The sequence below is a fragment of the Polyodon spathula genome, chromosome 5, assembly GCF_017654505.1.
Source record: "Polyodon spathula isolate WHYD16114869_AA chromosome 5, ASM1765450v1, whole genome shotgun sequence".
Classification (NCBI taxonomy): Eukaryota; Metazoa; Chordata; class Actinopteri; order Acipenseriformes; family Polyodontidae; genus Polyodon; species Polyodon spathula.
In genome coordinates, this window is record NC_054538.1 from 9059708 (window position 1) to 9131796 (window position 72089).

The 72089-nt window shown below is 38.2% G+C and overlaps 1 protein-coding gene across 6 annotated transcripts; it reads left to right on the top strand.

Moving 5' to 3' along the window:
- Positions 1-15860: 15860 nt before the first annotated feature.
- LOC121315521 (phosphatidate phosphatase LPIN1-like) lies at positions 15861-53438 on the top strand. Of its 6 annotated transcripts, none has more exons than XM_041249680.1 (22): positions 15983-16054; positions 29971-30051; positions 30445-30645; positions 31969-32064; positions 35490-35818; positions 36006-36110; positions 36925-37032; positions 37925-38048; positions 38485-38785; positions 39397-39490; positions 39685-39869; positions 40028-40121; positions 40495-40564; positions 41219-41311; positions 42480-42559; positions 43032-43173; positions 43672-43820; positions 47688-47774; positions 47914-48066; positions 51599-51713; positions 52479-52582; positions 53005-53438. In XM_041249680.1, exons 3-22 carry the CDS (start codon positions 30454-30456, stop codon positions 53153-53155), a joined length of 2772 nt encoding a protein of 923 aa, XP_041105614.1. In that variant the 5' UTR covers positions 15983-16054; positions 29971-30051; positions 30445-30453; the 3' UTR covers positions 53156-53438. The 6 variants fall into 6 exon arrangements, with proteins under 6 accessions (XP_041105609.1, XP_041105614.1, XP_041105613.1 ...); XM_041249679.1 differs by lacking the exon at positions 15983-16054 and adding an exon at positions 26592-26664; XM_041249677.1 differs by lacking the exon at positions 15983-16054 and adding an exon at positions 26674-27117.
- The last annotated feature ends 18651 nt before the right edge of the window (positions 53439-72089 follow it).

Sequence of the window (72089 nt, forward strand, 5' to 3'; positions counted from 1 at the left end):
TCGTGGCTTCTGCATGCCTTACATGAAATAAAAAAATACAAACTACTTTTGTCACAAGTGTCTTTGTCAGATCAATTATGTTGAAAATCACAATGCCTTTGTAAATGCTTATCATGGTAAGATTTGATTGATTTAGTTATATGTAAGGTAGCAGCTTTAATTTCTTACATTTATAATACTCATTAATTATTGTCTTTATCAATTATAATTAATAAAGTTTAATTAAGACAAGAATGACTCATGATTGAACATAAACAGTATAACATGAATTAATGTCAAGTCTCAAAGCACACATGCATAAGAAGAGATTAACATTAGACATGTTAAAATGGTCACTAGGCTTAAAACAATAGTTAGATAACCGGCCTTATTACTTTCCCATTGCTAGCCACGTTGGGCCTCAGCAAGATGTTCGGGAAGGAGAATGGAAGCTCTTAGATGCGTTTCTCAAACAGAGCTGGTGTAGTAAAATTATCTACAATGTCTACTTTTCTCAGCATAGTTGTTTCCAAAGAACCCTACTTTCATCACACTTACCATCTGATATTCTGTAACTTGCTCATTGTCAACAGCAGTATTAATGCTAGCAAGTGGGACACGTGCTCTTGAGTTCAACCAAAGTGCACCCTCTTCAGACAGATGTACTCTCACTTCCCGTTCATCTCAAATGTCAAACCGCAACTTGGTTTCTTTTTATAAACCTCCTATTCTGCATTCTTAATATAGTTGTTTACTATGCAGTATCTTTTCCTATGAAGACAACTTATGTCTGGTAAACCAAGTTTCCATCAATAATATTAACCCTTTCGTAGTTCATTTTTAACCCATTCAATAGTACATTTGCACAGTCAGTTTTTGGTGTACCATGATAATAATGTGCATTTGTCATACTTATCATGCCTTACATTGCTTGAACATACTGCATTGTGGAATGTTGTTTGGTTTCTGCTTTGAGGTTCATCTTGATGTGATCACCAAAGTGGGTGTTTAACATACTCAGACCACATGATCAATGTCAGGTGACTTATTGGTTCAGGAAGGCAATGTTATCCACCTTCCATGTTTAAAAAGGGTATAATGTTAGTGTACAAAGTATTATCAAATTATAATTAAGAACTAGATTTTTATTTTCAAACAGTAAAGATTCCAGGGAATGTCCAGTAGAGGGCTCCAGCACCTCAGCATGTGATCAGGATGGCTTTGCAGGGGTGACGTCAGACAAGAAGAAGGACAAAGAACAACAAAGGTAGGGTGGTGAATCTGTGACGCTACGGCATCCAGAGTTTTATTAAAAAATAAATAAACAAAAGATTTAAACAAAACAAAGGGTGCGTTGGCCAAACAGACAGACAGACAAAACAAACGTGGACGAACCCAACAAGTACCGTGCTGGAGCTTCCAGCACGAAATAAAAATTTTTAATATACTCTCCTATACTTGTGCCTAAATACAAATATACCTTTTAAACAATTGTGCTCATAACCCATATTTATATCCCGTCTATTTTATACATAAACACACTACATACACCATAAAACACTTAATAAACATAAAGGGGTGGGACACTCCGCCACATATGCCCCCCCTTGTGCGCAGCACACCTGGCCTCAATGGCCACCTCCCCAGGAACAGGGGCAGCAATGGGCCAAAGGTGGCGGCCATGGTGGGAGGTCCTCCTCCCACCACAACAGCTGTAGTGGCCAGGCTGACTGTACCCAGGCCGGCTCCTCTTGCCAAGGCAATCCTGGCCGCCGTCCGGCTGTCTGTGGGGGTGGTCTCCTGACCTTCTCCCCCTTCTTTGTAATCGGCAGCTCCCCCTTGTGGGGCTCCGGCTACAGTATTTCCTGCGGAAACGCAGGGCTGACACTAAACCCCGGCAAAGGTGACCCCAGGCGACAGTAGCAGCAGTGGACCCTTGGGAGGCGACGGCAGCAGCAGCGGACCCTCTGGATGCGAACCCCTGGCCATAGAGGCGGCAGTGGGAGCTCCACTTCTCCCTCGTACCCTGTAACCTGTAGCTCCCCAGGCGATGCGGATATGTTATCCTTGGGCGGTGTGAGGCACGCATCCTTGGGCGGCGCGAGACAGGCATCCTTGGGTGGAACCAGCAGGAATTCATCCTCTTCTGGTGGAGGTGGGAGTGATGGCTCCTCTCCCTCTGGCGCTGGAGATGGCAGCAATGGCTCCTCTCCCTTTGGCAATGACGATAACAGGGCTTCCCCTCTTGCACCGGAGATAGCGGGGCTTCTCCCTCTTGCACTGGAGATAGCAGGCCTTCTCCCTCTTGCACTGGAGATAGCGGGGCTTCTCCCTCTTGCACTGGAGATGGCAGCGATGGCTCCTCTCCCTTTGGTGCCCAACCTAGCCAACAGCAATGCACCATTCCTCACCTTTCAGGCAGGTGAGGCAGATGTCCAGCGTGGTAGAGACAGCACAGAACCTGTGACCGGAGCAGTGCTGCGCTGCTGCTGATGCGCTGGTTGCTGCTGACAGTCTTGCTGCTGCTTCCTCCGGCCACTTTTCCCCATTTCTTTGATTTTTTTTTTTTTTTCAAACACAAACAAAAAAACACTCCTGGTCTGATGCTTGGTGTCGCTGTTATTCCACTTCTGACACCACTTGTGATCAGGATGGCTTTGCAGGGGTGATGTCAGACCAGAAGAAGGACGAAGAACAACAAAGATAGGGCGTGAATCTGTGATGCTACGGCATCCAGAGTTTTATTAAATAATAAATAAACAAAAGAAACAAAACAAAAGACACACAAAACAAAGGGTCGCATTGGTCAAACAAACAGACAGACAAAACAAACGTGGACGAACCCAACAATTACCGTGCTGGAGCTTCCAGCGCGAAATAACAATTGATAATATACTCTCCTTCTCTCTTCCATTCTCCACTCACGAACACACAACCCCAAGTGAGTGAAAACATGCTGTTTTTATGCAGCAGTAGTCAGTAGTCATACTTCAGCATTCAGTTGGAGTCTCGGTACAACTGCACGTGAACTAATGAAGTGTAATTCCCCGTGCTCACATATTACATTTTACCTGCACGTGAAGTGCTGAGCAATCCTCGTGCCTAAATACAAATATACATTTTAAACACTTGTGCTCATAACCAATATTTATACCCCGTGTATTTTATACATAAACACCAACATTGACACACTACAGACAACATAAAACACTGATAAACATCCACAACATTAATAGTTTGTAAAGTAAAATCTATCAACACGAAAGAAAAATAAGTCTATATGAAAATACCAAGACTTGTCATTTAAAGTTATGTTTACTGGTAGTAGTCATACAGTCTGTTAGCTGGACATAATGTAAAATATTAGAAGCAAAGATCTGTCAGAAAGATACTGGTTGTGGTGCCAAGACTGCAGTCGGAAATTTAGGACCACAGTGTGACAGTAAACTTGAAAAAACAGATCTGTAAATGCAGTCTACTTTATAGACGTACATATATAATAGTGATATAAATATCTTATTTGAAGATTAACTATAGGTGGTCTAGAAACCACCCACACAGTGAATACTAATTCGCAGTCTCCTCAATATCCTGCAGCTCTCATCTGCCACATAATGAATGTGAAACACTGGTATTTAAAACGGGGAGCTGGGCCACAGCAGGTGGTACCAAGAGTTTCATCTGGGACAAAGGTAATCTATCACCATGTGACACAAGGCATACTTGCAGGGAATTGTGCTGCCAACAGCAAAGCACTTTATACCGCTTCCATAGAGGAAACCTGGGTATTTATAATGATATGCTGCTGGTGACAGGACTGAGTAATAGGGAGATGTTGGTATTAGTGAAATCCCAATGGGACGCAATACCAAAGATCTCCTTCAAAGCTGCCATTAACTGAAACCACTTTCTATATGAAATAAATAGTAACTCCCCAGAAATGTTGTTGAAGCTGACACCCTGGGATCCTTCAAGAAGCTGCTTGATGAGATTCTGGGATCAATAAGCTACTAACAACCAAACGAGAAAGATGGGCCCAATGGCCTCCTCTCGTCTGTAAACTTTCTTATGTTCTTAAATAACTTTACACATTATGAAGGCACGTTTGTCGAAATTATAGACTTCTTGTTTTAGCCAGTAACAGTATTCACGTAAATGTCACAGATTGCTCAGGTAACTGTATAGCACTATTAGTCGCAGAACTAATCCTTGTTTTTCAAACAGGTTATTTTGGATTCCAGCAGACCATCCTCGACCCGGCAAGGATGAATGAAGACAACGGCCAAGCTAAGTAGTTTGCGAACATTTTTATTACAGAGAACATGCAACTGTAAAAATATATCAAAGCAATCACAAAACTTCTAAAAACACCCCTTTCACCCGTGTGGGGGTGTCATTGCACGTTTATCCAATTATGGTCTTTCAGTTTTGTATTTTTAATATATAATTTTTTCTCAATAAAAACTTTTTTTCCCCTTAACAGTGTGGAGTGTGGAGTGTGTGTGTGTGTGTATATATATATATATATATATATATATATATATATATATATATATATATATATATATATATATATATATATATATATATATATATATATATATATATATATATATATATATATATATATATATATATATATATATATATATATATATATTACAAGTTGTTTGAAGACGTACATAGACATTTAAATAAATGATAAACGTTGCACACACACACACAGATACACACATATATATAAAGAGTCAGCTTCCCAATGTTTCGATATGTTGTACATATCTTTCTGAAAGGTGCATGTATTGAGAATTGTTGATTTGGAGAAATATTGTATTTGATTATTTGTAATCTTTAATCTTCTAATTGGTATGGTAGTCTTAGTTTCTGAGCTACTGAATTATTGCCTGATTTGAATATTTATACATGCATATGAAAGTTAAAGGTTATATATATATATATATATATATATATATATATATATATATATATATATATATATATATATATATATATGCTTATAGAAAGTCTACACCCCCTTGAACTTTTTTCACATTTTGTTGTGTCAGTGCCTCAGAGTTTCATTCATTTAAACAAAGATTTTTTCCAACTTATCTACACACCATACTCCACACTGTTAAGGGGAAAAAAAGTTTTTATTGAGAAAAAATTATATGTTAAAAATACAAAACTGAAAGACCATAATTGGATAAGTTTCCACCCCCCTGAGTTAATACCTGGTGGAAACACTTTTGGCAGCAATTACAGCTGTGAGTCTGTTGGGATAGGTCTCTACCAACTTTGCACACCTAAATTTGACAATATTTGACCATTCTTTTTTACAAAACTGTTCAAGGTCAAGTTCTTTGGGGAGCGTTGATGGACAGCAATCGTCAAGTCATGCCACAAATGTTCGATTGGATTTAGGTCAGGGCTCTGGCTGGGGCACACAAAGACATTTACCTTTTTGTTCCTTAGCCACTACAGTGTAGATTTGGCTGTGAGCTTTGGGTCGTTGTCATGCTGAAAGGTGAACTTCAGTCCCAGTTTCAGCTTTCTTGCAGAGGGCAGCAGATTTTCCACAAGGACCGTTGTACTTTGCTCCATTCATTTTCCCTTCTATCCTGACAAGTGCCCCAGTCCCTGACCATGCTTCACAGTAGGAATGGTGTTCTTTGGGTGATATGCTCTGTTGGGTTCCTAGCCTTGTGGCATGGGGCATTATCCTGCTGAAAAAAACCATTAGCAGGTGGTGCCATGAAGGGATGCACCTGCTTGGCAATGATGTTCAGAAATCCTGTGGCATTCAAATGTTCTCCCACTTTTATCAAGGGACCCAATGTGTGTCATGAAAACACACCCCACACCATCACACCACCACCACCAGCCTGCAATGTTGACATGTGGCATGATGGATGCATGTACTCATGTGGTTTTCTCCATACCCTAGTCCTCCCATCAGCGTGAAACAGCAGGAACCGGTATTCATTAAACCAGGCAATGTTTTTCCAATCCTCCAGTGTCCAATGTTTTCATTCCTTAGCCCACTGCAACCACAGTTTCTTGTGTTTTGCTGAAAGAAGTGGAACTCTGTTAGGTCGTTGGCTGCCTTACCCCATTTGTGTCAAGGTACGATGAGTTGTGCATTCTTTTATGGGTCTTTCAGCACCAATGTTGTACTGGACTGTCAGTTGACCAAGCCTGTCTGTTGCTCTGCACAATTCGTGTCAGCCTCCTTTGGCCTCTTTCATCAATAAGTCATTTTCGACCACTGGCCTGCCATTGGCGGATGTCCTTTGTGTGGTGGACCATCTTGATACACACGGGAAACTGTTGAGCGTGAAAAACCCAGCAGCGTTGCAGTTCTTGACACACTCAAACCGGCGCGCCTGGCACCTACTACCATACCCCGTTCAAAGGCACTTAAATCTTTTGTCTTGCCCATTTACCCTCTGAATGGCACACATACACAATCCATGTCTCAATTGTGTCAAGGCTTAAAAATCCTTCTTTAACCTGTCTCCCCTTCATCTACACTGAATGAAGTGGATTTAACAGGTTACATCAATAAGGGATCATAGCTTTCACCTGGATTCACCTTGTCAGTCTATTTCATGGAAAGAGCATGTGTTCTTAATGTTTTGTACACTCAAGAGTGTGTATATATATATATATATATATATATACATACTGCAGGTCTTTTATATTCTGTCCGAGGGGTTAACTAGCTAGTAATGATCTTATTACCCCTCAGCCATAGTGTGCAGATATATATATATATATATATATATATATATATATATATATATATATATATATATATATACACACAAACACACACACAGACAGTTTATTTGAAATTGTTTAAATAGCAGAAAGGTGAATACCAGAAAACAGAATTTGTATTAAAGAAAAAAGAAATATATACAAATTACATAACGTAGGAGTATGTGTTGCTAAGAAATGACCAGTAGAAAGGACAGAGACAGTTTTCCCACATCATGTTAGTAGTGTCAGTGGTCTTTTCAAGGGCTGTGTTACAATGAATGCTTTTCTAAGTCTTTGGAATAGATTTGAGCTCATTCTTTTTAAAAACATTCATTTAAAAACCTCCACTCATTGAATTATTTATTGTAATATTATCTTTCCTTTTGTTTCATTTGTCAGGTAAGTACCTGTATGTCCCTGATCTCTTACTCCTTTCCCGAGCCAGAGGTAAATTTGTGTGAGGTAGAGGTCTGCTGCACATGCAGGACACCATGCAGGATTGCACTGGAGCTGATGGTGGAATGCGGGTGGTGTGGCGAATGGTTCCATGGCCAGTGCCAAGATCAACAGCCAGATGACCTCATAAGAATGGAGGAGTTTTATGTGCTCAATTTCCAGAGTTACACATGGGTAAGTATGGCAAGTAAAGGTGTAACAGATTATTATTTTGTTTTTAACTGTATGTTTATTTTAAATTGTATACTAACAATTCTAGTTTGGTATATTATACTAACTGTACAATCTGGTAATGCCTATCAAGCAACACTACCATCATTTAAAGCGATTTACATATGTACAGTAGGGCACTGGTAATAATGCTCATTATCTTCACTGTTTATTTTTGATGAGCACACAAACTACTTATTTTCAAGATTTTTTTTTTTCAGCAGACCCTGTTATTGTGAAGAATACAGAAAATAAAGTTTGTTACTTTTTCAACATATTGTGCCTTTTTTTTTGTGACTGTCTTTCTGGTTCTGACTTCTTTACACCTGATACTCAACTCACTTAAATGATTGAGTTCAGATTTCTGCTTGACATACAGTGCTCTTTAAGGGTTCACCAGCACTAAAGCTGGACAGCTCAGATCTAGATTGACTTCTACTCTAGCATTTACACAAATCCTGTATGCTTAATTAGGTAAAAGCCTGAATTATACACACTAATGTCAGGGACAATATGTAGTGGTTAACAATCACATTGCTTCTAGTTCTAAATTTGTACTTTTGAGAGTGCAAAGTTATGAAAGAAACATTCTTATATTACTGCATATGATATATTTGGCTTCATACATATTTAACAAATGCATATACAGTATTACTGATAACAAAGGAACTTACTATAACTAAGTATCAGAAACAACAACCAATCTGGAATTCTGCTTTGAGAATTGACAGGCTCCAAGATGATGCTAATGATATGAAAAATACTGTAGGAAGTGGCAACATATACAATGAGGGTGTATTCATTTTTTATGAAAAGTTAAATGGTTAAACTAAGACAAATTTGTTTGCAGATTTAGTGCAAGACTATGCATGGACATTACTAAAGATGGAATCGTTTGACCTGTTCATTCCTTTAACTCAATTTTTGACATTCCCTAAATATTTCTCACAATATACAATTAAGCTGCTGTATAACCGATATTAAACATACTGCCCTATAGAAGTAAATAACAATATTTGTTGATCACAAAGTTGTTGGCACCTTTTCAACTAAAGTCTGTAAGTTAAGGTTTGTCTTAATTGAGCTAGTTAAAACACTATTCATCAATTAGAAACCAGGAAAATTACGACTATAGCACATAGAATTGTTCGAGCAGCTCGCAAAAATCCACCATTAACATCAAAGGATTTAAAGAAACATCTGGCACGGCAGCGCATTAAATAACTGTACAAAAATGTTCAAAGTCATCTAACACAAACGCTTATACGCATATTCTCATATCCCAAAGCAAGCTGTGCTTGCTGCGCTTGGCAGCTCTCAGTGTGACGTCAAACGCAGCTACTAGAGAAACGCCTTCTCAGGGTTGCTGCCACTGGCTGCTCTCTGACGTCACGTTGCTACTAGTAACGCCTTCTCCAAACCTCTGGGAAACTTACCAGGAACATCACCTATTTATACTCCAGTTGCATAATTAATGACCTATTCTATTTGTTTGATGTATATAATGAAACGTAATTACATTTAATTATTTCATTGATCACAATGTATCACACATAGGGATTGCATTCATTTGCAGTCCATTATGACTTAATTTTAATTTGTAAACGTTATACGGTAGTTAGTTTCTGGATTGTCAGACTATACAGTCAGCTTGATGTAATTGTTGAGCATTAACTATTGTAACAGTATACATTACTTATTGTGGATTAGTACATTATGTTTAATGTACTATTAATTACTATTTTATATTGATTCATTCATTTATTTATGTGGGATACACTTTAAAATAATTGTCTGTAATTCATGATGAATTACATATGAACTAATTTATTAGCTGATAAAATAGGAATTCATGATGAATACACTTCAAATTCAACTAATTTAATTTCGCGTCTACAGTTCATCATGAATTACATATGAACAGACACTTATTTTAAAGTGTTACCATGTATTTAATACAGCGTTGACAAGGTTGTTCACCATTCTTTGCATAAAGATAACATGGCGTTCCCCTCCACTAAGAAGTGGGCAGAAGTAGTTTTAGTCACTATTTGAATTTCGATTGGCAGGTCACTCATGAATTTTCAAATTCAAATTCAAACTGTCTTTATTAGCATGACAGGAGTGATCCAATGGTGCCAAAGCATATCAGACAAATGTTACATAAAATATAATGTTTATAACACAGTATCAGTCCCTCCTTCTTAACAGAATGTAAGCATTATACCCGTCTAATTTAACAATAAACTGTGCAGCTCTATTGAGGGACAGTGTGTAGACACTCAGACATATACTGGGCTGCCAGCTCTGCTGTCAAAGCCTCCACTCCCAGCAGGATCCGCAGCATTTCAGGGTCAGGCAGGTGTGGAAACTGGGTCAACTGACTCGAGAATTTAGGGAGGTATGTGTCCCTTATTTGGCAGTATATGGAGCAGGACAGCAGGAAGTGCACCTCTGTTTCGACTTCTCCCAGCTGACACTGACTGCACAGCTTGGTCTGTTTGGCCAGCCAGCTCTTTTTATGGCGACCTGTTTTGATGGCCAGGCTGTGGTCACTGAGTGTACTTCGTATGGGTTTGCCTTTGTTTGGCATCTTTTAATTTGACAAGATATTGTGCCAGGGTAAAGCCCCTGTTCAGGGCCTACATCATCTCTTTGGTTCACAGCCACAGCCAGCATCCCACTGCTACTTTTCAAAGCTGTGCTGAGCTGTTCTGGATCTGCAGATATTTGAGGGTGGAGCTTTGTGATGTTACACAGCATTCCTTGCAGAACAGAATTCTGTGCACAACTGTGCAGAACTGCGGAAATCTGTGCTACAAGAACACACCCTTTGTTTTTCCGACCTCTGGTATGGCCTCCGTAGCACTTTGCATAGCGGCAACGGACCGTCTCCCCCGTGAACACCGTTGCAGCAGCGCCACCTGGTGGAGGGAAGAGGAACAGCCCTCAGTCACCCAGTCTCGGCTGAATCGCTACTTCCACTATATGCCCCCCAACACTCCCCAATTCAACCCCCAGTTCTCTCCAACACAAGTATAAATATGTGGACCGGTTTCTCTGTAGTATCCGTACTAGACCTGGCCCAAGCAACACTGAACTTAACTGAAGAGGGGAGCAGGGGTAGCCTTGTTGGGGTCAGCCTGGGTGGCGCTGGTCTCCTCGGTTCATGCTTCCCTTCTCTCTCTTTCTCCTCTTCTGGCTGGTTTCCGCTGCTGCATATCGCGAAGCGCAATTAAGAGAACACCAGCAGTTAATATTTCCTCAATGTAACTCCAATGTTGTTAATGATTCACTGAGTATTTCACTAAAATTATTCCTAAAAGAGTATCTACGGAATTTTGCTCGTCGGGCCAACGTTGGTGGCCAACCATATATCAACCATGGGCCGACATGAATCCAATCATTATCTTACCTCGGTAATTCCACCCCCCTCCAATGTAATGCAGCTGAGATATATACCCTATTACTTCAATTTAGCGCCACCCTCTAATTAAAGAAGCCCTTGTATTGACGCCGCAGTCATATAGATCAGCTTTATAATAGAGGCCAACCTCGAATAAACGCAGCTATCAATAAAGAAACATTCAGGTATTCCACAAACGCACACAGTAAACAAATAAACACGCAACACTGACTATGTATATGTAACGCACCCGAAGAGACGGGAGCCTCAATCTAGCACGTAGCAAACTAGTGTACACACATACGTTTTATTTTATGGTACAGTTGTGAAAGAAAATCCAAGATAAACTACGTACAGAACAGCGGTCCTTCTGAAGTTATAAGTGGTTTTGTTGTTTTCTTTTCAGTTAAATTGTAATTCCCGCACTCAAACACCTAGAAATAAAAACAACGTGCTTACTATCTATGATAAGATTAAGTTTCAATTTCTCTTGCAGAGAAATTACAACCAAGCCAGTTACAATGAGAAAAAAAAAACCGAGTAGGACATTGAGTTTTTACAGAAATCAAGCTGATATTGAGGTAATTATTGGTGCAGAAAAACATCACGTCACATTCTCGGACTGAACTGCCACACCAGTATTGTCCCGCCCCTTAACAACCAATACACATTTCTGATTCGCTGGTACAGTACTATCTGCCCTCCCAACTCCAACCTAATAGGCTCTCGGTAACTGTCAGTAAATGCACTACGTTCAAGCCCCCAAAACATACAAGAGTATAGTGCTGCAAACCGGAGCCTCTCACGCGCTGCTTCTAAAATGCCTTAAATCATGTAATAAAATATAGCTGCGTTTGTAAAGCATAGTATTATTAATAAAGGCCGCCCTAGTATAATCGCGCCCTCGTTTAAGGGCTGCAGTCATTTTGATCAATTTAAAATAAACGCTGCGGTGTCAAATTGAAGTAATACCGTATACACTCACACACACTACAACATTTTTCCCCATTCTGCCAAGTTAATCTAACATTTTAAAAAAAAAATAACAGTTTTAAAAAATAAAGGAAAATGAAATTTTTTAAAACTATGTTATCTTTAATATTGGAACATAACCTTTGAACTAGTGGGATAAAATAACCAAAAAAGTTGTTTACATTTTTAACGAATACATTAAATGCGTTGGTTTTAAAATTAGCTCATAGAAGGGAAAATAGAACAAAAAGGTGTCACAGACAGCTGATGTGGATGACGTCTGACCAGGAAATAAACACACAGGAGAACATTAGGCTACTTACCGTAACCCTGGCTTCCTGAAAGAGAAGACAAGCACCACTACATTAGGTATGGGTTATTCCTGCCCTTCAGGTAGGTATTGCTGAGCTCTCTATACCAGAGCTGCTGACAGGCCTCTTCCTGGGATGAAGCACTCAGTCATGCCCACCGAGGGAATAAAACAATCAGTTAATGGTTGTGTATCACTCCTATCCTTGCGCCTTCGCTCAGATGAGAGGCTTGCTTCCACCAGCGTAGAGCTTCCCAGCATAAGCGAAACACGGTCAGCCAACGGTGTCTGTCGCACTTGGGGTGCAGCTGAAGGCACAGAGCCACACTTGGATAGGGTGCTTGAGGAGTAACCCTAGTTGGGTGGGTGATGAAGCCGCGGCCATCAGACCCAATAGTTTTTAACACAACACCAATTGTACTGTGAACCCTTATTAAACACGGCCAGGCAGTTGCAAATGGCAGTTACTCTGTCGTCCGACAAGTAGGGAATCCAGCCGGAGACTCAAGTAGACCGTACTTTACAACGGTATTAATTGGCTCTGGCATCGTTGAGGGTGAGACCCAGCCTCAAAACAGATGCTTCATCACAAATCGCTGTGTGGGCCACTGCTCCTTCCTGCGACTGGGCAGATCAACCAGTCGTCCAGTTAATTCATAAAAAATATCACAGGCTATGCGTGTGCCGTGGTACCGCAGCACCGGGAGGACGCTAAGCAATGTGTCTACCCTAACCGTGTGGTCAACACACATACCTGGTCAGCGCGTAACGTGTAGCAGGGGGAGATGCAGGGCCGAGGCGCGGTCGGTGAGTTTAAGTAGACAATAAAACACGGTAGAAAGATAGTAAAGGGAGAGAGAGGGTATACCGTTTGTTTACAATGCCCGACTTACTGAGGTAAGTGGGCCTGCGCAGCCGGCAGGGTCTATTCGACAGCGGGGATGCAGCAAGGCCTAGCCCCATGGAGGAGAGCGCAGCTGGAAGGGTCACTCGACAGCGGGGATACGGAAAAGCCTAGCCCCGAGGAGGACATGTGTACTCACAGGAAGAATAAACAATCATTAGCAAGCGTGGAGACCGCTGAAAGCCAGAAAGGCAAAAAAGGGCTCAGTCTTTTTAAAGTCGTTGATTCCAGGAAAGCCATCTTTCAGCATGAATGCAAGGGAAATACAACCGGATCTTATTACTTACCATCTTGAGAGGGAAAAGATGAGGATCTTCCTGTGAGTGATGGTTTTATTCCTACGGTAGAGGGGACCGAGTGCGTCATCCCAAGAAGGGACCTTTCGGCAGCTTTGGTATAGAGAGCTCAGCAATACCTACCTGAAGGGCAGGAATATCCCATACCTAATGTAGTGGTGATCATCTTCGATTTGAAAGGGAACTAGTTATGAGCTGTTGCGCTCACATGTATTCGTTAAATAAAATGAATAACACACTGTTAAATAAAACAGAAAACAAAACAGCCCTATGGCCAAACAACGAAACTTATAACAAGTATCACACTGGTGCAAACCAGCATGAATAGCAATTGTTATATCTGCCCTCTCCACCCTCTCCACACACAACAGGAGTACTCAACTTGCATATTTGCAGTGCACCTGCTTCTCCTAATACACCATGCACTATAATTACATAATTACCTAAACTCCCAACCATACCTGAACAATTAAACACAGGCACGTGGATTTTCATCCACTACACATTCTTATAGGCTTTATCAATGAATGATACATTAATACTCACGTGAACACAATCTCACAAACAAACAACGGGCGACGGATGTTCCATCCGTGATACCCAACAATAACAATACGAACAATAGACTACAACACAAACAACAATACACATATTTACACTAATAAGAAACAGTATTTACACCCAATACCCTACCAAAATACATTTATACCAAATAATAATAATAATATATATATATATATATATATATATATATATATATATATAATATATATCTATATATATATATATATATATATATATATATATATATATATATATATATATATATATATATATATATAAGCAATATATAAGTATTTCTATGAAAAATATTCATTTCTCATTGTTATTGTTCACATTAAAATAATAATAATAAAAGGTACATTGGAAAGTTGTTCTGACAAATCCCTAGTTTTTCAGCGTTCGTCAGAATGCACTACCTCTGCATAGCACAGCACCACACCAATAATACATTTCCCAGAGCACTTTTCTGTGCACTTGGGGACATAAACCGTCCGTTTTTATCTCCATACTATTGCCAGTATAGAGGGTGGTTTGAATTTAATAAAAACTGACATTTTGATTGAAGTAGTTTCTATGGATTGGACATTCACTTCTTCCCTCACCTCTTGAAATGCACCGAGAGTGAAACTAAGCCTCCAGTGTGCTGTAAAATGAGCATGACTCAACATAACATGAGCTTGACTCATCATAACTTGAGCTTGATCACGTCACCTTTTCATCATTAATGGTATGGTATGTTAAATCAATGTCCTATTGTAAGTGACTCTGCATATAATACACAGCTCACAACCTACCTCTGTAAAGTGCTTTGTATTAGTGGTCCACTATGAAAGGTGCTAATAAAAATAAATATATTATTATCACAACCACAAGCTGCTTATGATCAATGGATCAGCAGAAGCATGCTACTGTATAGTCCTTCTTTATTCGACTCTTCAACAGTGTGCTGTTCAAAAATCATTGCCTGTTCTGATCGTAACATCTTGAGGAATGAAAATGGCCAAGGGATCGCTGAGGCTTGAGTTTGCATGGACTTCACCCTTAACAACAGGGAAGCTGGTGAGCAACAAAACATGTATGGGAAGCTGACCAGAACTTGTAGTGAAATACAACATATGATCAGTTAAACAAACAGTGGCACTTAAGAACAATTCTGTGCTGCAGAACTTTGAAACTTGGCAGGTAACTTGGTAGCAGTCCATTGGGAAAGGTGATGGTATGCTTGGCAGCTTGCACCATAGGGGTCTGTTAAGACATTTCTATAGACCATATTCATAAAGCATTAGCATGCCAATATTCAAGCACATTAATACTAATGATATGGTGCTTAATGAGACCACTTGTTTCCACAATGACGTTTGTTCATTGGCATTACTCACAGTTGAATGCAGCAAATTTGAGGGTGTCTGCACCTTCTGGATACCATGGAAGGTACCAGTATTTCCAGCGCAGACAGGCCAAGTCAACCCCCATAAAGAGAAAGGGGAACAAACTTGATGCTTTGTTCAGGGTTCAACAACTGAGCAGTTATATAGCTGAATTATTGCTTTAGAGTGCTAAACCACTGGGGTCAGTCTCCAATTGAGTCTTGTTACATCTCTTTCCCTGGACCCTCTGTCTCCAACATACTACAATATGATTATTTTTTCTTCCAGTGTTGTTTGAAGGTTATTTGTGACATTAAATGGACAAACAAACCAAAAATATGTTCACATGATAACATTTGTTAGTACAATATTCATACAAATCAATCAAAATTGATGATATTCTTCAGAAAACTTAAATTTTAGCCAAGCCAGTGGATGCTGCCTTCTTTAGCAAAGGCTTGGGACCTGTGAACTGCTATGCCCTTTGAAGCGGTGCTTGTGACTGAGATGCTTGAGGAGTCAGCGCAAGGAAATAAGCAGAGCTGTCTGTGTGTCTCAGGTTTCTGCTTGGATCATCATTCCAAGAACAGTTCAAGTAAAATTAGTATGAAAACATAGTAAACATGTACTAGGGACTATACTCGCCTACTGCTCACTCACTCTGTTTAAGATACACGATCGTTGTTCAACAGATAAGAAAGACACAATCTAACAGAATTTATACCACTAAAGGTGGTGGGCAAAAGCAATGGAATCATGATATCAGAAGATCAGCTTGTGGAATTAGAAGATAGTGGAAGCCCTGGTGATTCTACTTGGTCCTGGGTAATTTTACTTTGTTATTATATTTGCTTATTGCAGTTTGAATTGTGGGCCACATGCAGTCATTCTACATGTACCAGCAATCAAGCTAGATAACAAATCAGCCAACCATGAATTGTGGAGGAACAATTGAGAAAGAGAAACAGCTGATGATGAGAATCTTGTTTGAAGTCCTGAAGAACTGAATTCTGTAGACATCAGTGTTTAGACTAGGTGGGAGAGATTTCCAGATCATAATTTTAATCATTTATCCTGTTTTGTTCAGATTTTGTGAAATGTAGAATAGATTTGTCAAGTATGACCACCTTCAGGTTTAGTGAATTTTTGGTTTGATCCTTGTTGGAGTTACCTTGTCAGTGCTCAAATGTTGTCAAACTCTTTGGTTCAGTGGAAGACCAAGTCTTGTTTTGTTTTGGAAAAGTCATTATTTAGTTCCCGTAGCCAAGGTGCATACATACTATTGGTTGTGATTCAACTTGCAGTGGTGCTTTATGCTGTGAACGTAGAAATGTAATGGTTTTAATGTATATTTATTATACGGTGCATATTCCTACTGATAGTGGTGTTTACTTAAACTGCAGTTTGGAATCTGACAGGCAACGTTGTGTGTTTACAGGAGACAAAAATTGATATCTAAAAATTGATATCTGTGTAAATTGATATCTAAAAACAAAATAACTGCATGCATGTGCACATCATGCAATTATTCATACAAGCCTTAATGAAATTTCAAAACCTCTTTCTTAACCATGTAGTATAAAATAAGTTTTAAACTGTCTGCAGGTTCTGTAAGAATTTGGTATAAATCTCAGAAATCACATAGTACACAGCTATGATCTGAATAATAAAGTGAAATAAACTATTCTCACCCAAGCAGTTTTGAGTATGGTACAGTATATGTTTTCCAGTGATGTTGAGGCCATCTTGAGGTTTTGAAAGTTTATATAATTGGGCATGGACTTGTCGGGAAATCTCTAACTGGGGCAATGTACTGAGTGAGGTGCCGCGCTGCTCCGTCCTTAGACCAGTGATATTTCTTATCTACATCAATGACTTAGATCAGAGGATTATTAGCCTGGGAGAGTGGCTGACATGCCTACTGCCACCCAAAAAATCCCAAAAGGCTGAGACTGCATACAGAAGTGGGTAGAAACGTGACAAATGAAACTCAGTATCAATAAATGTAAAGGGTCACTTGCCGGTCACCAAAATGTAAGATCCAAATACCAAATGGGGGGCAGAACTAGAACAGTCACACCACTATTATTATTATTATTATTATTATTATTATTATTATTATTATTATTATTATTATTATTATTATTAATTGGTCATTTCGCAGACACTTTTATCCAAAGAGACTTACAGAGATTTTGGGGGTTAACTATGCATCACAACTGCTGCTACAGAGTCATTTACAATAAGGACCTTGCTTTTACATCGCATGCATCTATAGCCATAAGAAAGACCTAGGTGTTGTAGTAGAGTCATCATTGTCAGCAACCATACAGTGCGGATAATCTACAAACAAAATGCTTGGGTATGTGCAGCTAAAAAGTATGGAGTACAAATACAAGGAGATTATTATAAGGTTGTATAATGCACTGGTGAGACCACACAGAGTATTGTGTCCAATTGTGGTCGCCACAGGATCAAAGGGTCATTGTGGCCTTGGAAAGAGTCCAAAAAAGAGCAACCATACTAATTCTGAAAGAACTGAATCTATTTAGCCTTGAACAAAGAAGAATGAGGAGGGAGGAGAGGGGGTGGGGAAGGGGTGATTGTTGACATAGGAGTTGACATAACCCATGCCAGTACTAATAGGGACCGGAACCAGCTGAGCTTAGATGGTTTCTCATTCTCATAGAGCTTCTCATTTGCACATTTTCTTATGTTCTTATTTCAGAATCTCAGCAGGAAGCTTTTTTCTTTGGGTTTAACAATTATGACATTACTGGTTTCACTAACTGAGGATGTGTGTCATGCTTGATATTCAAGTTTTTTTTTTTTTTTTTTTGTCGAACTTGAATAACAACTTTAAAAGTTTTAATTTACTTGTAATCAATGCTGGTGCATTAACAAGAACGTTCTAGGATTACCCCATCTAATAAGAGGATTGAAAGTTTACTAAAAATAACTATAATTAAATGGAAGCATTGACCCTTGGCATTATGTTACTACTAGAAAATGACAGCCGATGAGTTTTTAAGCCTGTGGTGAAGTCAGGAGTTCTTAGAGTTCATTACTCATTATACAGGGATTTAAATATCCCAAGCATTGCATAGTAGCTTGAACCACCTCATAATTGCAATGAGATGTATTAATGTTAGACTACAGGAGCCACTAGCTGGAATTGTTAAACTTAAAGCGAAAATCAAACCAACATTTTCTGCTTGCCACTTCATAACTTGATATCTACCTAACGTTTATCACAAAAATGAATATGGTTTACTTTTGCCCACATACCTACAACACACATTCTTTGGTCTGTAGAATGACAGCGTGATCTGGCTGGCTCGTGGTTCTCTGCCACACACTTTTCTGTTGATACAGAATGGATAGAATGCCTTTGTTTTAATCGTCAGCATAATTGAATAGTGATCAGATTTTTTTTGAGAGATGATGAGTTGACTATATTGACATCAGCATAAGACCATACTTAACTCTCAACTACAGAGATGGTCTTTCGGATGATGGAAAGGCTGTTTTTTAACCGTATGGTTTGCAGTTCGCGTCCAGCCAATGCCTTGCTAGTCAATTCAATGGACTGAGATGCCAAGCCATTACATAAGCTTAAATAATCTTAAAACAGATGAGTTCAGGACCATCTACATTCTGGAGAGTGAACTGAATTGCAAAGTAAACTGGACTGCGTTTAACTACAGCAGTTGTTTCAAATGGAAGGGGTGAGGTAGTCAGAGCCAGGCTAGATTACATTGGTAAATATCACAGCATTGTTGAGTATTACAATATATTGTACTGTACGTAAGTCTGTCATAATGGATTGCTAAGTGTGTCTTAATGTATGTCCAGGCATTTACATAGTAGGTCAGCCACCCTTTATCTTGGACATTACAATGCCCTCAGTTTCAGTACCTCCCCTGTTTTCAAGAACCAAATACCAGTGCTTACTGCTTTTCATAGAAAAAATCCATATAAAGTAGATTGCAAATTCTAAACATAAAAGGCCATTAAATTGTCCGTGTTGGCTGTACAGCATGTACCAGTATTGCAGCCACGTGAGTGTGTAAGGCAGAGTGCGTCTGACTATATTAATAGCACAGACATTGCCTTCATTCCATCTATTTACTTTAAAAGCAGTTGCATAAGCCCTTCAGCTTGTTTGTTCTTTTGTTTAACAAAGCAAGTATCAGAAATGGAAATTAATGAACAACTGGTCTTCACTGATCAAAATGTTAGTATTATCTAAATAGCACGGGTCTCCAAATTAAATTCAATTAGATTATTAACTTGAAAACATATACTGAGGGAACTTGAAAAACATACAGTACATAAAGTGCCTCATTGGTTGAGTAGATATAAGAGACTAGAGAGGAAGATCAAAGGAGTAACAACAGCATGTCAACAAGAGTAAGATAATGTTTGCTTCCCACACGGGAAGTGTTACGTGTGGGTCGTCATTGAAAAATATTGAGGCAAACACAGAGCATTGGGTGCTGACACGCCACACAGGCGCACAGATTTAATAACACAGATGCTGACACTAGGGTACCAGCAATGGTAGCTCTAGTGTCAGATTTAATAAAGAAAACAAACAACAAACAAAACAAAGCTAAAAATAAAAGTTTGCCCACAAATGGCGAGCGCTAGTCCCACTAAAAGGAACATCCCAGTCCAGGAACCTACTACACTACTTACCTTCACTGTACTTAGTTTGGGATTAAATATTCTAAACTGACCTACTTGTGGGATCACAGATTGCCAGAATCCTCGCACCGACTCCTGTCTTCAAATAGCCTCGGCTGGGCAATGCCTTCACCAGCACCATCTTGAAGTGGAAGGGTTTCGTGTAGTAGTTCTCTTCATGGAGCAGATGCTCTCCTCCTCGATGTCAGCGAGCACCCATCTGTGTATCAGTGGCTGTCCAGTAGCCTCCAGCTGTAGCACAGATGCCTTCTGAGCTCCGTGCAGTCTTCCCGGGAACACCTCCTGGCCAATCTGGACATCCCGATCAGCTCAGTGCCGGGCGAGCCTAACTGGTCAAGATTCCTGCAGTAATCAATGTTGGGGCTCTCCTTGTCACAGGTGGCAAATACATTCCCACTAATGTGTTGGGGGTAGGGGCTAAACTAGACAAGTCAATTGGGTTGTAGTCCAAGCCCCTAGACTGTTGTTACAATCACATGATAAGTCTAAGTTTGTTGACCTTGACAAATCTGTACAATGGCCAATTTGATCCCTTTCTCTCTGTCTTTCATCAAGTATCACTGATTGGCTGTCAACTAGGTTGCTCACTATCTTAGTAATTGTGTTTGAGTTATTTTTATTCTGTTTGTTGACAAATGTGCAAAACATCAGAGATTCAATATGCAATGAAATAACCTAATGCACTTTTGAGATTACATTAGAGCTGGATAATTCATACATTAAACTGCATATTATTGAATTCATGAAGCTGTTGCAAGCAATCCATATTATAGAGCTTTCAAAAGAGAAAAAGTAACATCTGAATTTTTAGTGGATACCAATGCATTAGAAAGAAAGAAAAAAAAAAGGCCAACCGTAACAGAAGGTTTCCTTAGGATCAGAAGTTTAATATTAGTCGGATTAGTATGACAGTGACATCTGTCCAAGCCTCCAGTGAAACCAGACCACCTCTATTGACTTATATCAGTTTTAGTTGTTACATATAACCTTTAAGGTATTAGGTATTAAAGAGCAAAAGTATTTCTCAACAGTAAAGTTCAGTGTAAGTTAAATTGCATAACAGATGCATGAGTGACAAGTTTTCAAGCACAGTCACAGCAAATAGGTGTATTTTTAATTTTAAAATATATTTGCAATATATTAACGTCAATATAAATACAAATATATTGCACTATACTGCAAAATATTTTTATTTATATTGACAAATATATTGTACATATATTTGTAATTAAAAAATACATTTTGCCAATATAGTTATATCTTAAAACAGCAATAATTTGCAAATTAAAATATATTGTTATATGTTACAACATATTGCACTATATTTACCAGAAAAATGTGGCGCTATATTGCAACATATATTTTAAAATGTGAATTTTCCACTTAATATATTTTCAAAGCTATATTTTGTATATATTACATTTCCATAAGGGATTATCAGGTCATCTTAATGACGCAATGTTACTCTATACCCATAGAGTTTGTTTTCTTAGAATTTCAAAGCAGGATCAGCCTAGGGAAATCCGACCAATCAGAGCAGGTTGGGTGAGTAACCTGATGGGAACAGTGTTGGGCATGCTGCACAGTCATTTAAATGTCTCAAGACCTACTATGGGTTAGGCAGAAACTCAGACTATGACATGCTCAATGTTCATAATGTACTGTAGGTCATCATTATAAGTGCACCTGTCATGAAATATTATTATTGTTTGTTTATTTAGCAGACACCCATATCCAAGGTGACTTACAGAGACTAGGATTACAGCTACAACAACATCTCATCCAAAAGATGGAGCACAAGGAGTGACATTAAGTGACTTGCTTAGAGTCACACAGTGAGTCAGTGAATGAGCGAGCTGGGATTTGAACCCTGGACCTTCTGGTTACAAGCCCTTTTCTTTAACCACTGGACCACACAGCCTCCTTAAATAGTATTGCTTGTGGTTTGTTATCAATGGAATTATGGGAAATATTTTTGGTTTGGAGGCATCCTAATGACTGTAGCCAATTGCTTTTATTTGCATCTCAGCAGGAAGCTTTTTTCTTTGGGTTTAACAATTATGACATTACTGGTTTCACTAACTGATTTGCACTAATCTTGGGCTACCATTAATGTCAATTTTGGTCTGGGAAACCAGCTGTTAAAGTGACTGTGTATGCAAAAGAAACAACCTCTTCACTTGGCTGTTTTTACTAAGACTGATATTTTTTTCTAATAGATATATTGAATTAGGGCACATTTAAATCAAATCCCCTTGGTGGAGACATGCTTATTGTACCATTAATGATAAGAATTAAATTTGTAAATGTATACCTCTTTTAGTTATGTTTCTGCACTAATATGATTTCAAATGAAAAATGATTTCTGTCCAGATTTGTTGCCCCCACAAAAGATTAAGGTTAAGGTTTGGAACATGTAAATTTGAAGTTAATTTGGAAATTTGTATATAGTAAATAGGAATTGTTTTGCATCAATTACATAAAGCCATGAGACAATGTTAGACCGTTATATAATGTTTGCAGAATGCAGATCATGAGGTATAAAAACATGTCTTGTTCAGGACGTAATGTACTTTTCTCCTGGAAACACTGTAAATAGTAAAGCTGTATAGAACACTCCCTTAACTGGTTTTCTATCCATGTGACTCCTGTATTGTTCCCAGCTGAGGATTAAAGTGTTCTAATTGGCTGAAACAGCCCATTCCACTCAACTCCCACACAGAAATATTGTCTTTGTTAACTATTTCTTTGCAGGCTGACTGCTTGTATAGTAACACAAGGCAAATGAAAACCCCCCACTGACAGAGCGACAACCATTGTGGTAGAGCGAACCAGCATTGTAGTGCAATCATGTCTGCATCATGCAGGTTTTCAAAATGTTTCTTACTGGTGTTATACTAGTCTTATTACTGGCTGTGTGGCAAATGAAAAAGTAACTTACTCAGTCCGTGAATGAAGAATAGCTTTATGTTAGGCATGTAATCAATTTTGTTAGAAAATGTATTTATTATAAAGTTTAATAAATTAAAAAAAATGCAGAAACATAATGTTAGGTCTGGTATGTTTTCCCACCTAGAATCAATTACATCAGACTTTAGACTTTTGAGTGCAGTTTATAGTCTGGGGCACATGCCTCTGAAAGCAAGATTCACAACAACAACAGCAACCATTCAGTGAAGTTTCTAAGGCAGACAGACAACCCAATGTACTGCTCAAATTACACTATGTAAGGAAAAGTACACTCACTGCTGTCCAAAATGTTTTAAATTATAACACGCTTCAAGGAAGTGTCTGTGCACTACACTGTAGTATCAATACACTTAGTGAATCATAAGAAGCTCCTGGCACATTGCTTGTCTTTGTTGTGGAATGTGCTGTATATATTCCTTATTGAGTGCATAAGGGTTGTTTTTTTTAATGCTTTTTAGGGTAGATAACTAAATGAAGAATCACTGCCACAGCACTCTGTGAGATAGTTTTCTTAATAAAATATTTTATTTGAAGAGAAAATTATAATAATAGTGTGTTGGTGATGCAATAACATGCTAGTCCTGCTTTAGGCACCCAAGGTACTTTATTCAAGGGCTACACAAAAAAACACCCACCCCCCTGCATGGCCCCAACCCACATCCCATGCCAGACCTATATAATTTACTAAACTTTGTAAAAGTTTCAAATGAAACTACCAAAGTGTTTATAATGGAACAATGCAATGTCATGAAAATAGCTGAAGCTGTGTATGGTGGTACATATTTCATAATTATGGAATACACATAATAGGCACAGCATATTCTTTATTTGATCTGTGTTTGTGTTTGGGTTCACCTATTGCAAATTGATTTTCCAGTCAATTCATTTCAACCCCATTTGTAAACCTCAAGTATTCCAGTCAGCTGATAGGGAAAACATGTTTACATGAATACATACTGTACTCTCCCAAGACATTACTTAATATAGACAGTTCTTAGATAAGGGTATGTTCAAAACCACTGTGAGGCACATACTTAAGGCTTGTGTTTCCTTTCCAAGGTCAGTAGTTTTCCTGCTTAGTGATGTTTACCTTGTACCATATCATTGGCTGAATCTCCCCATCCCACTTAACACTATATGCTCCACCCCCATATCCCTTAGGGACACAGTGAAACATTTCCTAGAAGTTCCTTGTTTTTCTGATTCAACTGTAACAAGCATTCTAATCAGCAGCAATGTTATGTTAAAGACAGCATGTTCCTTATATCTAGAGTTATAAATAAAGGGTGTATTCCTTTCCCCACTCTGACTCTACCAGAAAAACAATCATGCTCTTGCTTGTATGAGTAAGGGATTATGAACCCTTAAGTTATTGTTATATGGATAACATTACAGGAACAAAGTATCAGCTAACAACTATAGGTGTATGGGGTACTGAAATGTTGTTTGTAATATTTATTCATTACACAGCCTCAGTAATTGTCTTAAGTTTTCTAAAGGCTGGAACATGCAAGTTCATAATGAGCAGGTTCTTGTTTTAAAGTGTGGCCAAAATGTTTCATACGAAGTTGAATTTGAAGCGTCAACTTCTTACCCTGTGTATATACTTTTAGCAAATTTGTTTAAGCATCTTAACAAAAGCATAAGACCCTTGTAAGTAGTTAGATTACAAGCTGACAGAGAGTGGATTTCTAAAAATATACAGCATAAAAAATGTCAACAACCACATTATGTTTATGACTACCACGTTTATGACTTTAGATTCTGTATGTCAGCCTGTGGTAATGTGAAACACCTGCTAAAAACATATCAATAGGGGGGCATAATTGGGATTGCTTCCTCATAAAGCTCAGACAGCTCCATGGATGGACCTGGTGTTTTTTTTAACATTGTCCTATCAGTGCATGTGTGAAAATAATTTTGTCAAGACATAGAAGTATCTTTTGGCTAAGAAAGATATCACAAAGATATGAGTTTAATTTCTCTATGCTAAGCTTAATCTTCTGTTATTATACTTTCAAAACTCTGAGATTGATCAGCTGCTAGGTGCAGCACAGCACTCTGAGAGCCCTTTCAGTTCTATTAATATCATCTGGTGTGTACTGTATGTGTGCACAAGATTTACTGTATCCTGCCATGTATTAAAAGCCATATAAAAAACTAGAAGGGTGTTTGCCTAACATAGCAAAACAAACCAGTGATTATGCACTCATATTTATACTGTAAATATAAATGGTTGGTTAGGTTTTTATTTCTCAGTGAAACACTTTCCTATAACAATCTGCAATTGTCTGTGTGTCAGTATACCTCATGAAATCAAATCAACGTGCCACAAGTGTTCCTAAAAAGAAATATCCAACAATCTATACAATAAATATACAGACTGTAATACAATGGGCACATTATGTTATACAAAAGCATGTGATATGCCATGAAATCAACTGTAAATTGATTAGTCTTGGTGTGGTTAAAAGTGCTTTACTAATGTTTTGGGGGCAATTGTATTTATTTATTTTTATTTTAAAATGTTCTGTAGAAATAAGATTTAGTTTGAGAGCAGGAATCAATCTGAGGAACAGCAGAGCTGAGTGAGAGAGCTTGAATGTTCTGTGAAAAATATAACCCCCTGACTAAACTACTGGCTTCTTGTAACCCACTAACTAACTGCAGTACACAATGCAATTCAAACCCTTCTGTGTATCTAGCATTTGAAAACCTTTAACTACTTACTGCTACACTGCTAAATCATATGCTGTTCTTGTGGAATATTAATAAGTCTTGAACTGGTCTGAGCTACACATGTTAATATTCATCAGTGACAACTCTAATCTTTGATAGGTCGGGTTTGTCACTTTCTTCTTGTGTGATTCAATTGTATAATACCTTTGGTTTTAACTTGCAGATAAGCTGTTGGCTCTTGAGGGGTTACTGATGCAATCTCTTGCCAGTAACCCTGTGAATATCAGACAATGGCACTGGGACTGATGTAATCACTTTTTTTTTTTTCCTGCAGTAGGAATGTTCTGTTTTTTACAAGTCAGGAGCAGCTTTTATGTATTGGTTACTTGAGAAGAGTACAGGCAAATTAATTTAATAAATAAATATACAATACCCTTGCATTTCTCTCTCTCTCTCTCTCTCTCTCTCTCTCTCTCTCTCTCTCTCTCTCTATATATATATATATCGATAGATGAGTGATGAGGCAGGGAGGGGGTTAAAATCCTCCCTGCCAGAAACGTATTTGTTTAATTGTTTGTTCATTGCTTAATTACATCTGTTAATTGTTGTATTGTTTAATAATCATGTGCGCCTGGTTAATATTGAAAACGTCTGTGTTGTTAAACCTGTGTGGTTTGTTTTGTAATTTATATCGAACGTATTGATATAAATTACACAGCAGACTATGTGTCAAGGCAATGTAGAAAAGTCATTGGCTGGTATAATCACCTCATCACTCCACCAGTCAGTGCGCAGTGAAGTTGTGAACACTCGTATTTCAGACACGGAAGATCATAGTGGTGTTAAAGGGGTGTCTGAAAATTTTGAATTTTGTAATTAAAAAAAAAAAAAAAAAAAACAAAGTTTATTGACATTTATAAAAGCCCTAACAGTTAGATAACAACTACATTTTTACAATAAAAAAAGCTGCAGATTGAAAACTGTTGCGGATGTGTGTGTCCTACTCCCCTCGCCCTTTGCTGGGCCCCTTGTGGATGCCAGTTTGCTACTGCGTGACAGGACTGCGAACACCGCAAGTAGCCTTGTGTTTGCATGTTTTTCCCTTCAGCTAGTTAAGTGTCTTATTCAGTATGCAACTAAGAGATGTAATACTTTATTTATTTTACCATCCGCAACGGGATATACAGACAGTAATTTGAAGAACGCTTGGTTTCACTTTTCAAATACGAAGTGTGCTTCGATTGTCTCAGGGGACGTTGGTGTGTGTCTACTCTCGTGATCTGATTGGGCAGTGGCGGGGTTCCACTGTGATGATGTCAGCAGTATGATTGGATAGATTTTCGGTAGAGTATCAGTAGTGTAGGAAGACTCAGTCCAGGTATAGATATTTTGCTGCTCAAGAAAGGTTCGTAGTTTTTTCCTTTAAGAAATATTAAAGCTGTCGCCTACTCTGACTCAGTTTCATTGAATGGGCAGTACTTTGTTTACCCGTACTTCTGGTGCATGGATATTTACGAACTGTTAAATTGGTAAGTCAAGATTATTTTTCAATGTTTTTAATTTAACACGTAAAGTACTGCCTGTATCTGCTATTTTTTAATGTATAGATATTTACATGATTACATTTACAATGCAGATTTTTTTTTGTATTGGAATATAACAAGTATTTTCAGTATTACAAATGTGTAGCCTAATATGGGTTAAGTAAGTAAATATAATACTAGTAGTGGTATCATCATTGTATGGCTGCATCAGCATTTGTTTTTATTGACTTAAAATATACATTTGTCTTTTAAAAGAGAAATTTCTGTTTTTTTATGTATTTATTTACTTGTTTGCATTGTGCTGCCAGTGAGAGAGGTGTCACATTTCCCCCGTCATGGTCTTGAATACATTATTCTGTATCAAAACACTGGAAATATTATACACAACATGTACATTGAAATTAAAAAAAAAAAAAAATATATATATATATATATATATATATATATATATATATATATATATATATATATATATATATATATTGCAGTTACTGTTCCATGTTTTCATGTTCACCTCCTGTACAGATGCTTATCACAAGTCTGGTCGGGATTAGAACCGGGCTGTGGGAATTTTTACATTAAAAATATGTATTTGATAATGTTATGGTAATCTCCTAGTACATGGCATATAACAGTACTCAGTGTATGTGGGTGTACAAGATTACAACCTAGGTATAACAGTGTAGACAGTGCAGTTAAGGTACTCACGCTTTGAAGTGTAGTCTGTGTCAAATTAGTTTTAGAATGTTTCACATACAGTATATCACTCCCAATACCTTTCCCAAACTACCACATTTGTGTACAGTGTTATTACAATAAAACAATATGTGACAAAGTAATCCCCCATTTTAACCGCCTGTGTTTCTATGACATAGCAATCACACTATTTGGGTATTAAAGTGGTTTGATTTCTCAAGTGATTAATGTATGCAGGCTCTTGCCTATATGGAATTACCTCTCTGGGTGTTTCATCTTAATGAACAATTGTCTTCATCAAAACAGAAATACCCCAAACAAACACACAATTGCCACAGTTGTATGGTCTCTTTTAGGCACATAATTGTACTGTGCATGAAGACTAAATTACCTTCTCACTGGAAGCCCACTTCACACTGTTGAGCTATGAGTCTGTGATCTATAGTTCTGTACTGTAAGTTATAGTGGTACATTAGGGTATCCCGCAGTGTGAAGTCGCTATAGGAATTAAACAATGGGATTAATATGTGAGGGGCTGTATATTTCATAAATCAAGGCTGACTTCCTCATACTGTACCCAGTCAACAGAGCAGTTTGTTGTCACAAATACAGTAAAAGTCATGACTTTGAGGTTGTAAGGTAAAAGTATTTTAATTCCATTTGAAAAGGTTTTCTCAGTTTCAATACAAGCCGGTGTCAAAGTGAGTGTTGTCATTTCCTTTCATTTTAAAATTCCGTGCTTTAAAGCACAGCACAATTATCAGAATAAAATGAATGGTGACTGATAATGTGAAGATGTTTAATTATATCACAGAAATCATAACTTCCAAATGAAATATGCTTTAAGACAGACTTCAATAAATTGACAGAAAAAGTGAAAAAAACAAAAAGGCCCTTTCTTTACTGCATGTCATTTTTAGCAAGAAACGTAGACGCAATATACAAAACATTTAAGCACAATTCATGCAGTAAGAGAGCTTGTTACTGTGGGGGCCTGTTTGACTGGAACACTGCCAAGTAAAATACCAATGAGAAATGCATCTCTCTTTCCCCTCCTTGTATCTTTGTTTACCGTACAGTAAGAACAATTTAAAATGACTAGCGAACTTTCAGATGAACAACTTTAATCGGAACAAAGCCTTTTTAAAATTGTGAAGCTGCTTGTAACGTAGAGTTAGATTATGTTTTATGTCAAAAGAAGGCAGCATTTTTGAATACTGAGTACATTTTATTGTGCTAGAGATGTATTTTGGCATGACTTTAAAACACGTGTCCTTGGGAACTTGTGTGGAAACGTCACTGTTCTGTTATAGTTTTTATTAACAATTCGACTGGTTACTAATTTCACTGTGGTTGCAGGTTATAAATTTGATGGTTCATATTCGCAAAGTATTTAGTGGAGGGGGTACAAGCTTAGCATTTTTTTACATTTCACAGACATTCATGTAATTTACAGGCCTAATGAAAGTGATTATTGGGATAATAATCGACATATCTGAAGTTCTGTATAATTTACTGTATTATGAATTTCTCATTTCATAGAAATACATAAACTGTACTTAAAAGCTCAGAGGTAATTTATTATTTATTCACTATACACTGTGTGTTACAGTATACTTCTGAAGAAAGACAAAATCAAACATTAGACTCGGTCCGACTTTGAACTATATTCATTGAAACAGAGTATGGTACTGTTGCCTGAGGAAAACACAACACAAAACAAGGCTTTTGTAAAGAGCCAGTTATACCTACTTCCCCTGATAGGTGCCCCACTGTGACACACAGTACAATAGAGATCAATTCTGCAAAGAAAACAAAAACAGCTTTGAATGGATTTCTGGTTCTTTGCAGATCATTCAGTTTTTCAGCTGGGCTCTACCTGTAATTTGGTTAGGCGTGTTTTTGATACTACTGATTGTATTTGATAGTGTTCAACAAGGCGAGTCAATGTTCGTGCCTATTGGGGTAGCCCAATTTTATAAAGGTATCAAAGAATAAAGCAGGATTATTTGAAAGATATGTGAAAAAAAAGAAGTGAATTCATTTTTGCTTTGTCTAGACTGTTTTCTGGCCTAGCAGTACAATGACTTTCCACTGTATCTCCATAAGTCAGAATCCTCCTTCCCTGTTTTTTCATCATAGTACTATACATAAAGATAGGAGTGGATGCAGTTACTGTAGCATGACGCCACCCCTACAGTGTATCAGAAACCGCCAAAGGGGGTAAGTTTTAAAAAATACAAGTATCTTACAACCTCAGAAAAAAAATAAAAAAATACATTATACATATATAATGTGAATAGTTGAGCATAATGTGGATTGGCAAGGAATCAGACAAATTAAAAGTGTGGGCGGACAATGGTAAATTAAACAGATGGGTAACCTATCTGTTAAGAGATCTCTAATTTGGATGGAATTGGTTTTTCGAGGCAAAGAGTAAACTGCCATAGTTTTGATATGCCAGTTAGTTTTGAAAGACTAGAGAAGTTCATTCACATTAACATAAACAAAACTATTGTCTCATGAAGGCATTAGCCAGAGCCTTTGTCTACATTACTTGACTTGGTTTCTTGTGGTTTTACTGCACCTGTAAATCACTGTGCATTTGTTTTTTAGACACAAACCATGAACTACGTTGGGCAGCTTGCCGGTCAGGTGTTTGTCCAGGTGAAGGAGTTGTATAGAGGACTAAATCCTGCAACACTATCAGGATGCATCGATATCATTGTGGTGCGTCAGCCAGACGGGACTCTCCAGTGTTCTCCGTTCCACGTCCGGTTTGGGAAAATGGGGGTGCTGAGGTCACGGGAGAAATTGGTAAGGCAATGTGTCGGAAAATGTCTTTGGGGAAAAAGTCATCAAATGATTTTGTCAGCATGATCAACATAATAGATTAACTGTCGACCTAGTGGTTTATGCTAGTTTTTGGTCATACATAATCAATTTTATTATTGTTTGAAGTGACACCTACATGTATTGGCTATTCAAGAAAACATTTACTTCAACAGTAATGTGAGTTTTCTAGGCAGCTGCTTTCTTACAATTTGTTACTGGCCTGTTGTGGATCACTTGCATAAAACAATATGTTGGTGCTTTCAAGATAAACACATTAGTGAATAAATAAAAAGTATAGCACAACTTTCCTATTAGTAGTACAAAATGTTGTAGACTTTCTCAGTACTGTTTGATGTGAATCTGTGCTTATTAAAATATATTTATAGTAGTGTTTTTCTTTTACTTGTATGGATTATATAGATGTAAAACTAAGAAGAATTTCATTTTTTCATGAATTGTTAGTTAGCACGTTAATATTACAGCAAATCAAGACAGAAAAGTAAACTGTTTTGTGTTTGGTACTACTGTGGGCATTTTTTGTATAAATGCTGTAACACATGTATAAGAGGTTGGGTATTAACACTAAAGCAGCATGCACGCTTAGTTTTATCTAGTATATACGAATATGTAATGCATATTTTAGAGAAGCAGATTTTAATTTTATCAATGGAGTGCAAGTGACATTATAAGAAACCGAAACAAACTGCTGCTTCTTCTTCTTCTTCTTCTTCTTCTTCTTCTCATTAGTTTATTTAGCAGACACCTTTATTACAGGTGACGTTTAATTAAGAAAGTCACATATCATTTACTGTGTTGGTTTGACAGACGCTCATTGCAGATTTTCCCTGTTCTAGAAAGTACCAGTAGTATGACGTTCACGCACTGAGATTTTCTTCTTATTCATACTACTGCATTTTCCAGATTTTATTTGGTCTTGCTCTGCCAAACTATAGGCGTAATTTTTTTGGACTTGTCTTTTTAAATGTAACTTGGAAATGTTTGAACTTATCTTCATTAAAACATGCTAATAAGAATCAGAACTTTTTTGGAGGAAATATTCTTTTTTAACAGATGTTTGAAAAAGTGATATATTTGTCAAACGGTTTAGCATTAGGCAAGTGATTGTTTACAATTTCCAACGTTACACTTTTAGTGTAAACAAACAAACAATATCATTGTTTTAAAGTTCACTATAACTGCGACTTTGTCAATGTTTAAATATGGACCCCTAGGTAATAAATGCTGAAAGGATTTTGTCATTGAGTTGCTTTCACAACTCATCTGTTTCTCTCATTGTTTTATTAGGTGGACATAGAAATTAATGGGGAACCTGTGAGCTTACATATGAAGCTTGGAGAAAATGGGGAAGCCTTCTTCGTTCAGGAAACAGGGGATGATAAGGTATGGCTGAAATTGATTTGAGTGGACCTTTTAATTTAAATAGCCATTGTACAGAAACAAAAAATGTCAATAACAATTTAACAATTCATTTTATTTGGCTTAATCGCTTCTTTTGTTTGGTTTAATCGCAAACCATGTTCTGATCCTCCTCCTTCTGGCTCTGATCTCTTATTCACTTGCAAGTGAATAAAAAAATAAAATAAATTCTAGAAATATTATTTCAGTAGTGTTTAAATAATGCTCTTTTCTGTAACATAAAACTTGACAATCAAACAGTGTCATGTGCAAAGATTAAGTTTGGACCCTGGCAATTGGCAGAGCAGTGGTTTAATTTATTAATGGACTGCAATAGACTGTTTGCCTATGATGGAGGATCAGGAATAGCAATGTGACACTGACCTTTGCAGCTGGACATTCCGTGTATCAGTGACGGGATCAAACTACGTAAACAAGTAGAATGGGACTACAGCTCTCGCACAGCTGTGATCCACTTTTTCCCCGGTTCTGCTTGGCATCAAATTTCTGGCAGGTTTTGACTCATAAAATGGTTCTAATTGTGATTCAGTGGGCATTTACAGATTTCTATTGCATGTTTATGTAAATACAGTCTTGTTCTGTTATTTTGAAGCAACATCTAAAGCCGCCTTTCTAGTTACACGAGATGCAGACGTGACCTTGAAATACACTTTATGCCCCCTTTATAACACACTGTCACAGTCGTATTTAAGAGATTGCTATTTGTGTTCAGTCTAATATAACAAAAGCGAAGACCTTGCAGAGTCACACAAGTGTTATGTCAGATCATTCTCACGTGGTAAGTGCATTCTCCACCCAGTCCAGTTTTGGTTGAACCCATGCTCCTCTGCTGCTATGGAGCAGGTTTGTGGGCAAGGTTTAAATCAGCCAGTCAGGCTACAGTAAGTCTGTTTAAACTAACAAGTCAACAGCAGTGTGTGGAAGTAGGTGGGGAGGCAGCTTCACCTTCACGTGGCTTAACATTGAACACAAGAACATGTTTACAAATGAATGTATTGTGTTTGTTTGTATCCCAAATGAGATGCATGATGCAGTGGTGGCTGAGCTATTCTTGCAACTGTAAAATACGGTGTAAAGTATAGTCGCATGAGCTGGGTGTCACAAACAAGACAAATAAGTGGACAATAATGTGGACAATGAGGACAAAGCCTTTAGGCAGCTGTCCAATTAAAACAAAATTGCAAGACATAAAGTACTTGGTGGGGACGACAAAGTGGTCTTGCTTTTTCTTTGTTGCGCTTTCTAAAACAAGTTAATTATTACTAGTTCGCCATCGGTGTCTGATAAAGGACAGGGTTTTTCGGCATAAACGTAATTTTAAACAGGCAATTCTACTCACATGTACTGTAAAGAGTTAGTTAACTAAATGCAAGAGCATTACAGTCCCATAAGATGTAGTTACTCAGGTTTAAGGTGCATTTTAGAGGACAGAGATAGGGTGAACATTTTTCAGTTTTGATGTATAAATGTCACTCTACAATATATTTCCTGTCTAAACGGTCCATAGCGTAGTCCTTTCTTCTCCAGTACACTCTTTTTCAAATTCTGAAAGCTCACGAGTTTACTGTATACAGGCATGATGCTAATTTATTTTTTAAATTGAGGAGTGAAGAATTCACAGATCATTGCCCCCAAGTAGAGTACATTAAATTATTTTCCGAGTACTGGCACAGTAGTGTGCAGGGGGTTTCCACATGGAGAAATATTTGTCTATCGGACAGACGGGACCAAGATCAAGCTGTGATAATCTGCACTTAAATTAACTTTGATCCATTTCAATTTCAGATCAATGCTGCTTAACGTTTGCAGGGTATTTCCATGGAGTAACCCTCTTTCCATCCACTGCAGAGTATCAATAAATCACATACTGTAGCAGTCCCTGTAGGATTTTAGAGCTGAACAAGGATATTCTAGTTCAGAGCGGTTTATTTTTTTCAGTTGTAAAATTCCATACGCTTGACTGTATGCAAACTTATATCATCGACAGATAGTCGCCAACACAAATTGAATGCAATGTAAGCATTTCTGACTGTAACCTTGAATAGTTTTAGTTTACAGAGTTTCTACACATTAAATTAAGACACTTCTCGAGTAATTCTTTTTTCTTTGGCATCTTTGTAGTCTTTTTTCCAACCCATTATTAGTCTTAAATAGGGTACTTGCCCTCAGAATCAAAAGAGCCATCAGTCGGGCAGTCTAGCCTGGCCAGTCTCGAAATCAGGAAAATTAATGTTCTGCTGTGTAGATTATTTATTTTATATGTCGACCCACACCACCACAGCATTAGAAAGTTGCCTGTCATGCTCGGCAAAATCTGTAAAATAGCCTGTGTCATTGTGTAGAACTTGGCTGGTTTAGCTGTTTCAATAATGCATCGATAAGGAATGCAAAGGGGTGCAAAGTAACAGCCAAAGTGGACAGTGATCTATTAGCTCAATTGATTGTGGAAACTATTATTAGCTGGGCAGGCAGAATTTGTGCACACTGTGCATTATTCTTCACCCCGACGCTTTTTTTTTTTAAAATAGCCTGGTTGTAATTCCACATGACTAGTACAGGGTCTATCTATCTGAATCAGTTAACTTGTGACGCTTCCAGTGTAACAGCAGAAGACCTCGACTGCCCTTCAGTCTGATAAGAGTTAGTGATAGCTGCACCGCTGTACAGTCACAACAACCTTATCTCATTTATTTTGGTTGCAATGTAAAAAGCCAAGTTGGCTTCTGAAACTGTGTTCGAGTTGAAGGATGTTCATTATGAATTATACTAGACTTGGTAGCCAGTAAGACATTAAGGGGTTCCAGAGAGGATGAAGTGCTGAAGCAATAATAGATTATAATGTTTTTTTTTTCTTCTGCAATACACTGTGTATGTTGCCAAGGTTTTCTGTATATATATATATATATATATATATATATATATATATATATATATATATATATATATATATATATATATTATTTCTACAGTAGATTCATGCATCCCAATGCAGGATGAAGGCAAGAGTATTTCTGGTACTTTTAAATTTTACAGCTTAATTTTTCAAAGTTGATACAGTACTGTTGTATACATCATATGGTAGTTTGTTTACATACACTTCTTTATTTTTTCAAACTACTTTCTGTAAATAAATGTTCAATAAAAAGAAATGAGCCGAAAACAAAACAAACCCAAATGAATGATAACAGACCCCCCCTCTCAAGATATCCATATAACAAAGACATAAAAAAATCTGCCTTTTACCCACTTCTCCCTACAATTAACCCAAAAAGCAAGATGTTCAGACCTCTTTACCTCTGCAACACCTTCCTGTGTCAGGTAGTTAATGCATTTAAAACAAAAGGTTTTGCTTCACTCCCTTCTCTTTCTCTCTCTCTCTGTTCTTGCAGGAGATTATCCCCTCATACCTTGCTACCTCCCCCATCCTGTCAGATGGAGCCGCGCTCATGGAAGCACAGATGAAGAAGAATTCAGTGGAGAGGCACAGAAACTGTGCCCCCAGTGCATCTTCTCAGTCACTGGTCTCCATTCACGTGTCCCAGACGGGAGCGGACTGCCAGCCAGTCATCGGCTCCGTGAAGAAAAGACGCAAGAAACGACGGAAGCCAAAGCTCGACAGCGTGAAGAGAGAGGACAGTGGAGATCACTGTGAAGACGAAGACATGTTTCCTATTGACATGAGCTCTGACGAGGAAGCTGAGCTGGCAGACAGTGTCGGGTAGGTTGGGGAGGATGCAGGGTTAGTATATGCTTGACATGTGAATGGATTAACATCCGCTGATATCGACTGTTACAGGCAGTGAATAATTCTGTTCAGCACAGTTGCTTCAAAACAGTCTTACAACCATTATGTGGTGAATGTGGCAAGGGTTGATTTGATAATGCCAATTTATCACTTGGTACAGAGCATCGGCACGGGATACCTACAGTGATGAAAAACCATCGAGCAGTGACTACACACAAAGCACAGTACGTGCTTGTTCAGATGGAGAATGGTCACCTATTCAAAGGTAAGTGTGAGCATTGTTGCATTGGCATTTCAGCAAAAACACGCAGCACATTTCTGGTAAATGCTGATCGTCACGGTTTTAATTTTTTGCTGACACAGTTTAAACTGTGATCATTCCTGTCATCATTGTCACATCTGCTACATTTTTCTAGACAGACTTTCATGCAGCTTCTTTGACACCTGCATGTTGGCAGTATAAATGTTTATTATTTTTCACATTATTTGTAGTGTTGGCGCTGCATTGAAACCAATGCTGCTTTTAACTGTTTTTGATACCAGATAATGAACAAGCATTGTGGGACATGAAAAGTGAATGTAATAAACGGTGGAAATGAGGAGCAATAAAAAAGAATTGAACAGGGCCCTTAGTTTTGCACAGCAAGCTTAACTTGCAAAGCTGCCAGCAGAAGATATCAGACAGCAGCTGCTCTGTATAATCTTTAGGAAAGTGAAAGCGCGTTGGCTCAGCGTTTGCTGCAGACTGCTTCTTATAACATTGCCAGCAATGGTGAAAACCTTCAGTGATAGCCTTCAGCAGTGATGTGAAGAAACAACAAGAATACAGTGAATTTATAAAGGATAGGTAGCCAGAGACTGAAGGCATCATACAGTTTGAGAATTGAGAAGAGTGGTCTCTGTTTGGCTGTAAAACATTGCTCTTCCATACTCGCTGAATGATTTTATTGTTGGAGAGGCTATGCTGTACAATGTTTTTCTCTTTACCAAAACCAATACCACAGATAATACTAACCAAATAAAGAGGAGAATGACATTTATTTGACATGCAACTTTTCTCTTTTAATGTTCTGTAATAGCAAGAGAATAGAGTGCAAAGGTCCATCCTGTGCTTTACATATCCCTGGCAGTGGAGGCTTGTCTGTCTCTTGCCCTCAGCAACCTTCTCTCTTCCAGTCTTCAGACAGGTATAGGACTGATAAATCACCTTGTCTCACACTGGGACCCCCCATAACTCGATGTACTGCCTACTAACAACTGTAAGGTAGAACAAAGAAGGGGCAAACGTTTTGTCTGATGAACTACTTTTGACGTCAGTGTGTGATTTTGTGTAGGGAGGGGGTAGGAGGGTTAGCATCGCTGCAGTGGTTCTGAAACGGACAACAAGCTGCGTAACTATAACACTGTTTGGCTTTAGAGTCAGTTTTTCCTGAAAGTTGCAGTTGCTGGGGAAAAAAAAAAAAAAAAGGTATTTTGTGGTCCTTAACCTGATCCCAGTCTTTGGTGTGTGCGTGTGTGTGGGCAGGTATTACTGTCATTGTGCGGACAACATTTGAGAAAATGTCCCCACAAAGATTGTAACTCGACGTTGTGGGGATGTCCCCACTTTGTAAAACACTTTTTTAAGAACTAATATGTGAAAAAAAAGTGCCAAAATATTTCAGGAGTTGTCGACTTTCACCCTGTGTGGAGTTTTGTCTGACTGGAGTGTGTGTGTGTTGTGTGTGTGTGATGTTTCCAAGTGTCTTACCACAATCGTTCCACAAAACAAATGTCAAAACACTAATTCTTAAAAAGCCTACTCGAAATGTTAATTAAAAGGTCTAGAGCATTAACGCTTGTAAGTACTTGTTTTGAAAGATTAAACTTATTTTTTTCTTTGGGAGCATTTTAGTTTTTTCTTTTTAATAGATCATTTAAGAACAGAGAGTATGGAAGACTACAGTAACTATAGATGAATTGTCCTACATGTCGTTTGTTGCTGGTTGACGTGTTGGTATAGGCTTGAAAACATTTGTGTTGGAAGATGATTAAATTGTTTTCATTCTAACTAAGCTTTTTCCTGTTTTGATTTTATAGCCCTGGTGGTTCCCGCCCTTCAACCCCCAAAAGTGACTCGGAGCTGGTCAAGCCTTCAGACAAAGTGAAGACGAACAACCCAGAGATGCTCTGGGCCTGGGGAGAGCTACCTCATGCTGCCAAGGTATGTTCCCCAGTCTTGCTCACTGCTGTCTTATTTTCTAACTAACTGGGTTTACATGGTTTGTTTCTTTCTAATTTCTCACTTCCAGATATGTCTGTAGAAGTATTATGAGCTTGTGTACCCCAAGTTTTCAAGACCATCAGTATTATCCCTGCAGTATACATGTCATGGTAGAGAAATAGTTGGTTGAGTCTGCAGAGGCCACACGGGGGTAGTTAGTGTGCTGATATCCCAGCATTGCTCTTGTGTGGGCTGGAGATGTCAGATGATGGTCAACAAAATACTGAATATGTAAAGGAACAAGACTAGGTGTGTTCATTTCTATAAATCTGAAAACAAATAATTAACAGTATAGCCATCTATGATATATATAACCACATGTCAATATCAAAAATGTATATACATATATTTGCTATTTATTTTTATTTTTTTAAAGCCTTCGTTCACACAGAAATGGGAGCTGTCCACTGTGGTAAACATACCAGTTTCAACAAGCACTCACTTTCGGGTGATTTCCAGTGATTCTACCTCAGAGGCCCTTCTGAGTGTTTCACCCTCCCCTCCACTCTTTGAACCAGTGGCTGCAGAGCGTGAACCCCAGGCTGATACAGGCTTTAACGTCAATCCAGATTTTGAGATGCTAGGAGCAACTGCACCATTATTATCAGAAAATGGAGAGCAATGCCAGGCTCAGCTACAGCCAGTCAGTAAAACAGATTCCCCTTCTAAAAAGAAAGGTACCACTTGTGCTGTACTCTTTATTAATGGCATGTCACACAGATGAGGTGTAGTAATACACACGTCCAAAAGACAGTCTTGTTCTCATTTAAACTATTGTATTTGTTCTCTATAACTACACTTGCGGTTTTTTATACAGTGCAAAAAGGGAAAAGTTAAATGTATTGGTGCCCCCGTGTGGTTAGTTGGAGGTACTTCAGTTACATTTTAGTTACATTTTTAGATACCGTACTAGGACTTGCATATTATTTTACAAACTCACATTTCAACAATGTAAGCATTAGATTTTATAAGGTAATATTTTGCATTATCTTGCTGCCTCTCAAGGACAGTGTCCTCTGAGGTTTTTGTCTCAAATATATTTTTTGTCATTATCTGTAGAACAAAGTACTAGTTCCACAATGAATAAATTTGAAGCAGCTGAGATTGAGAACACCTCAGATTTATTTTTACAGTACTTTATGTAATTAAAAATGTTTTTTTAAATGGGAATTTCATATTATCAATCTTACACAGTAATACGTTGATGTCCGAATTGATCTATTTTACAGGTTTTACACCAGAACTATACATAGAAGACTAATTTAATACTTTATTTGTCTTGTTATAGATAAGAGAAGTCGACATCTTGGAGCTGATGGAATTTATTTGGATGACATCACCGAGCTGGAACCTGAAGTTGCAGCTTTGTATTTTCCAAAAAGGTAACTTCTTAATCCAACAGTCAAGTACCTGTAAATACAGTTAAGTGAGATCTGAGGTCAGCTTAAGACCCATAAACACTTAATTTACATTTTTAAATTATGTTTTGCAACAGTGAAAAAAAATAGTACTACACATGCTGCTTCAAAGCATTTACTGGCACTGTGTGACCAGTAACGTTTTTAAATTCTCGCAGTGAGACCAGCAATCCTGGTAAGGGCTGCCCCAACAGAGAGGCCAGGTTAGCAAACCAGTCCCCCCAGTCTGTCAGCTCTGGAGTGGACAGCGGGGTCGACAGCTTCTCAGACCAACCTGGAGATCTGCCATCCATTGCCATTTCCCTGTGCGGTGGACTAACGGACAACAAGGAGATAACGAGAGGTACAGCAAAAGAAAATGGAATGCTGGCTAAAAAAAATACAAAGAGTGAATGTCTCAATGCCCCCCTGTGGTAAATTGGAGGTACTGCACCAGCAAATTGTTGCCAGCATTTGTTTACCCTTTACTTTGTATCCAGTTATTGTTTTTATTTTTAACAGAACTGTTTCAAGAAAAAGCTGTATCATATCAGCTTTTTGTTGAGAACCCAGCAATCATTGATGATCCAAAGCTTGTGGTGAAAATTGGAAGCAAGTAAGTTTTACATGATAGTGTATGGCTGATTTGAATGTAATTTCCATTTCTGTGAATGATTTATTTATGTAGAATTCTGCTCAGCAGGATATGCTCCCTGATTTGCCCCTTCGTCTTGCCTTGTGGGACAGCTCAGTGTACTTTTGACCAATATTCTGATATAATTAGCACAATGTATTATTATTACCTGCCCTGGCTTTCAGCTGGCTATGCTTCAGGAGATGACAGTGTTGTTTCAAAGGTGGTAATGCTGCACACAAAAGCAATGCATTTCATTTAGATTTTATAAACCCAGGTTGTTTTCCCAGTAGTGCCTAGTCGCTGGAATATGTGTCACATCAGTATTGAAAACTGTATCTTTCTAATTTTTTAGGTATTATAACTGGGCAACTGCTGCACCTCTGATGGTAGCCATGCAGGTATTCCAGAAACCTCTTCCAAAGGTGAGTCAAAACGAAATGTTAGAACAGTAGCAGAACTCAATAACAACAACATCTCTGTTGCAGAGAATGTATTATAGGCTACTTTTATCAGCTCGTTCTCAAGTAACTGGTGTGAATGCACTCCTTGTGTACTGTTCTGGTTGATAGAGCTTGCTCACTGTCTGCATTCAGTGTTTGGGTTGTTGTGCATACTGATTGCCACTTTCTGATGTCAGTCCTCTGCAGCCGTTGTCTTCCCTTGTGGAAGAATCAATAATTGCTGTTCTTTTAAGACGTGTGACTCAGTGATCCTTAGTTTGTTATGTTATGCTTGCATTCCTTAGTAAAATAGACCCATAACGTTATAATATTTAAAGCTTTGTATTTAATTTACTGACCCAGCTTTGATTGTCCCATGTAACTGTTTTGCTGTGAACCTTGCTTATTAATGCAAGTAAACTTGTTTTTCTTCGGTGTTTTCATCGCCTCCTGTTTTAAATATGTGTGCAAAGTGTTCCTGGTTAAGTTATGCATTGTGGGCTCTCATGTTTTTCGAAGATCTTTGGCTCATCCTCTGTATGTTGTCATTTTCATTTTTGAAATTATTTGTTAGTTGTTGCAGCCTGCAGTTACTTTTGCATGTTTTAATGTTTTTCTGTTGTGCATTTACTCCAGACCACTGTGGAGAACATCATGAAGGAGAAGATGCCCAAGAAAGGGGGCCGGTGGTGGTTTTCATGGCGTAGGAGAAACAGCACTGTCAAAGCGGTAAGGCCTCCTCTTTTATCAAAAAAAATGAGCTGCCCTCTCCGTAACTCAGTTTTGGCAGCCAATATGGCACAGAGCCAACGTTTAAATTGTTCTTTTAAATACTGACATTTCTGTATTTAAAGTAGCTCAAAAACACCTGAACTGTTGTCCACTGTTTTAAGTACGGCAAGATGTGTTTCTTAACCCTTTAAGTGCCATTGCTACTTTGTAATGTACTTGTAGTTTACATTTTCTCTTTAACTATAAGTGTAAAAGTAATGTATCAAATTACAGAAGTACAGCTTGGGTTGTGATTTTTTTCAAAGAAAAATTTATTTGTTAACAATGTGTTAATTCTGAAAAACAAAAGACAGCCTATTCTAGGTCCTTTTTTGCATAAGACAATCCAAGAGAAGGCATGAAAAATGTCACCTACTAGAAACAAAGGACATACAAATCATCACCTCGGTACAAAAAGGATATTGCTGCTCTAGAAAGAGTGAAAAGAAAAGCGACCAGAATTATTCCGGGTTTAAAAGGCATGTCATAAGCAGACAGGCTAAAAGAATTGAATATATTCAGTCTTGAACAAAGAAGATTACTTGATGACCTGATTCAGGCATTCAAAATTCTATAAGATACTGACAGTGTCGACTAAGGGTAGTTTTTGACCTGAAAAAAGAAACAAGGACCAGGGGTTACAAATAGAGATTAGACAAAGGGGCATTCAGAACAGAAAATAGGAGGCATTTTTTTACGCAAAGAATTGTGGGAGCATGGAACCAACTCCCCAGTAGGGGATCCTTGAAGGATCCCAGGGTGTCCTTCAAGAAGCTGCTTGATGAGATTCTGGGATCAATAAGCTACTAACAACCAAACGAGCAAGATGGGCCCAATGGCCTCCTCTCGTTTCTAACCTTTCTTATGTTATGTTCTAAATATTCCCTAAAAGACTGCCTTGTATGTTTAGTTTAGTTGTTTTCACATTATCAGTTCAGTTTTTTATTTCTTACCTCCATAATCTTTCTTGTCAATTTAAGTCAATCTAGTGTCAGTAATCTTTGTGTTGTCATGAGTGTAGTAGTTGGTTTAAAGTCTTTATGGTCTAATACTGCCCTCCTGTTTGGCTTGTATTTAGAGTAAAACCAAAGTATCTAGTCAAAACTTTTTTTTTTTTTTATTGTAGGAATCCACATCAGAATCAGGAGGCAGTATGTCAAGATCAATAGGAGGAGAGGAGTCTGGGCAAATGAGTTCTTCAAACAGGTACTATTGGAGCAAGACATCTAGCAAGGAGCACTACAAAATAACAAATACCGCCATTGTATTTACCTTTGCACTTTTTATATTGGCTGAATCTTCCTACTGTTTTTCCTTGAATTGCTTTTAAAATACGTCAGCAGAAATCAGAATATAACTCATTTTAGCTGCACCCAAGAGGAATGACATTGACTCAACCTGCAGTATACCAAATCAAATGAATGAGTAAGTGGCCGGATGAATGAGTAAACAAATGAATGAGCAAACAGCCATCCTCGATGATGAATGAATAAGGAGCAATTAGGGACAGCTTTACACACTGTGCAGTCTTAAATGTCATCCCAGGAGAGGATACTGTAATTAATCAATACAGATCGACCTGTCTAACAGTTCAGAACTCATTTATTTTACATGGGAACTGAGAAATGTAGACACTGTGTCTGGGCCTTGCACGATTTTGTTCCGTTTTTTATTTTAGGTTGAAAGATGAGTCGTCTTCCAGCGATGAAGACACCTGTGCCTCCAAGCTGAGTTCCAGCTCCTTGCAGCAGGAGGCCTCCTCGTTCTCCTCTTCAGGTGTTTTATACAAGAAAACTCTCCGGCTCACCTCCGAGCAGCTGGTGAGTTTCCATCAGAACCAGCTATGAGTGGTGCAAGGTGCTTTTTGGTGTTGACTTTTGGGGACAATCCTTCTGCTTCACTAAAAAGAGCAGGCTTTCATATTGAACAAGGAATTCAACAGTGAGCTGCCCTGTCAATCTTTGGAATGTGCCACTACCCCCAGTGTTTATTTTCACACATACGGTATACACCCCCTTTAGCAAAGTATATTACCACAGCAAAAAGCTTGGAAGATGTTTCTTCTGAAATTATGTAAATGTAAAACATATTAAAATAAGTGAAGATAAAATAACAGGTTATTGCTCAGACTAGTATTGGTTGAGTGGTTTGGCACTTGGACATACAGTACTATTTAGGCCTCTTTCTTACAAACAAAATAACCAGTCTTTAATTGAATTTTTATAAACATTCCTTGGTAGAATTTTGAACAAGAATATTCAGTTCAAGTGTGTATGAAGGGGGCATAGAGATTTAATAAAGCTTTTATTAATTAACAGGGAAGCCTCCAGCTGAAGAATGGCCCCAACGACGTGGTGTTCAGTGTTACAACACAGTACCAGGGCACATGTCGCTGTGAAGGGACCATATACCTGTGGAACTGGGATGATAAAATCGTCATCTCGGATATTGATGGAACCATTACTAGGTGTGTACTCATTGGGTGTTCATAACTTCAGTATATGCATTTCAGTACAAATAATAACATGTGGTGCTATGTAACTGGCAAGAGCTGTTTACCAAACCATAAATGTGTGTGAAGAAGAAAATGTCAATTCAGGGCATTGAGCATGTGTTTTTTTTTTTTTTAACTTAACCTCAGTTTTTACTACTACTTTTTACTACTTTGTACCCGATTTTTTGTCTACTGTTCAGTATTTTCCAGTATTATTTTCCAGGAAATACACAATATTTTAATTAAAATTCTGTTTTATTTTGACTTCGACATTGCAATAAGCAGCCCTACATTGCATCCTAGGATACAGCAGGTACGTTTACACATCAGAAGATCAAATAACATTCACAAACACATTATTGCCTGATTCTGTTGGCCAATCAAAGTCTGATTATTGTGGCAAGTGATGGGCGTAGTACCTAGCCGGATCAAAAACTAAACTGAAACACAGTCGGTGGTGCTGAATTGGGACACCTCAGGAGAAGTAAAAACGTCTTATATTCATGATGTATAACATGCACAAGAGAGAAGAAGTATTTTTTCTGTTTTTTTTATTTCTAAATGAAAGAAAAAGAATGAAATCAAGACACATTTCAGTATGAATAGAGTACTGCAGAACCTGTAAATGTTAAATGCGTCATTTGAAATAGGAGTCATTTTCAGTGACTGAGCTGCTTCGGACTGAACTTTGTCTTCCAACGTCCTCAGAAGGGGCAGCACAGCTTGCATTCAATTTTCCTGCACAGTTTAAGGTGGTCCACTGCAAGCTCTGGGCTAAGTTGAGAGCTGGCGGTGCATGGTCATCGTAATCTCTCGATCGTTTCAGCTTTAACAAGCTTGCTGTAATATGCAGCCTCTAAAAGCTCAGCATCGGTAAGTTTGCCAGAAATTTCAACATCTTTGTCCATATCGACGAATTCCTCAAATTCTTCAGACATGCAGTTTTCAGTCATCCCCATCAGATACATTTGCTGCCTCGTCGATACAGAGGCTGGCCCTTGCAAAAGCAGTTCAGGATTGTCTGTGAGCTGACTGCATTCTAAGATTCGTTTCCCAGGTAGAGCGCATCTAGTAGTGTGATGCTGTTGGAAACATCCTTGGCTTTGTTCTCAGGAGCTACATCAAGAGCAGTGATGATTCAATGCTTGAGCTGGCACTTGTAATGCACCTTTCAGTTTTTGATCACCCAAGTGTCCATTGGCAGTATTACACTGGTGGTGTTGGGTGGCAGAAAGTTGAGGTCGATGTTTGTTAAACAGATATCTGAGGGATGCACTGAACATTTGTCAACCAAGAGGCATGTATACGGTGATCCCTTATGTGAAGAAACTTGTTCCAGTTGTGCAACCACTGCTGAAATAGCTGGCCAGTCATCCATGCCTTCTTTGAGCTGGCATAATCCACTGGAAGTTGGTTCAGATCCTTCGGGAAGCAGCACGGTTGTTTGCTCTTGGCAATGATTAATAGAGGCTGCTTTTCAGAGCCTGACATGTTCGCACAGAGCACTGCAGTGATTCTCTCCTTGGCTTTCTTGCTGCCAGCTAGCTCCTCTTCTTTAAGGCAATGTACCTTTTCAAGAAAGCCCCGGAAATACAAACCAGATTTGTCTTTGTTAGAAGATGTCATTAGGGCTGCATGAATTGAGAGTTTGAGGCAGGTTTGTAAGCTTTCCAGTCCAGGGCAGCAGACAAATCAGCATCTTGGTGCTCACCTTCCTCTTTCTTGAACACAATATTGTGTCAAGCTTTCCATTGAGAAAGCAAACCATCAGAGGGTGTGAATTCTGTTCCTACAACTGCCGCCAAATCTACAGCCGCCTTCTTCAATATGGGTCCAGACATAAAAACACAAGAAGAGCACGTTGCTGACCTTCTCATCCTTGCACGCTCTATCATTTTTGGTTTGGATTGACATTGTTTTCAAACTGCTTCAGGATTCCGTCTTTACCTTTCATAAGGAGAGACACCTGCGATGTTGACAAATTTCTTTGCCACAGCAGCCTGAGAAACCACAAGAGACTCCAGCTCCTTCAACGGTTCAAATTTCGTAGCAATCATGTAATCACATACTCTCTGTACTGCTCTGAAAAGCGATCTCCGCTCATCATTTGAAAATACTGTATCCAAATTGAACAAAGTGACATCTCAGTTAAACAACATAAATAGCATTGGGAAGAACCGTCTCCCCGAGTTCTATCCCTTTTAAGCAGCAATCCCGATTTATCAGGATCTCTATTAGGTGGCGCCGACTGTACTTATATGAAAATCTAATATTTTGAGGGGATGAGGAATGGGAAGAAAACGTTAATCAGTTTATAAATATTCAAAAGAAAACAAATGTTTTGAAGTATATGAGAAGCCAAATGGCAGAAGTGGGGCAGATGAGGCAGAGGATGCGTAGAGTTGCAAATACTGCTGCACTGAGGCACACGTTCACGCTGACAGAATAAAAGAACATACTAAAATAAGCGACACATTGAACTGAAACAAGAAAGTGACCTGAGAGACGAACGATCCATTTCTGTGGCTTTTACCCGGACTTTAATAAAAGAAAGAACACAGAATGACTGGTTAATGAGTTTGTCAGAGCTCTGTGCTTTGCTGGACAGCCACTGTGTATTGCAGAGAGGTGTGTATTGGGTACTTTGTGCAACAGTACTGTCCATCAGCTAAAATACTGCCTAATGCCGACAATCTTAATTGTAAATATTTGACAGAAAATGATGGTTTAGTTGGTAAACTTATGGAACGCATTTATGGAAATGTCCACCGTGATTTTTGACATGTCTACTGATGGCTTGGACCGTCCAGTTCTGTCAATTCTTTTCTTTTTAGGATTTGAAGGCAAATAAACCTGGCTTGTTTTGTGCTGATGTCATGTTCATACCTTCTGCAGATACTATTTCCATCAGCACAGAAATTGCCCAAACATTTGCAAAGTACCAGCTAACTTGTGGCCTTGACTTGCACAGATTCTGCTTCATCATACATGTCAGGGACATCAAACTTAATCAGAAACCAGAACTGCTATGTATCCCATATTCCACATGTAAAGTGTTTATACTGAGAATTTTTTATCCGGATTTGTACCGATGTTTCAATTAAAAACTGTTTTTTACCGAGTTTTACCCCACTTTAATATTCGTAAAATAAACTTCGAAAAATTCCCGGGAAATGTATTTTTAAGATAAAACCGAAAATCTTGAACTCCAGTTATATAGTTTACTTGTTACTTAACTCCAGTTATATAGTTTATAGTATTACTTAAGAATACTTATTTTGTTATTTAACCAGAAAAATCCTGTTGTGATTAAATCTCTTTTTTCAAGGGAGACCTGGTCAAGAAAAAAATGAAATAAAATTAGGAGCACTGGCCAAAACAAAAACATGCCTCAGCTACACAGATTCCTTTAAAAGTGTCAAGACAGTAAGAGTTTCATTTCAGTTCCTCCTGAAGTTTATTCCAAAAGTACAGAGAGAAAACAGAATGGATTTTTTTTTTTCAAAATTTGTATGAATCTTAGGAACTAGTCTCAAGATCCAAGATTGTAAGCACTACTAGAGGTAGTGAACAACTGTTGTATGTGGGAAAATTGCTTAAAATATATAAAAATGTGTTTATCCAATTAATTTAATTCATAAGTAAACATGCTAGTAATTGATCCCACTCAATGTCTATTTTATAATTATAAATGATGTACCTTTGATATGGCACTTTTTGTTTTTCATAAAAATATGTATTTTTTAAAATTGAATTTAATAAGAAAATATATTTGTTTGATGTTAACCTTTCATGTATGACTTCAGATGGTTCAGTGACCCTTCCCTTTCCCTACCTCAGGTCTGACACACTGGGTCACATTCTGCCTACCCTTGGCAAGGACTGGACTCATCAAGGCATTGCTCGGCTTTATCACAAAGTTAGCCAGTAAGTTTTAAATGGTACAACAGTATTTGATTTGATGCCTTAAAGAGCTGTACATGTTTAACACAGAACACAGGCTTATAAACATGTTTTGCCTTGTATTCTGTACCATATAATTATTATTATTTTTTTTTTCTCCAAGGAACGGCTACAAGTTCATGTACTGCTCAGCCCGTGCTATTGGAATGGCAGACATGACAAGAGGGTACCTACACTGGGTTAATGAAAGGGGAACCATGCTACCTCAGGGGCCTGTACTGCTGAGCCCAAGCAGTTTATTCTCAGCATTGCACAGGTATGCATTTGTCCTTAATTTATAATGTAACGTTCTTAAAAGAGCGAGTTGATTATCTCCAGTTGGAAAGGCGAGTTCCTTCTTCTGTCGGTCACCCAGCTGACAAACAGGTGATTTGAGATTTTGCAAGCAGCCCTAAGGGCCGAGATACTCAGAAGGTCATATAGTTCAAAATCCTGCCTTTAGAAATGCCAGGTCTTGTGAAACTCAGATAATGGAGTCATTTTAAGGGCATCCACTTTTGACATTATAGAATTTGTCAGCAGAGATACTTAATTACAGCTTTTCAGTCTCATGTGACTGCTTAATATTCTGTTATTGTGCCACAGGAATGGTTGTCCAACTTTGCTGAACAGCCTTTCTTTAGAAATAATCGTGCATGAAGAGATTACAAGTAAATAAAGCAGATTCAGGGTCTAATCAGGATATTAATGTGCTATTACACTGAACAAAAATATAAACACAACATGCAACAATTTCAAAGATTTTACTGCATTACAGTTCATATAAGGAAATCAGTCAATTGAAATAAATTCATTAGGCCCTAACCTATGGATTTCACTTGACTGGGAATACAGATATGCATCTGTTGGTCACAGATACCTTAAAAAAAAAAAAAAAAAAAAAAAAGGTAGGGGTGTGGATCAGAAAACCAGTCAGTATCTGGTGTGACCACCATTTGCCTCATGCAGCGCGACACATCTCCTTCGCATAGAGTTGATCAGGCTGTTGATTGTGGCCTGTGGAATGTTGTCTCACTCCTCTTCAATGGCTGTGCGAAGTTGCTGGATATTGGCGGGAACTGGAACACGCTGTTGTGCACGTCGATCCAGAGCATTCCAAACATGCTCAATGGGTGACATGTCTGGTGAGTATGCAGGCCATGGAAGAACTGGGACATTTTCAGCTTCCAGGAATTGTGTACAGATCCTTGCGACATGGGGCCGTGCATTATCATGCTGAAACATGAGGTGATGGCGGCGGATGAATGGCACGACAATGGGCCTAAGGATCTCATCACGGTATCTCTGTGCATTCAAATTGCCATCGATAAAATGCAATTGTGTTCGTTGTCCGTAGCTTATGCCTGCCCACACCATAACCACAACCGCTTGCCCACACGACGCCATACATGCTGTCTGCCATCTGCCCGGCAAAGGTGAAACCGGGATTCATCTGTGAAGAGCGCACTTCTCCAGTGTGCCAGTGGCCATCGAAGGTGAGCATTTGCCCACTGAAGTCGGTTATGATGCCGAACTGCAGTCAGGTCAAGACACTGGTGAGGACGACGAGCACGCAGATGAGCTTCCCTCAGATGGTTTCTGACAGTTTGTGCAGAAATTCTTCGGTTGTGCAAACCCACATTTTCATCAGCTGTCCGAGTGGCTGGTCTCAGATGATCCTGTAGGTGAAGAAGCTGGATGTGGAGGTCCTGGGCTGGAGTGGTTACACGTGGTCTGCGGTTGTGAGGCCGGTTGGACGTACTGCCAAAATCTCTAAAACGACGTTGGAGGCTGCTTATGGTAGAGAAATGAACATTCAGTTAACTGGCAACAGCTCTGGTAGACATTCCTGCAGTCAGCATGCCAATTGCACGCTCCCTCAAAACTTGAGACATCTGTGGCATTGTGTTGTTTGACAAAACTGCACATTTAGAGTGGCCTTTTATTGTCCCCAGCACAAGGTGCACCTGTGTAATGATCATGCTGTTTAATCAGCTTCTTGATATGCCGCACCTGTCAGGTGGATGGATTATCTTGGCTCACTAACAGGGATGTTAACAAATTTGTGCACAAAATTTGAGAGAAATAAGCTTTTTGTGCGTATGGAACATTTCTGGGATCTTTTATTTACATGGGACTAACACTTTACATGTTGCGTTTTTACTTTTGTTCAGTGTAAAATGGGCAGCTCCATTCTTAGAGATGGAAAACCAAATAACTCACTATTAGTTTTAGCTACTACTACAGCTGATGAACACCAACTTTAGGGGTTACCAGCAAATACAAGATTCGTTGTTTACTTCTTCTGAAAAGGAATAAAATACAATATCTTCAGTTACAGAAGCAGAATGATCTTTCCTTTTAAAATGGTATTGTGCTTTTTGAGTTTACTGGAATGATTCACACGACAGCTTTCTTATTAAAAGATGGTTTAGCCTGATTGCGCTCCATTGTAGATTATACATTGAAAGATGAAAAGGGTGATACTGGGTGCCTTTGACAAGGGAAAGGCAGGTTTGTTTACGTTAGGCTCCACGAATTGAGAATAGATCATTTACATAGCAAGTAGGGGTCATTCCAGCTGAAGTGGACCACATTCTGGGGAGGTGTTTCTTTTATCTGTGGTAATCATACATACCAGGGGAAAAGGGTCCTGTTCGAATACAAAAGAAGAGCTGTGCATCTCTGCCCCACATTGTGAGGGTGGTGAGACAGAGCGTCACTTATTATAAAGTTTGCAAGTCGTTGACCTAAGTGGTCCCTGGAATGACCCAGATTGAGATTGGTCAGAATTGCTGGAGGGATAGACCAAGCATGGATGCAAGTGCTCACATACAGCACTGTAGCAAAAGAGCTAAGCAAGCATGTCCTTTGCGAAAGTCAATTTCTATGGTCATGTTTGCAGTTTGCTTGCTTTTTCCGTGCACATACAGCATTTGCTGTTCTTTACCATGGTTGACATCACTTTTATATGCTCTACATTGTTAACCACTGTGAACTTTTATAAAGGACAACTTGACTTTGTCATGTCAATCAAACTTGTAGCTTTTCTGAAGTCTGTATTTCCATTAAATGTACTCTGTTAACGACGCAGAATGTCTTGAAATATGTAATCTAGGGTAAGGATTTAAGTTACTTCAGTCACCCTGTCCTCTAATCCTACATGTCTGTATTTGCACTGCTGTTGTTGCCTAAAGTAACACTAACCCACTAACCCTTACGCTGGTGTGTTTCGTGGTTGTTCCTTTGTTTCACACACAGGGTGCGTCTTTTAGAATCTATTCAGATAAAATGTTGCAAGTCTAGTGAATGATGTATTGAAATAAAACTCTCTCATCCTCGTGGTCCTTGTGAAGGGTGATTGTTATCAATAGAGCGATAAACCTGCTTAGGTTCTAAATAAAATCAATGACTTTGATCTTATTTCATGCAAATATATCTCAGGAGACGTAGATGTGTGTATACAGGAAAAGGTGACTTTTTTTATAGTGTGCTTTTAGTTCAGATGTCTTTAGTGTGATTATGGCTCTTCACTTTGTATTACATTCATTAAAAAATTAGACCCTCCTGCTGTATGTGTGACATATCTGAATGTATTAATGCCATGGGGCTGATTTGTCAGTAGCGCTGTGCTGTATGCCTATCTGTGTGATCTATATCACCTTATCTTGCTGTTTTATTTAGTATTCTCATCACTGAATTCAAATGTGGACCCAGTGAATCACATATTAGAACAGTCATTACCTCATAGCTAAACTTTTTGTGGCTTTTGTCTTACCTTGTTTTACCATTTTCTCTTTATTTTTCAGGGAAGTGATAGAAAAGAAACCAGAAAAGTTTAAGATTGAGTGTCTGACAGACATCAAGAATCTCTTTCATCCAAACATTGAGCCTTTCTATGCTGCCTTTGGAAACAGACCTACCGTAAGTAACAGTTACCTTTATCAAGAAAATGTAATCATTGCTGAATTACAATCTGCTGTCACCTTTTGTCACAGAATAATAGTTGATTCGTAACATTGTATACTAACGTCTAAAAAGGGTACTAACTTTTAGTATTTTCAGTCCATTCCAATCCAGGCCCTTGTTCCACTCAGACTTGATTGGACAAACAAGTAGACCTGGTTGGAATAATGCTCTGCCATACTCAATTCAGAAATTTAGGACATGGCTGGAACAAGGACTGGAAAAGATAAAAAGAACCAATGATTTTCATCAAGATTGAGTATACATAGGAAAGGACAAGATGTGACATGACAACTTTTTAAATCGCTAACGCATTCCTTATATATTCAAATAAAATGCCTACAATTAAAATGCATGTTATTGTTATAACAAACTGCAGCAGTAGATATTCTGTATGAAACTGTAGCATCAGTGCTACATTGACTCATTCAATTTCGTATTTACTACAATACATTTATTTACAAATTGCGGTATATCTGAAATATTGACTAATTGTATTAGTGTGAGATGCAGAAGCTGCTTTCTCCTGTTAGTGATAAAGAACGATACAAGCTGATATTCCATGGTGGCTACACACACGTGGCTTTGGCTTTGTGGGTGAAAATGACTTGCATTTTACATAGCACCATAGCTTTTTGATAATATAGGTTAAATAAGAGAGAAAAAAAAAATAAGTCTTTTTAACCTGTGGTGTTTTTTTTTGTAATTTTTTTTTTTTTTTAGGATGTGCATTCATATAAGGAGGTAGGAGTTGCTTTGAACAGAATCTTTACAGTTAACCCAAAAGGAGAACTGATACAAGAACATGCAAAGACCAACATATCCTCGTAAGTGATTGCTTCTGTCGTTTACCATATTGCTCTTAAATCTCTTCTTTGGTTTTTCATTGCAGTCAAAATAGTTCCCCTTTACTTGGGTTGAATATTTGCAGTGACAGGTATATACTCTCAAGTACCACGTGGGTTTAAAGGAGGTGTCTGAATGTCTGTATTACACACTTATAACGTGTACATGGGTAGATGTAGGCCATGGCGATCTCGTTTTTCATGAAATTGTTCTCAAATTTTGTATAATTTTTGCTTTACCTAACATCACCATTTTTATGACATCATCCTTTAAGTCTTATAGTTAATTTATTTTATAACTGTCAATTTTGTAAAACACATATTTTGTTATTTTCAGTGACAGGGAAAACAGCCATTGTTGGGATTAACCCACTAACCCTTACGCTGGTGTGTTTTGTTTGCAGTTACGTGAGGCTTGGTGAAATCGTGGATCACGTGTTCCCGCTGCTGACACGAGGAGATTCCTCAGACTTCCCCTGTTCTGACACCTACAGTCAGTTCACCTACTGGAGGGAGCTACTGCCGCCTGTGAAAAACCCAGATATCCGTGTATAATCCATTTAAACGTTAGAACCAGATGTTGAATGATTGCTTCTGTAACGGGCAGTGTTGTGTGATACACCATTATGGGTTCTGTCCCCTGTTTGTGAGGTGAATTTCAGCTAAAAGGTCTAAAACCATGAATGCTGAGGAGCCCGCTCTTTTGCATTGTGGTTAAGACGCTGTTTTAAACACAGATTTTATTTTCAACACTGGGTTTAGCTTTTTTTTTTTAACAACAGTACCTAACATTTGTGCATTTTAATCCTACTTTATGTGCATACTAAGTTGTTAATTTGCTACAATTTAAAAAAAAAAAAAAAAAAATACATTTTTTAAAGCTCAAAAAACTAACTTTTTTTTATTTTTTACTTTTAATGCTGATATATATTTTAAAAAGGGATTAAGGACATTACAGCAAAGCAAAAGTCACTTTACTTAATACTGAAGCTTTTAATCTTTGTTACAGAGCCTTGAAAAAAAATAATTCAATAATAAAGGTTGTTACTCTTGCAGCCAAATAAAGATGGTGAGAACGCTTTTATCATGAGACTGCAAACCATTGCAGTGTGCTCTTCTCTTTATTTCTAAGAAAGTATAAACAACACACAGGCACAGCAGGTTAAACACATTGGTGAATATATCACTAGCTTCTTCAGGGCAGAATAGGGGGCATCAAATTCCCCTGTAGATTGTAATTTATCTAATATGCAAATATGTGCCCACCAGTATTCCACAAGCCCCTTTCATCTCCATAAGTTTAAAGCCTCGGCAGCAGACAGTCATGTGCACTCAGCCCTGACTGAACTGAACTAAGTAGGCACTGTAAAGGTTGACATGAAGTGACAAGCTAGATAACCCAGGCAACAGATGAACTAGAAGTTTACACCATATGACTTGTTTTTGGAAACACTACTTCTTAGTGATCAAAGCTTTGCAATGGATTTTCTGCTTTGAATAATTGCACGTTTTGTTAAAATGTTAGCCCGTATATCAACTATTTGAGCTGGCACAAGTCGCGTTTCAATACAGGTATGTCTGATAATCTATCTTTCGGTTTTGTTTTGTGAAGTAACAAAACTGAACTGATAAATAATCTCAAGTTTTCTACATACAGACTGATCTTTTATGAACTTCAGCTGCAACAATATTCAAATATTAACATCTATGGATCAGAGTTTATAATGGACATCATCCTGTAATACACAAAGTGGGTTTCAGTGATTTTAACTAATTACAATAATACATCATGTCAACCAATTACACTGATGTATAATTTGGTGTATAAACATTTACAGGTCTGAAACAATTTTTTTTTTTTTTTTAAAACAATAAATTGTACTAAATGTAAAGTTTGATCAGGGTGTGGTGTAAACTTCTATTCCTATAGATTATTAATTTTGTGAAAGTGTTCCGACAGTGCTTTGGGGTGATGGAGCTTTGGGAGGTTTACTTGAGATGTGTTAATAGTAAAGTTACTGTATGTAGACACGCAGTTAAAGAAAGTTATAGTTCATGTAAATGTATGCTACAAATGTATAGACAAAAATATATGAACTATATATTTTAATTGTAATTATTCTTAATCTCAGTATATTGTCTGAATAGTGGCTGGGAGTAGCTAGAATGCAAAATGCCAATTCTTTCTGTGAAAGATACAGTGTTATATGATCTGCTTTGTATTGCCTTACTCAAGTCTCATTAAATTGCTATTTTTGACTGATGTATGTATATAACATAATCCAATTGTAATCAGTGTGTGCAGTGTCGTGTTGTTGATATATGGCTGTTATTGTAGTAAAGGCTCAGAACATTCAAACCGGTTTGTTTTGTTCATTGCAGCCCAAGGTGTTCTTTTTCAGTGTAGACGTATCTGTGCTAATAGAAACCTAGGCATGTTCACTGTTTTTACCAAATAAATATCAGGCTTGCAGCAGGAGGAGCTAAACATGTCAGATGTTTTCAATATTATTTGAAGTATCAATTCTAGAAATATATTCTGTAATGTGATACTTTGTACTGTGATAACAATTGTAAGTTGCCCTGGATAAGGGTGTCTGCTAAGAAATAAATAAATAAATAAATAATCAATAAAGACATGACACGTTTTTGGGGAGTTTACTACCTGTAGATGTAGTTCTCAAGATGTATGCATTTTCCATTGTATCAAATGGTATTTAAATTTAAACTATGCTTGGCATTTTGGGATTTTCATATTTAAAAAGCTAGAGGTGAAATAGCAGTACTGTTTCTTTATCTGTAGGTCACATGGTCTAACAGGGCTGTTGAACAGTTGCTAACACATTCTACTTTTACCTATTTTGATTTATATCTACAGTAAGTTGCTTTATCCAGTTCCAGAAACTGGTATACAAGTGGCTTTTGTTCCTGTAAGAACAAGAACATATTTAGCACAGAGTACAATAGCTGTTCGTATTGTAACTGCAGCTTTCAAAGGCCAGTGATATATGTGGTACCCTGCACTACTGAAAAGCAGTTGCGGTTTCTGGTTGATTTATTCCCCAGTACACTGGGTAAACGTCATTGCAGAAGAAGCTGGATGTTATCATTTGCAGCCTAGTTTTATTATCCTACATTATGCTGTAGAAGACATTGCCTTGAATGTGGAGTGATGTGTTTGGATTGGAAATGCAATTCTGTAAAAGAGGGTATCATCTGTCAAGCATGTTAAATGTTATACTAAATATGTTTTCCTGTTCTTCTATGGTTCAGCATTCTCTGCACTGTGCTTAAGACCTAATTGATTATCTAGAATGTGTTTAAAGTCTTCAAAGATTCATACGTTTTCTAATCCATGATTTAGTCTTTCAAGAAGTTCAAAATGACATATTTAGGCTCTGTTACAGCTCAGAAAAAAACATGACACTTTTAGATTTATGATTTACTGTTTGATAGAAATTGCTATAGTTCACTTAAAAAGGGCACTTTAAATCTCAGTAGAAATTATCCTCTAATATACTATATTCACAAAAAATGGCGATCTCATCAATACAAACTGTCAAAGTGAAAAAATATTCCAATTTTTACACTACAGTCAAATGCAGAAGGCTTGTGCTACTGTAGATGACAAAGGGAAGATATGTCTAGAGTTTTGAACAGAGACTATGTAAGTAATGTATTTAATTGAATCTGGGTTATACTGTGCATAAGTAACTTAATTTCCCTTAATTTCCTTTAGGAGGCATAGTCTTCACAAGAATGCACGCAAGCTCCTTGACACATTACCTGTTATTCTCTAAATATGTTTTCTCTTGTTTTATGGATTTTGTAATCTTTATTTCAAGACTGAACAGATTCAATTATTTTAGCCTGTCTGTATATGACATACCTTTTAAAGCCGGAATAATTCTGGTCGTTCTTCTTTGCACTCTTTCTAGAGCAGCAATATCCTTTTTGTAGCGAGGTGACCAGAACTGAACACAATATTCAAGATGAGGTCTTACTAATGCATTGTAAAGTTTTAACAATACTTCCCTTGGTTTGAATTCAACACTTCTCACTACGTATCTGAGCATTTTGTTTGCCTTTTTATAGCTTCCCCACATCGCTTAGATGAAGACATTTCTGAGTCAACATGAACTCCTGGGTCTTTTTCATAGATTCCTTCTTCAATTTCAGTATGTCGCATATAATATTTGTAATGGAAATTTTTATTGCCTGCATGCAGTACCTTCCACTTTTCTCCGTTGAATGTCATCTGCTCATTTTTGTGTTGTCTGCAAATTTAAAAAGTTTGCTTACTATACCAGATTCTAAATCATTAATGTAGATTAGGAAGAGCAGAGGACCTAATATTATTCCCTGTGGTACTCTACTGGTTACCTCGCTCCATTTTGAGGTTTCTCCTCTAATCAATACTTTCTGCTTTGTACATGTTAACCACTCCCTAATCCATGTGCCTGCATTTCCTTGAATCCCTACTGTGTTCAGTTTGAGAATTAATCATTTATGCAAAATTATTTCTGGAAATCTAAATAAACTATGTCATATGCTTTGCATTTATCGATTGTCGATGTTGCATCCTCAAACAAATCAAGCAGGTTAGTTAGACATGATCTCCCTTTCCTAAACCATGCTGACTGTCTCCCAGGATACTGTTACCATCTAGGTTATTTTCCATTTTGGATCTTCTTATATTTTCCATAAGTTTACATATAATTTATGTCAGGCTTATTGGTCTGTAGTTACCTGGTTCATTTTTCTCTCCCTTTTTGTGGATTGGTATTATGTTTGCAATTCTCCAGTCTGTCAGTACAACCCGTGTCAAGAGACTGTTGCATGATCTTGGTTAGCGGTTTGTAAATAACTTATTTCATTTCTTTGAGTGCTATTGGGAGGATCTCATCCGGTCCAGGGGATTTGTTTATTTTTAGAGCTCCTAGTCCCTTTAACACTTCTGCCTCTGCTATGCTAAAGTTATTTAAAACTTGATAGGAACCAGGTCGGCATGTGGTGCTTGTTGTCTGTATCCTCCTTTGTAAAAACTTGTGAAAAGTAATCATTTAATATATTTGCTATTTTTTTCTCTTCATCTGTGATTTTGCCATTTGTATCTCTGAGACATTTTACTTCCTCCTTGAATGTTCATTTCTATCTATCGGTTGGTTTTGATTATGTAAACTTTGAAGTGACTCAAATTTGTTTGATGTTTTGATTTCTGTTGTTTGTCTTTGACTAAATTTCTTTTTTCCCCTGGCTCTGCCTACCTGAATCCAGCTGCTTAGATCCTCTTCTATCTCTCTGCTGGCTTTCTGTCTGTTAGGGGTGAAAACTTCTAAGACCTCCGGGTGTGTCAACTCCTCAAGTTCCTGTTGCTCTGTCATTTCGTGCAGCTCCATTTCCAGCTTACTTACTTGTTTAAGCAAGTCCTGGATCTTGCAGCACTTTACGCACACTTGGTTCTGCTGGGTTTTGTCAGATTTCCCACATCATGCAGGTGTCACAGATTACATAGAAGTGTGGTAGATGTGTTTCGTTTGTGTGTAGATACTACCAGAGCCTTGGCTATCCCCTGGATGTACCTAATCCCTCCCAACCCAGTACTCAAACCCCTGGCTAAAAGGGTCAGGTCTTACAGTCTATTGCCTTAAGTGCAATACATCCTTTATGGTTTCATGTTGCCAGTTCAGGTATTTTCATATATAAAAACAATAATTTATTCAATATATGTTGAAGGTTTGTCTCAAATAAAAGACAGTCTAGCACAATGTTAAACCCATACAAAGCTTTCATTGATTCAAAACTTTTAATGGAAAGATGAATAATTTGATATTGCAAGGGATTTAACTTTAGCTATGAATTATTTCAGACCATATCAGGTGTCCGGGTTGCTGCCAGAAATCTATTTTATTGATACAGGAAATCCATTTTGCCTTGCATTACCCTTAATGAGTTCTGCAAGCGAATGGCCTCTTCCTGTGACTCATTCTGTGTTTCCTGGACCGGAGATTGTGGTTTTGTGTTTCACAGGGGAAAGTAACCACCATGTCTACATTAGTTTTTTTGTGCAATAGCATTGCAGAGAGGATAACGTTATGGTTACCCTTTTCAAAATGTGCTTGAAGTAATGTTACATTTCTACAAGTAATTTGTTTTTGCTAGTGCTGTAAATGTAGACGAATCTAACTTGGTTCTACAATGATCCTGACTACCTCTTTCAAAGTCATGCATTCACAGAGTTGCCTTTCAACTCTATTTAATTGAATAAATATGAAATTAGACCTCCTGTCGTAGAACATTGGGAAGATTGGGGTTGTTAATTCCATGGCTTTAATTATGATAAACATATTTACAATTATATAAAAATTATATTCTATGTAAGTAGAAATATCATTTTTATGTTATAAAAATGTCTACTTTCCCACAAAACCAAAGGACGTTTACTGGACACTGTTTTGGAAGTGTTGGCAGATGTTCTTGCTAGGCAGTTGTGGTAGGCATTACTATGATGGAATGGTGACCCACAAACATGATTGCTGATGGAAGGACTGTGGTGGCTTGCATTATTGAATAGAATTAATCCCAGGCCAAATCCAATTTATCTTCAGGAAAGGTCAAAGACACAATAGGAGAGCCCAAATCCAGAGGAGCTTAAGACAGGCTGGTTTGTTTTGAACTGAAGATTCTCAAGCTGAAACTAAGAATTTCTGCAAATCCCTTGGCTAAATGAAGAGTCTGGTACATAGTTACATTGTATATGCTACATATGCTGGACTGGGTTATGTTGGACTGGTTTTACATCTGTGATTGCACATATTGCAAGAGCTGTCCAGATACCTAAAAACATGTAAAGGTGAATAATCTGTCTGCAAGAAATAAGAGGTTGTGCTCCAGGCCTGTTCAGCTGAGCAGCATGAATGTTTGTGATTGTAATTAAAATGACTGCTAGAACCACAAATTAATCATATTTTTGGTGAAGCAATTTTGAAGCCAGTATATGGTCCGTGTAAGAATTTTCTTTTGTCAGAAAAATAAAGTATCAGATTGAAATTTCTTTGTGTGAGAGGGATATATTTCCCTGCCAGTTGGTTCCATTTGGAAGGAAATAAACATATTAAATTCAGAACAATAATCAAACTATTTCAACCAAAAAGGATGTCATGGTTTAGAAAGAACGTTAAGGAACCAGTACCATATGGCTGTTTAAAACAAGGAAAAAGGGTTTCTACAACTGTAGTTGACTAGGCGGCTATTTTATCCTTATTGGACCTTTGTTGCATCTTAAACCAATTAACATCTGGTAATGCTAACATTTAGAAAACAAATATGAAGAAAGCTAACTAAGGATGGTGGTGAGCATGCAAGAACCTACACATATAATATCAACATTTTGGAATAGCTATTTAAGTATTATCCAAGCCATGAAATGTCACCCACCATGGATGGAAGTTGCAATTACGTGCTCTCTAGTGGGATATAATGATATGGTTTATATGGTATGTTATATGTTAGCAATTTCTTGAATCTTGGCAAATTGAAGTTTTACTTAATGGTAGCAATAAAATAGTTAATTTGTTTTTACTATTGGTACTGCACCCGAAAAGAGACTGGACACAAACTGGCAATCCCGCACTCCACAAGCGATCATTTAACCACAATGCAAAGCCGGACTTGTCTAATCGTTCTAGAGCTTTTAACCTCATCTCACTTTGTCAACAAGGTGACAGAATCCGTAATGCAGCACAGCCCGTCACAGTAGCTGACACTGATTGAAGGTTGATGTAAAGGCCAAGAGAGAGATATAAATTAACATTCCCAAGGGGGCTAAAACCAATTCCAAAAAGTTTTTTCCAATATTATAACAGCAAAAGTTTTTACAAAGGAGGATACAGACAACATGCCCCACATATTGACCTGTTCTTATCCAGTTTTAAATAATTTTTAGCATAACAGAGGCAGAAGTGTTACAGGGACTAGGACCTCTTAAAATAAACAAATCTCCTGGGCCGGGTGAGATCCTCCCAATAGTACTTAAAGAAATGAAAGAAGTTATTTACAAACCACTAACTAAGATCATGCAGCAGTCTCTTGAGACAGGGGTTGTACCGACAGACTGGAGAATCCAAATGTAATACAGATCCACAAAAAGGGAGACAAAACCGAACTAGGTAACTACAGACCGATAAGTCTGACTTCTATTATATGTAAACTTCTGGAAACTATAATAAGATCCAAAATGGGAAATTACTTATATGGTAACAGTATCCTAGGAGACAGTCAGCATGGTTTTAGAAAAGGGAGATTGTGTCTAACTAACCTGTTTAATTTTTTTGAGGATCAATAATAGAAAATTGCAAAGCTTTTGACAAAGTCCTGCAGAAAAGACTAATTCTCAAACTGAATACAGTAGGGATTCAAGGAAATACATGCATATGGATTAGGGAGTGTTTAACATGTAGAAAACAGAAAGTACTGATTAGAGGAGAAACCTCAAAATGGAGTGTGGTAACCAGTGGAGTACCACATGGATCAGTATCAGCCCCTCTTCTCTACATTAATCTACATTAATGACTTAGATTCTGGTATAGTAAGCAAACTTTTTAAATTTGCAGACAACACAAAAATGGGAGAAGTGGGAAACACTGTTGCAGCAGCAAAGGTTGTTCAAAATGATCTAGACAGCATTCAGAACTGGGCAGACACATGGCAAATTACATTTAATAGAGAAAGTGGAAGGTACTGCAAGCAGGCAATAAAAATTTCCATTACAAATATTATATGCGGCATACTGAAAGTGAAGAAGGAATCTATGAAAAAGACCTAGGAGTTTATGTTGACTCAGAAATGTCTTCATCTAGACAATATGGGACGCTATAAAAAGACCAACAAAATGCTCGGATAGTGTTGAATTATACATGTCATATGCAGTCATATGGCAATCAAAAATAAGGCTGATAATTCTAATAAGATAGGGCAACACTTGATTTGGTGCACATCTGTACTTGCACTGCATTGTATATACCATAGCTTTTTGATCTGATTTATGTAAGATATTGAAATTTAATGGCATATGCAGTATCTTAACATTTATAAATGCATAATTAAAATGCAACCATAAAAATCTAAACTCTGGTTGCATTTAAATTTTGAAAAAATATATATTTATATGAAGCAATTATGTGGTTAAGGCTGATTGGCCACAACAAAACATCACGTGTTAGCTGGGCCCCCTGTTTGTGTGCGATTGCCAGACAAACAGCAGCCCTGCAGAGTATAAAACCAGCAGCCAATACAACTTAAGAACATAACAAAAACACATTCTGAAGATGTAATCATGAACATAAAAAGATCAAATAGCCAAATATGTTTGGGGCAGGAATCTACATTGAAATTAGTTCTCCAAAATTGCTAGTTAAACTGTTCCTCGTGAAACACAGTAATGCTACATTTTGAATAGAAAAGCACCAAGCTGCCATCTTTTCACCTGCAACAGGGACCTGTAGCTCTTATTTTACAGAATACCCGTCGAGAATGTATTTGTACATGAATCACATGAGTGATTTTGAAAACTAAAAGTGTGTATGCACACGAGTGTTGCCACCTTTTCCACAGACCAAAGCCAGACATATTCATCAGCCAGCCGAGGTCTATCAAAACTACAGTATACTGTAATAGAGTATAACACATTGCCACCAGATCAATAATCATGCAGTATACACAGTATTGTGCTGTTGCTATTTCTGGCCATTATGTCATGGCAAATTCCACCCCCCTCTATAATATATTAACAAACGTTATTAATACATGTTAAAAACTACAAAACAGTACTGTCGATTGTGTGTCGGTACAACGTTTGGTTTGTATTTTTCAATGCTACAAAAAACTGAGCTACAGCTAAATATGAAAAGCATATTATACATACACACGCATATGTATGGTTCAATTACCATTATATATTGTAATTAAACCATATTGTATGTATTTTTGAATTCACTGTAAAGGTTATGCATTTAATCACATATAGAGCAATGTCATTTAAAACATCCAAAGATGATAAATAACAAATGCAATTTATAATTTAATTTATAATATTCTCTGTGAAATTTCATTATGAATTTGATTCACTGAATACTGTATTTTATCTAATTAAAAATGTCAGTTTGTACTTGAGTCATACTTTGAGTGTTTGCTTTTTGTAACTCTATATGCCACTTAGCTCCTTGACATTTACAAGTCGGTGTTGTGAACTCTGGAAGGGTTGCCAGGCTGTGCAAACACACTGAAAGCACACAGCTGGGCAGAATAAGGCACTAGAAACAAGTGCATTCAAATAATACTAATATTTTGCCTTGTGTCATTTTGTCACATGATCTATTTGATCCTGTGAACTCTGCTCTGCAATGAAAACAGCAGTGACTGTCTTTGTGTTATTATGAATGTAAATTTTCATGTGGTATAGGGCATTAGAGTTTCATGAAAATCTAATTTTATTTGGTTCACTTACTAGTAGTTTAAAATATGCTGCCGAAAAAAATAATCAAAATGTGCCAAATCTTTTTAATATACAGCAGAACCCCTCTATAAAAACCACCAAAATCAATAGCTGCCACAATATCTATATATATCTATATATCTATCTATATATCTATATATCTCAACACCTTTATCCAAGGTGATTTACAGAGACTAGGGTGTGTGAACCATGCATCACAACCACTTCTCACCCAAAAGACAGAGCACCAGGAAGTTAAGTGACTTTTTCAAGGTCACACAGTGAGTCAGTGGCTGAGCTGGGATTTAAGCCAGGAACCTCCTGGTTACAAGCCCTTTTGTTTAAGCCCTGGACCACACAGCCTCAGATTGAAGTGGTCTGACAGAGAATGTCTCAATGCTGAGCTGGTTGTTATATGTCGGTGGTGACACGGATGGAGTCAGATCAACAGTTTTTGAGGTTGGGCATTTTCTGGTTTAAGCAAAAGGACAGTGAAGCAATAGCTTGCTTATAACTAACTGCCTGCAAGAGCAACTCCAGGTGTGAGCCAGACTTCTATTTTTGTGTAAGAAACAGCAGATCTGTGACTGATGCAATGCAAGTGCATTTCACAGATGACAGCTATTGTTGGTTTTTCAGTCAGGAGCTTATAAATGACCAATGTTTTCTTGGTGTCGTGTGTATTTTATCATCATAAGGGTTTGGCATGCACTGCAGAAACATTTCTTAACTTTTCTGTGGTACAACTGGCTTATAACATGGCTTAAATCATATTTCTGTTTCCTGGAAGCTAACAGATAGTTCTTAGTGTGCAAAGTAATGCTTTTTCCACAGTGAAACCTATTTTTTTTAGTTTATCAGTCATGCGGTTGCATAACTGTTTTTTATTGTGTTTATTTGTATGTTATATCTCACTAGGTGATTATTACAGGTAAGTTGTCTTAGTTACTGCTTGAAGGATAAAGCAAAATAACATAATATCAAATAGCAGCAATGTCATTAAATGACATTAAGTCATCCTTATCCCTATATATATATATATATATATATATATATATATATACACACACACACACACACACACACACACACTTTGGAAAACAATATAGATATATTACCTATGACAAAAATGTAGGCCATAAAAATGGGACAAAACAAGTATCTAGCTGTCCCTTGTGTAAATGTTTCACGGAACATACAGTACTGTAAAAATCTATGTTTCTTTCAATGGTAGAGATACTATCCTTGACTGCCAGCAGGTGGTGCCATCTAGCAAAAAACAACAACAACAACAAAAAAAAAACAGCACATGACTGAATGAGTTACCAGACAGCCTGCTCGTTGGCAAAACTGCATGCCAAACACTTTGCGTCTGTCAGCACATTCCTGGAAGGTCAAAGCCAATGATGAATACTCCTATATAGAAGCTGGAGTTTTCATTCCGTGGATTGCATCACTCAACGACCTCTGTGCTTCATTCATTTGACTCCTGTGGTTGCAAACCCTCCCCCATTGTTGCGAGCCTTGCTTCCTCCACAGGCCCTCTTGTGTCTGCGGCAGGAATTTCATGTCTGGCTGAACCCAAGAACCGAGGAGTCATCCAGCAACTTTCCACAACAGAGTTGCTCACGTTCCCAGAGGTGTACAAGATCCTGTTTTTGTTTTTTTTTTTTTTTTTTTTTAGCACTACGGATGTATGTTTACTTAAGCCATGTGAAGGGCCATGTAATTCTTAAGGTTGAATGTGTCAGCATTACTAATAATGCTAAAGGGATTGTTATGCTTTAGGAACTAGTATTGCATGATACAGTAATAGGAATTAAAGAGGTGATTCCAAATTGCAGGCATGTTGTGTAGCAGGTTGTCAGAGTTTGCCTGTTTGCTAATTATCTTTAGATCTCAGTGCTTATGCAACAAACCTGCTTTCAATGTATGTTACTCATGCAGGTTATTAAAATCTTCATAGTTCACTGTCTTACACTGGCCACAAAATGGAACATTTATATAGAAAATATACCTCTGCAGTAACTTTTCAGAAACTATGCTGTATGCTCAGTAGCACAATGCATATCCCTTAATTCTTCTCATTTTAATTGGTGACAAAGGAGTTTTCCTAATACAATTGTGGGTTTTCATAATATTTCTAAGCATAAGTTTGTGTTGTATTTTAACAAGTCATTCGAAATAAAATGATGGTATTGCTGATTCATTCAGCCTTTTAAAATGGCTTAGCTGATTGTGTCAGAAGCAAAATCTACTGTGGAATGATATTGTTTCAGTCCAGTTTTAGAACAGGTAGGAACAAATAAAAAATGTGTAAAGGTTCCAAATGAATACCTACAAAATAATGTAGTTTTTCAATACACCTTAAAAAAGGTTTTAAAACCCTGTAATACAAAACAGTTTCATCAAACTACTGTATATAGGTACATGCTAAGTATGTGAACTTGCCTCCTGCACTGAATGCATGCCTGCCACAGGATTCCCCTGGGTCCTAATCCCTGCAAGTAGAAATAGGGATTGCAATAACCACTCACCGCCCATGACTTTTGCAGATATTAAAAGTTTGCTGACATAAGGGGGTTTAACAACAGGGTTTGGAGCAAAATACGGAAGAAAATTTGTCCTGAGAGTTGTCCGGGAGAAGTGTGCAAAAAACATGAGAGTCCTGGCAAATAATGGAGAGTTGACAGGTATGGGAAATAGATCTGCAAATTACATGTACTGTATTTCGCAGCAGTTTGAAATGACATGGATCTGCAAAAACATCTGCACATCATTCAAGAGCTAACATGCAGCAGTTTACCAGAACTCCATGACTGTGTCAGTGTTACAGGTTTAATAAAGACACGTGGGTTGAATCCAAAGCTTTTAACAGTATGAGTTTGCAAAAATTATTTTTTTTGTTTTAACGGCTTCATCCGTCCACACACAAGGTGTCATTTCTTATATTCAAGTTTATATTAATTTTTGTCTAAAATGAATCGCTAATAGAAAATGTCGGAATACGATATGCAGGGTTTAAACACACCACATCCCACCATTAACCTACATCTCTTTTTATCTGCCTTTTAGTTTAACCAGTTTTTAAAAAGTAAAATCAATGACCATTGCTTTTGCTCTGCTGCTAATAACAAACGTTACAGACAAATAATTGAAAGAACAGTTGCATGAATGCACACATGCGCAGGAAACCACGCATGCAACTGTACAAAGTTTATACAAATACAAACATTAGGTCTATAAGTAATGGCTGTGATTACAACTGAAAAAATGGTCATACATGCAATATGTATTTGTGAATGGTACATTGTATCACTTAATAAAAAGGGGCTTCTGTTTAATATTTTGTCTAGGAAGGAAGGTCAGTAGGAAGGTCGTTCCACCAGAGGGTGGAGAAAGAGCGGGCATTGGAGGCAGGGGAGCCAGGTCTTCTAGTGCAGGCGGAGCGGAGAGGTCGGAGAGGGTGTAGGGAGAGATGAGGGTCTGGAGGTAGTTGGGTGCAGTCTGGTCAAGGCATTGGTTGGCGAGTACAAGAGCGGTGGTCGGGAGCCAGTGGAGTGAGCGGAGCAATGGAGTAGCATGGGAGAAGCGAGGCAGAGAGGACACCAGGCGAGCAGTGGAGTTCTGTATGAGCAGGAACGGACGGGTGGCAGAGGCAGGGAGGGAGTTGCAGTAGTCTAGGCGGGAGAGTACCAGGGCCTGGATGAGGAGTTGCGTGGAGTAATTGGTGAGGAAGGGTCAGATTCTTCGTATGTTGCTCAGGAAGAAACGGAAGGTGCCTGCTAGAATGGTGATGTGCTGGGAGTAGGAGAGGCAGGGATCCAGGATTACTCCGAGGTTCTTGGCTGAGGAGGGAGAGAGAGTGGTAGATTCCAGAGGAATGGAGATAGAGAGATCAGAGAAGGGGGAAGATGAGGAGGGGAAGAAAAGGAGGTCAGATTTAGAGTCTTTTTCTCCCCCTCTTCTCTTCTTCTTTTCTTTTCTCTCCCCCCTCTTTTTCCCTGTTCCCTCCTTTCTCTCTTTGCGCCTTCTCCTCCCTTCTTCCGCCTGCTTTTCTGGGTTCTTATTCCTCTCCCCCTTTCTTCTTTCTCTGTTCTTCTCGTCTTTCTTCTCCTCTCTTTCCTCCTTCCTTTTCTCTCTCTTTCCTCTCCTTTTCCTCTCAGTCTATGGGTTGAGATTGAGGTGATACGAGTGCATCCAGGAGGAGATAGCAGACAGACAGGTAGAGATACAGATGGAGATGGTGGGGTCAGAGGGGGTAAGGAGAGGAAAATCTGAGCATCATCAGCATAGAAATAGTGTGAGAAACCATAGGATGCGATGAGGAGGCGCAGGGAGCGGGTGTAGCGAGAGAACAGGAGAGGACCCAAGACTGATCATTGGGGGACTCCTGTTGAGAGAGAGTGAGGTGTTGAGGTTGAGCTGTGCCAGGTTACCTGGTAGGTACGGTCAGAGAGGTAGGAGGAGAACCAGGAAAGAGCAGTGCCAGAGGATAGGAGAATAGAGTGATCAACATTGTCAAAGGCAGCCGCGAGATCGAGGAGAATTAGGACAGAGGAGAGAGAGGCAGCACAGGCAGAGTTTAGCAAGTTAGTGACAGACAGGAGAGCAGTTTCAGTGGAGTGAGCAGAGAGAAAACCAGATTGGATAGGGTCGAGCAGAGAGTGATTAGACAGGAAAGCAGAGAGCTGCGGTGTACTGCCTGCTTGAGGGTTTTAGAGAGGAAGGGTAACAGGGAGACAGGACGATAGTTCTGGTGGGAGGTGGGGTTGAGGGTAGGTTTTTTGAGGAGGGGGGTGATAGAGGCTTGTTTGAAGGCAGAGGGAAAGAGGCCAGAGAGAAGAAAGGTGCATGATAGGGAATAGAGCAGGAGTAGCTTGAAAAGGTGGGTGAGGAGAGGGTCCAGTGCACGTGCGGTAAGTTTGTGGCCCTGGAGGAGGGAGGAGAGGTCAGTCTGAGATGGGAGAGAAGGAAGAGGAGGGTGAGTTAGTACAGGAGACAGAGGGGGTTGGAGCAGTAGGGGGTGGGGGGAGGGAGAGGTGCTAAAGAGTTTGCGGATATCAGAGATTTTAGAGGAGAAGAAAGGCAATGTCATTAGAGGAGGTAGAGGAGAGAGGAGAAGGTAGAGAATAGTTCCCGGGGGTTGTTAGTGGAGGATTGGATAATAGATTGGAAACAGGAGCTTTTAGCAGAGGAGAGAGTAAAGGAGAAGGAGGAGAGGAGGGAGCAGCAGGGACTTTGGTTCTCTTCCATTTCTTTTCAGCGGAGCGCAGTTCGATTCTTGCTGAGCAGAGCACAGAGGAGAGCCGGGGTTGGGGAGGGGAGGGATAGGCAGTTCAGGAAGTGAGGGGACAGAGGGAGTCAAGGGAGGAGGTGAGGGAGAGCGGTGGAGGCAAGGACAGATGGGGAGAGAGAGTGGAGGTTACAGCGGGAGGTATCAGTGGGGGTAGGTGGAGTAGGGAGAGAAGGGAGAGTCAGAGAGGGTGGAGGGGCAGCAGGCCCTGGAGAAGGTGAGGTGAGGCCCAGTTGACGACCAGCTTTGTGGGTAGGAGAGGATGGAAAGAGAGAGAGAAGTTGAAGGAGAGGAAGGAATCTGGCAGAGTGGGTGGGGTTGGAGAGATGGATATTGAAATCAGTTGGGGTAGACAGAGGGGGGGAGGGAGGAGAGGAGATAGTTGAGTCCATCGAGAAAGTGAGTGAGAGGTCCTGGGGTACGGTACAGTACAATTAGCAGGAGTTGACAGGGAGAGGTTAGTTGGACTGCATGAAATTCAAAGTTGTCTGGAGAGGAGAGGTCAGAGGTGACAGAAAAGAGCAAGAAGGGAGAGAGGGGAAGACCAGTCCCACCTGCCCGTCCAGTGAGACGCTGTGTATGGGACATGATGTAGAGAGGGGACAGGGCAGCAGGAGTTCCAGTATTATCAGGAGAGAGCCAGATTTCAGTGAGAGAAAGGAAATCGAGAGAGAGGTGGGAAGCAAAGGCAGAGATGAAATCAACTTTGTTAGCGGAAGAGTGACAGTTCCAGAGGGCACCAGAGAGAGTGCAGGAAGGGAGAGAGTGGGAGGGGGAAAAGCAAACTAGCTTTACTGCCAAAGGCTGACATACTGTTATTTGCATCCAGTATAATGTTACTCAAAGCAACTGTAATCTATCTGAACTCTAGGTACGTACATTATATAACAGCTGACCTATGCATCTCACCCGTGCTGTAGATTACATTTGAATTATACCTAATAAAAACCTAAGAATAAATATTTAAATCTTGGTATAGAAAACGACATAATAGAAATATAATAAAGTTTCCTTACAGGCAACAGATCATTGACATGGATTTTGCCTAAATGTATTTTCAATGTGTCAGACTTCCCCCACACTTTATACACAATGTACACTTTCACCTTCACACATCTGTATGCATATACAATGTTCTTATAATACTTTAAGTGTTCAGAGGCTACTTCTAATCATATTGGGTGTATTTATCACGGAGGCAAGCAAAGAGTAGCCTACCAGAGAAAATGCATGTTTAGAGGAATTCACTGAGCAATTATAAACAAATTGTGTATTGGGTTAAGGAGTTCTATCATCATTTTAAGAGAGTAAAAAATATATAATGGTATACATATATAATAAGAACAACTACAAACACAAATGGCATTTCAAACTTATTTTTTTATAGCCTACAAAAGTACATTCTAAAATACATACAAAAGTAGATGTCAACATAAGAAAATAAACTCCAACCAAGCCTACATAGATGACTTATTCTCCACTCTTTTTTCATCCAAAAAAAGTCTTTATTTTCTTTTTAACCAAAAAAAGATTGCAAAATGCACATTAAAATAGTTGTATATAGTAAGCAGTGTCAAAATATTTCCCCGAATGAGGGTAAATGACAAGTGGGATTTAAGAAACCCCCGCCATGTTTTGACCATCCAACTCTCAGATTTCTTCACTGTCTCATTTCTCCTTTACTACCGCACATCTCAATTGTTTGAGTGCCTGGTCTCGAAGTGACACCTCCTGGCAGGACAAATCAATAACAGTAATATATCAATCAATTTAAAGCACTTGTATACTTACACTACAATAATGCTTTTAACCTTTCAGGCTTAGGCAGTAAAGCTAGTTTGCTTTCCTAATCTGCTATTTTAGAATCGGGTCAGGTGTTATCAACCTGTACCAGCTACAAGACCTTTGTCTAAATTTGTTTCATCGTGTGGCATTAACAGACAAGTGGTTATTAAATACCAGGAATTGACCAATTTCTCAGGGTTTATTAATTAGGTAAGGACCACGTTGGCACTATTGTGCTACCCTTATTTACCTATAATGAGACATGTCTTGTGTTTTTTATATGGGCCTCTTTAGTTTACATACTGTTCTTAGACATCCGAGCAAACATCCAAGCTCTAAATAAAAACATGTGACAAGCATCCTGTTTTCCTTTTATATAATTATGCGTTGATATGAGCCAGAATTATGAAAGTGAAACCATTTTTAGTGCAGTGAGCTTTTCCCAGAGGGAAATGCTGTATTATTTTTGGGCCACTGTGTAACAATCATCCTTCAGAGGCTAAAAGATGGACTGAAATAATGAATATATTGTACAAAGTGAGCTGAGCTACTGGGAAGCATTGGCTTTACATCATCATAGCTGAGCCTGGCAATTTGAAATCAATGAATAAAAATCACTGCATAAATGAATTATCTTAATATATAAAGAAGAAAGTTTGGCTGTCTGTCTGTTCTTTTATGCATTCGGACCCCGCGGGAGCCAGTGCAACCAAACTTTGCATGGCCTCCTCTTTCATCCAGGGCAAGGTCGAGGGCTATGTTTGGATCCAAAATTTTGACTGCCGGGGTACTTTATTTAGTAACCCCATTGCTGGATCACTAGAGTAGCCATGTATCTCAAATTAAAGAAATCCTCAAAACCAAAAAATAAATAACAAAGAACACAAAAATTTAAAATTTAAAATAGCAAAACCAAAAAAATAAATAAATAAAGTTAAAAAAAGGGAAAGGAACCCGAGCGCATTGTGCGATACCCAAGATCGGTAAATTACAGGAATCCATAAGGCTACCGTTCCTCAGTTTGTCATGCATGAAATATTGAATTACCCCAGGCAACGCTGGGTACTTCAGCTAGTTATTTATAAAACCTGGAAGGTGGAAATGTAAGGTAAATGTTTATTAAATGCAGCATTTATGTCATATGTGATATTCAGTTTCCTGATGCACAGATGTAAATCTACCTGCAAATGATTTACTGCAATTGAAACAGCAGCTAAATAAATAAGGACCTGACTGCAATATAGTCCTGCACTAGAAGAACCCAAAGGATCTGCTGGGTTTTAGTTGAACTACAGATTTAGTTAGTCTCATGACTTTGCACCCATTAGACAAGTTGCTATTAGTATTGGCAATAGTTACATAACAATTGTTATAGCTAATTAAATAATTCCATTAATCTTACCTATCATTCACATGTATGCAGTTTTGAAAATAGGATACTGAATGTTCATTTTTATACAGTTTTTATTCACTGCAGGAGGATGTCCCTGTAATGTTATGCATGACATCCTCCTAAATGCAACAAAAAAACGTATACCAGACGTATATGTTTAAAATAAATAGCAATACAATTTGATTTTTAAAAAAATATGAATTTAATTAATTCAGGGATTATTTTACCTGGCAGATCTTTACTTTCATTGTCAACAGACTATGATTCGATGCAGATTCATTTTGAACACTGTTTATGACCTCTTTGCAATCATCTAGACAGAACCTTGAGCTCAGTCTGTCAATTTGCAGTCTTTGTTTTCTTCCATCACTGGCGTTAATGAAGGGCTACAAACTGTTTGGATAAGTCAGACACAGTCAGATCAATAACTGGCATTTCTTGACTAAACCAATTCTCAAGGAGTCTAAATCAAAACAACAACAGAGATTTGAAATTATTTTTGGCATTATAAAGTTGTTATACA

Excerpts from the sequence above, each read along its gene's own strand:
- LOC121315521 (XM_041249675.1), top strand. The coding sequence starts at position 15,986 with ATGATATCAGAAGATCAGCTTGTGGAATTAGAAGATAGTGGAAGCCCT. Across the intron at positions 32,065-35,489 it reads AGGAAACAGGGGATGATAAG|GAGATTATCCCCTCATACCT; the intron begins GTATGGCTGAAA and ends CTGTTCTTGCAG. Across the intron at positions 39,870-40,027 it reads CAACAAGGAGATAACGAGAG|AACTGTTTCAAGAAAAAGCT; the intron begins GTACAGCAAAAG and ends TATTTTTAACAG.